A 70857-nucleotide genomic window follows, 5' to 3' on the forward strand; every position below is an offset into this window, starting at 1 on the left:
TACATGATCAAATCATGTTTGATGTATGTAAACAAATTGGGTTAATGTAACTCAGTTCAATCATGTGGAGCCGATGTATGTCATATCCAGACCAAGCTAAGTGTTTCTTAGATGGGCTTCTTTGATGAATACTAAAGCATGCAGATGATAACTGTTTTTTTATATTTACATGACACCAAATAAGTCAAATCAAAAATGAGTATTTTGACCACAAATGGACACGCTCTTCAAATGTTTTGTTAAAATTTATATTTACAGGATTTCCCACTTACCCCAAATACAGTCAGTCTACATGAATTGTGTCCAGTGTTTGCTTTTGTACTATTGCGCTGTGAATAACATGCTACAGTAACAAACAAACAACAAATGTATCTTTTCACCCTGTAACTGAACACTAACATTATGAGAGCAGCCATCTTGGACAAAGAGAACCCATTTTTCCCCACTCAGTGCAATCCCAAGGATTGAAGGTGGAAGTATTTAGACGAACTGGTGCAGTCGATAACAAAGTTCCACTTTGACCTTTAACTGTGTAAATATTTTACATTAATTATTTAAAAGATGACATTTCACAGCTTTTACAATGTTTGTATATGAATACATGGAAACCATGGGTGCACATACTTCAATTACTTGTTTGCTATATTAGTTGTTGAGCTACAGTGTAAAATTAGAGTAAACTTTTCCCCCCTTCATTCATTCAACTTTCCTAACCACTTTACCTAATCCAGCGGCCTATCCTGGGAACACTGGTCACCAGGTGGGAATACACACTGGATGGGATGCCAGTTCATTGCAGAAGTAGTAAACATCAGATACCAAAACATGTATTGGCTAATCAATTAGACTGAACAAGTAAAAGTGTGTCAATTTTATTTAGAAAAAAGACAAGTACAAAAAAAATTCTATACAAATCTACTCCACAATAAAATCTGTACAACATAGCACAATAAATATTAATGACAAATATGTATTATCTTACAGTGGCTTTTCAAATAGACTTAAAAAGAAAGCTTGCAAAATAAAAACACGTACAAAACAATGATGTTGGTGTAGTTAATCAAAAATAGCAAAATTACATTCCTGAGAAAAACCCTCATGACTGCAGTATGACTCCATACTAAATCCACTGATTAATAATCGTCTTTTTCCCCCACCATAAACGTACTTTATCAGTGATCACTCACTCACTCTCTCTCTCATTCTCTCTCTCACACTCTCTCTCGCTCACTCTCACTCTAGAGTGAGCTATTGTTCCATGCCTGTCTGATTTGTCTCCAAGGTGTTCCTAAGACAGATGCGGCGATAAAGAAGAAGACAAGGATGAGTCCTTTAGCCAGAGCCTGAGAATATGGCTCACCTGCCAGCAAAAACACACATGCGCGCACACACGCATGCACACACACACACACAAAATATTAATAATAATAATAATAATAATAATAATAATAATATTAGTAACAATATTTAAAATATATATTTCTGATAATATTTAACCACCAAACACATGAAATAAACATTATATGACACATATTAGGCTCTGTATGCCACTGTATGAGGTCTCACCAGTGTAATAAGGTGTGAGGGGGAAGGCAAGCTCAGGCCAGCACACATCATTCCTGTCACAGTCAAACTCTGTAAAGTTAATGCGAAACCTGAAGTGGAGAAATAACAGAAGAAAATGACTGCAGATTATTTGTTTACTCTGTATATTATAATGAATATTCAATAGTTGCCATTTACCTTAGACCCATCCACAAAGTGAGGAACTAAGGCACAAAATGACTTAAACCATTTCAGATGTCACGTAAGGACTCCAGAGGTGATTATTTTATTAGAAGTGCACATAGTGGAATTCTGCTTATACCATACAAACCTTCATATTTATCCTTGTTAGAAGGAAAAAAAAAACATGTACTCTTAAAAAAAAAAATACATTTATAGGTCACATTTAATGCTGTGGAATACGATTACACCATGGTCTGTCTGAATACTGGATTCTGATCGGCTGGAAGGTGGGCATTTGAACCGCTGAATGCACGGGTAGTTCTATATAGGTGCATAAATATGACCTAGAACATAATATCAGTCCTAAAAGTAGACAAAGAGAACCCAATTAAACAAATGAGACAAAATAGTATACTTGGTCATTTATTTATTGAGGAAAATGATCCAATATTACATATCTGTGAGTGGCAAAAGTATGTGAACATCTAGGATTAGCAGTTTATTACTGATCTTCAAAAAGATCACATTGGCAAGCCAGGAAGCTATTGGGAAAATGTTTTGTGGATGTATGAGACCAAAATAGAACTTTGTGGTTTAAATGAGAAGCGTTATTTTAGGAGAAAGGAAAACACTGCATTCCAGCATGAGAACCTTATCCCGTCTGTGAAACGTGGTGGTGGTAGTACCATGGTTTGGGCCTGTTTTGCTGCAATCGGTCCAGGACGGCTTGACATCATTGATTTAAACAAACATTCTTCTTACAGAAATCTTGATCATAAATCTTAGTCATACAAAGAGAACAATACACATCAACCTGAATTACTTGTTACTATAGAAACGATAATGTATTAGAACAAATACATTAATACTAATGATTATATACCCCTGATTTGCCTTTCAGTCAGCATTACAAATATTTATATATTTGTATGACTATTTAAGACAGCTTTGGAGAACTGGATTAGGTCTGAAATTCCAGGAAGAGAGGAAGCTGACTCAGCAGTGCTGTGAGGCTCCATGTGCAGGAGTGTGCACCGAAATAATTACAGCGATCAAGTTCCAAGCAAACAAAGTCCAATACAGTAATCGAGAAACGTTCCACAGCTGCTACTCCAAAAGGCTCAGACGGACAAAGACAGAGAGATAATCCAAAGACAGTGAAGAGCAACCAGCCCTGGGGTAATCAATTACATCTCAAAACCTACACACTGAGTGGACAGATATCTAAATAGACTAAAAGGTGTGTTTGAAACAAATGGGAGTTACAGTGTGATGCCTTGTTGCCTAATGCTGTCTCATCAGGCACTGAACTTTTTTTTTTAACAGGTACTATGAAGGTACCTGTTTAAAAAAATAAAAAGCAACTCTTTTCCACCATACAGTACATCTCACCTCACTAAATTACCCATGATCCCGCATTTTGTCACTATAACAAAGTGCTAAATTAAGTTATCCTTCTAGTCCATATACAAAGCAAGCCAAGATGGGATATATAGGTGGTCAGAGACACGATGGATCCGGAGTCTTCCTATACTTTAAATCATTCTCCACGGTATAAATTCCAATACTTGATATTTTCAGTTAGCTAAAGGAGAAAAAAATCTTTCAAGCATTCAAGTTGCAGAGTTCAGTGCATTCTCTTAACCTGTGAATTGTTTCTGACTCACCTGGACATGGGGGATTGTGTGCCGATGGGAGCCTCGGTAAAGGTCACAGAAGAGGTCACAGGGAAAGTCTGTGTCAGGTCTGGGGTCATGCAGATGGTTCCCTGACCTGCATCACACTCTAAACTCCACGTAGATGCCTTAAAACTAAACGAAGAAGAAATCTGATTCAGTGGATTCATCTTAAACATAGCGGTGAAGTAGGAACAGGAACAGTAAAGATGAAGAAGCATTGACCTACTTTAACTCCACAGCCTGGATCGTTTTTTGTGGTACCCCACCTATGGTTCCCATGACAACGCTTCGAATGTGAATGTGTAGGTGAGCTGGAACACCAGAGCACACGCCCCCGGAGCCCCCCGCTGTCTGATTAGTGTTCTGTACTACAGCTTGAAGACATGGGAGACATTTTATAACATAACATAACCTATTTCAAATAGTAAAACATCTTGCTGACAAGTTCATACATACCTTGATTTTGAGTCAAACTCTATAAAACCGTATTGAACTAATACTTTAAAATGTAATAGCAAATAAAACAAACACTGACTCATTAATATGTTTTTTAATGACAATTAATTCACAATTTAAATATATACTAAATGTTACAGCTCACAGGAAAGATTTCATTAGAAATCCAGATCTTTTGCAAAGTCATTAGAGCATTTTCTCACAGTAAATTGTATCAATCAACAGGTTTTTCAGTTACTCACTAGTGATGCGGGTCCAGCTGGTCACTGTGGAGAAATCTGGCTTTCCTGTTCTGGAAACCAATGTAGCAGGGACTAAAGCAGCCAACGTGGAGCGGACAGTTTCTCTGAAATAAGAAACAAGGTTGAGCCACAATGCTCTAACTTACTAACATGTCAATGCAGACTCAAATGAGACTGTTGGGTAACACAGTCTTTGAAACAAGAATCAATTTTATTTCTTTATTAATTTTCTACCCCGTAATGCTATTTCAAATAACAGTCGTTTCAAAAATTTGTACAGTTTTTATTAAATGTAATCAATAATTCAAGACATGTTTGGTGTCCAGGATTCTCTTTAGTTTTGCTATAAGGCTAATGTGCAATGGAAGTCTATCGCACCAAAAATTCTTGCAGTAAATACAATTTCCACCTTCAAACTTTGGGAGGTATTTTGTAAAATGAGCACCAAGTGAAGAAGGATACAAACAATGGGGGGAAGAATTTATTTATTTTTTTTTAAAGGTGTCTGGCTGTCCAAGATGGCTGCCCCCATAATGGTGCCGTTCTCAGCTACACACTGAAGGTTCGATCATGTTTACAAAACGGTACACTGTCCAAAATCAAGTGTTAGCAATCCTATGTGAAATCCTATGATAAGACTCTTTAGCTGATCAACTACATTCAGCAGAGGGTTAGGGTTAGGGTTAGCGTTAGATCACCGGACTATTCTTTGTAGGACAGTATGTGGATTATAGCACTCACCTGAGCTTGCTGCACTGGTTGAGATTAAGCAAAGTTACAGGCATCAGACACCCAGACGTTGAGTTTATTCCATAGAGAACTGGTCTCAGGTCAGCGGAGGAGCACAGGCCATCTCTCACTGCATGTAAGACAGAAGTCAGAGTTGGACAAATGAATAGCCTGGATATCTGGGTGGGACAAGCAGATTTTGTGTCCGGGATTTTAGTTTTATATTCATAGTTGCCCAGCGAACAAGTAGATTCAACAACAAGAAAAGGAAAAACTACTCCTTATTGAATTGAGCAAAATGTAGCTACGTTTAAACTTAACGTGCCTTGTGGTGGTGGGACACACCTCAATAGATTAGCTATAACAGTTTAACACTACTTGTTCCTTATACCACTATCTGAAACACAACCTGCCTACAGCATGACAGTTGGGAGAACATTTTTTACTACAGAGATGAATTAGTGTGAACACTGAGGAAACCAAGCAAAACAAGGCTGAGAGCCATGCCATGCACACAATATCCAACCATGTGATTAAACATATAGACAGACAATAAAGACGCTAACCTGACTTGGGCCGTGAGGACAAAACATCACATCTCATAATCGACACGTTGGCCAACAATTTTGTTTCTATTAGTCTGCACTTAACAAACGAACGAACTAGCTTGCCATATGTCATTACACTATGCGAGCAATCACTTTTCAGCTTAGGCAACTGAAATAGCACACTGGTGTTTCTCCTTCTTGGTGGGCAAGCAACTAAAATTTTTGAAAGTTGTGAGGGTAAAGTTTCTTTACTTATTATTTTATGAATAACCATGTGTTGTAATAAAGAGTTGGAGCAGATCCTGCAGATACTATAGCTGTTTTCAGGAAAGGTTTTATGTAACACTTGTGATGTTACCTCCTTGCCAGAGTCTGATTGGTGTTCTCCCTACAGGTCCTGTAGCATCATCCGAAACTCCACCGATCACAGGCCTTCCCACCTGATAACCTAAAAAAAACAAATCAAAAGTAAGCCAGACCTACTTATACTCCTTCCTGGACCATTCAAGAGCTGAAATGTAGTTCGACCTGGGTTGCCCGAGTTAGGCTGAGCTGTGATATTTCCATTCACAAACACTGCAGAGTATCGGGTCGTCAGCGTCACTGAGAATGAGAAGGTTCAAGTTTATTCACTTCAGTTTATTTGTATAGTGCTTTTTACAATGGACATTGTCACAAAGAAGCTTTACAGAAATGTATACATTTTGGATCTAAATTTTAAATTGATAAATTTATCAAAGTGTACAACATGGCTGAACTGATTCCCACTGTGCTGTAGAACACTAAAACGGTCATTATTATATTTTATAATCTTATAATACTTCAATTCTTGAGGTTTATGAAAACTACAGTTGGTTGTGAATGTTTGCACAACATTAGGACAGTTGGAAACTGTAGTACAGCTGGAATGTTTTGTACAACATTAGGACAAAATGAAGAAACCAATTATATTTCACTTATAGTAAAACGCAATGAGGCATTTACTGTATTTTATTAATTATCCTAAGTAAGAGAAATGGGCAAACAGACTATTTTAAACAATTTGCAGTGGAAAAAAAACAAAACTAAAAACGTCAACAAAATTTCAGTTCAACATTTGTATCTTGTCTTATAAGTGTGAAAAACATTCTCTAATAACTGTAATATATAATTACCTCTAACCTTGTTTATATCCTCCGATGGCTGTGGTTAAAATTTTGAAAACAGCCAGCCAGTAGAAGGTGTCAAACAAACAGTTTGGCTTCACTGCTGTCATGTTACTCAGCATAAATATAGTTAGACGTGCAAACACACTCTCACCTCCAGGACTGAAGGTGATGTTTCCAATGCGGCGGATAACACTGATGGCTGTAATGCCGTTCCCCTTCCACTGAAACGTATAACTTAAAGACAGAACCACATTCACACACAACTGTGTCTCAGCTGCTAAAAAGAGACAGAGGAGAAGGAGAGTTCATACAAAGACGAGGACCAAATACTGGCAAAGAGCACATGATGGAGTGGAGATTCTAAATAACTGACCGGGATTAGCAGGACTTGATAAGAAAAGGCTGAGGTCTGTGATCACTTCATCCACGATGGCTACTGTGACTACTCCTGCACATATGAACACACATGAAACTTATATATATGTTCCAGATGCTTCAAAATGAAGTTCTGAGACTTTCAAGCACTCCATAAAAATATGATTTTAACACTAAGAAGACATTTGTAACCAATGATTAAGCTTACATTTTTCTGCCCATCTCAAATGGGTTTTTTTTTCTTTTTGGATTTTTCCCCACATTTTTTCTCTAATTCCCACCCACCATCCTAATTGAAGGGGTCTTCTTTCTTCTAGAACTGTCTACTTTTTAGAGCCTTGGCTATCGGTGCTAATCATTTTAACAGCAACATGTTTAAAAAAAAAAAAAAAAAAAAAAAAAAAAAAAAAAAAGAATGGGCAGAATTTGAACTTGACAATCCTGACTCAGAACAATAAGAAACTCACCTCCTTGTTCATCTCTCACTGCTACGCTGAGCTCAACTGGTGTAGCAGGGCAGGACTGCAGAGTTCTCACACACACGGCCTCAAAGTTCTGCAGGAACGCTACCGGAGCCTTCTCAATGCACTGCCCCAGCAAGGACACCTGCACACAGAGGTACACCAAACATGAGTCTCGTTAAGTAGTTGATCAGACAGCACGTGAATATGAACCATATTCTGTTTAGATCACCTGTGGGATGGTGAAGTACTGGTTGTCTGTGGTGAAGATTGGTGCCCCCTGGCGGTAATTTGTAGGAGGTACAGGCGCTGCCACCTGTTGAGTCTGGAAAGACAGAGTGGGCTTCGGAGTGCTGGAGGAGCGTTCAGATACACACAGAAGCACACATTCAGTAAATCAGAAATAGAGTAAATCTAATTACGAAAAGAGATTTAAAAAAAAAAAAAAAAAAAAAAAAAAAAAAAATCACCTACACAGTAGTGCCATCATAGAAAAGCCCAAGGAACGGGTTGTTCTCCGAAGGAGAGGTGACACAGAGAAAAGGGAACCAATCAGGAGCATTTTCAGCCGACTGAGCGGAGCAGGCATAATCAGGAAAAGGAGAGACAATTCCTCCAAATGGTCCAGGTAGACACTGACCCGCAAAAAGCCACAACAGCTCTGGTGCACAATCCTGTAGGAACGAAATAAGCATGGACAAGCACACCTTATGCTCACAGGTGACAACACGTTATCAAACACTGCACCAGACATGATTGAAATGCTTGGTACATTTAAATGTTTTCATTTTTTATACGGATGCCCAACTCCAGTTTCAGACAATCAAAGCTTCTGCATTACTGTATTAGAAATCAAATTTGGACATGTTTATTTACCGGGTCACAGCAGCATCGCACGTCACACGATTTCGCCGTCAGGTCACAGGGACACTGACCAAGAGGCTGGAACACTTGATTAGGAATCACAGTTTTATTCTCTACAAGAACAGGAGGAGTAAATACACACCACTGATACGGTTATAATCACACAATGCAGAAAAGAAAACAGTCCAGAAGAGTTCACAGACCTGACACAGGGCCACTGGGAAGCAGCTGGGCGTAGATCTGAGCCTGCACGATGAGAGTGGCCTGGGGAACATTGCCCAGACATGCACAAACCCTGACAGTCTCTCTCACACACAGCGGCTGGACACAGCAGTCTGTCTCATTCGCGCTGGCACACAGCTGTAGACTCCGGTTCAGACTCACACGCACCAGGCTGCTCTGTTACAGGAGAAGACACACCACTGTTTAATGGAGACGTCGCGCCATACAGGGTTGGGATTAGTTTACGAGCTTGTAAGGACGAAAGGTTTGTATCGACCGCACTAAATTGGGTGGAAAATTTCAGAAGCAAGACAGACTGAATGTGTCTTAGTGTGAGAATATTTAACGTTTCATCCTTTATATGTAGATCACATGGCGATCCAAAATGTACTAATTTTCCCCAGGAGGTCTCCCATCCAGGGACTAGACAGGCTCAACCCTGCTTAACTTCAGTGGGAAACCAAGCAAGAACTGCAGGGTGATGTGGCTCTGGGACCATCATTTAAGAAGCTTCATAAACAGCAAATACTCACCTTTCCCATCATCTCTTGTGACACAGTCCATTGACTGAGACTGGACGGCTCGCAGGAGGCTGGAGGGAGGCGTCCTATCAGACAGAAAAAGCTAATTATACATATATAGCTGTGGAACTATGACTGGAGTCTGGTTTATAGTTTGTGGTAAAATAAAACATGTGTAGGGATCATAACTCATGATCAGACAACCCCAACTCCAAAAACGTTGGGACAGTATGGAAAATGCTAATAAAAACAAAAGATCAAATGTACTATGACTTGTATTTAAACAAAAAATGTATAAAGACAATGTATTTGATGTTTTACCTAATCAACTTCATAGTTTTTGGAAGATTCAAATTGGTGCATGCAACACGTTCCAAAAAAGTTGGGACGTGGGCAATTTCGAACTAATAGCGATGTGACAAGTTGAAGTAAGAATATGATGTGAAAAAGGTGAGGTAATTGTCTAATCATAGTATATAAGGGGCCTCTAAAAAAAAGGCCTAGTCCTTTAAGATCAAGGACGGATTGAGGCTCGCCGATCTGCCAACAGATGAGTCAGCGAATAATCCAACACTGTTGAGAACAACATTCCCCAAAGACAAATCGGTAGGATTTGGGGCATTTCACCTTCTACAGTGCATAATATAATTAAAAGATTCAAGGAATCCGGTCAAATCTCGGTGTGTAAAGGGCAAGGCCGAAAACCACTTCTGAATGCGCGTGATCTCCGATCCCTCTGACGTCACTGTCTTAAAACCCGTCATGAGTCTGTAATGGATCTCCTGACATGGGCTCAGGAATACTTTGGTAAACCTTTGTTAGGCAACACTATTCGCCGCTGCATCCACAGATGTAAGTTAAGGCTTTATTATACAAAGCAGAAGCCATATATCAACACTGTCCAGAAGCTCCGCCGACTTCTCTGGGCTCGGTCTTATCTGAGATGGACAGTAGCACAGTGGAATCGTGTTTTGTGGTCCAACGAGTCGACATTTAAAATTTTTGGACAAAACAGCCGTCATGTTCTCCAGGCCAAAGAGGAAAAGGACCATCCCAGCTGTTATCAGCATCAGGTCCAAAAGCCAGCGTCTGTCATGGTATGGGGGTGTGTTAGTGTCCATGGCAGGGGTAACTTGCACATCTGTGAGGACATCATTAATGCACAAAGATATGTACACATTTTGGAGCAACATACGCTGCCAACCAGAGCAGGACAATGCCAAACCACATTCTACCCGGATAACAAGCGCATGGTTGCGTAAGCAGAGAGTGCGGGTGCTAGCACGGCCTGCCTGCAGTCCTGTCCTGTCTCCGATTGAGAATATGTGGTGTATCATGAAGCACAAAATAAGGTAACAAAGACCCTGTACAGTTGTGCAGCTGATGAAATGCATAATGGATGAATGGGGGGAAATTCCACTTGCTGAACTTAACCAACTGGTGTCTTCACTCAGCGCCCAAACACTTAATAAGTGTTATTAAAAGAAAAGGTGATGTTAAACCGGGGTAAACAGTCGACTGTCCCAACTTTTTTGGTGTGTTGCAGTCATCAGATTTTAAATGAGTGTATATGTTCAAAAATAAATTAAATTCACAAAGTAAAACATAGAATAATGTATTAATAATTTTAATAATGTGTTTTCAATATAGTACAGAGTGAAATGAATTTCCAAATGACTTTTTTTTTTTACATTTTCCATACTGTCCCATCTGTTTCGGAATTAGGGTTGTACCTGTAGCATTGGATGGTTTGACGCTGCTGATGGTCAGAGACACGTTCATCACGTTTCCAACCAGAAAGGCAGACGCTCTTGGGCCAGATACAACCTGGACTGAAGGAAGAAACACTGAAAATGACAAGCAAAGAAAAATATTAGATGTGCGCTTTCCCTCATTCAAATGAATCTCAATCTGAAATAGAAAAGCCCAAACTGAATTAATCTATTCTGCAGAGACTAAGAACTGTGTGCTTTTTTTTTTTTTTTTTTTGCTAGTTTGACATTTCCGCCTTATTTAATGTGTATAAATTGGACAATTCAAACTATTTCAGTTATGCTGCCACTTTAAAACATTTCAGACGTAAGTTTTATTCAGATTGTTCTAATGTTAGTGACGTAGAGATGGTCCAGAAAGTTCTCTTCTGTATAGAAACACCCATTCAGGGTTTAGCTCCACATCACGACCTGTGCTCTGGCTCTGGATCCACCGTGACCCTGACCAGGATAAAGCTCTAACTGAAGATGACTGAATGAATGAACAAATGAATGAGAAATTCTGTAAGATTAGTTCTGAGAGTTGATATGTAGCTGGATGTTTGTGTTTAAATGCTCTGGGCTTAGATTCTGAGACAGGTTGTTTATCATGATGTAACTACGCTAGCTTGAGGCATCTGCCTCTTTAGTTTTTAGCTAACAAGATGTTACTTCAATTTATAATCAGCATGTTTTAAGAACTTTTTTGTTTTGCTTTTTACCTTTCCTCAGATTCGGAAGAAGTGCAAAAGTAACCAGGCCTTTTGTGTCACAGCTCCGAGATTGCAGAACAACTTACCCTATTTCATTAAGGCATTTCCCACTGTAAACAGTTTTAAATCCAATATAAAAACATTTCTATTTCCCTAGGCATTTGAAGGTCCTTAACATATGTAATATTGGATCTTCTGTTTTTGTCCAGTCTTTGATCTGTGGTTTTTGAATTTTAATGGTTTACTTCTCTTTTGATTTACTTATATTTAGCCGAGATGATGTACAGTGCTTTGGCAGGACCCTGATTGTCTTTAACATGTGCTCTAAAAATAAAGCAGACTTGATATATTGATATATATATATATATATATATATATATATATAAAATGTTATTTTATATGATCATGTTATTGCTAAATGTCTGTTATTAAACCTAGTCTGGGATCGTCATGTTTATTTTAATGATAATGAGCCTTTATTGATCACATATACATATGCACAGTGAAATTCTTTTCTTTGCATACCGTCAGAGCGCAGGGTCAACCATGATACAGCACCCCTGGAGCAGAGAGGGTTAAGGGCCTTGCTCAAGGGCCCAACAGTGGCAGCTTGTCAATGCTGGGGTTGGGCCTTGCTCAAGGGCCCAACAGTGGCAGCTTGTCAATGCTGGGGTTGGGCCTTGCTCAAGGGCCCAACAGTGGCAGCTTGTCAATGCTGGGGTTGGGCCTTGCTCAAGGGCCCAACAGTGGCAGCTTGTCAATGCTGGGGTTTAAACCCCCAACCTTCTGATCAGTAACCCAGAGCCTTAACCACCAAGCCACCAGTATTATCAGTATGCTATTACTATATGTTATTATTTAACAATTTTATCATGCAAATCCCCTTGTTCTGGACAAGCATATCATTTTTTAAATTTTTGTCCCATTTACATTAACTTTAGCCTACATCTTACTCCTTTCCTTTCCTATATAATAGTGCATTTATCTTGTAAGTAGGGAGCTTTCTGGGATTGAGCCATGTCTTTAGAGTTAATGCTCAGATATTCACCTTCCTAGCTATCTTTAGCTACCTAAAAGTAAACCATAAGACGAAATGTTAAATATACACATATATAATGATTAATTAGCAGGTGATACTGCATATTAATATATCAATCAATTAGTACAAAGAGTAACTGAGGATCTTAAACCAAAGCGTTATAGCTGGCTCCATCCCAAATGGCTGCCTATAGGACACATGATGCACTGAATAGTCTTTAGAGTTCATGCTTGTGTAGTGCACTTAAATAGAAAGAATAGGGCCATTTGAAACACAACCCAAAGCGTTCAGGTTCCTTGGCAACGAGACACATTTGTCGCCCACTTCACTAACATAACTAATCTGACCGTAATAATAATAATAATAATAATAACACTACATGAAACGCAGCTTACCGACATCACATCTAGCATCTTCTTTTAAAAGCAAAGCGAAGATCAACGTCTGAGACAAAAAATCCAAACAGAGTCTCAGTCGTGTTTGCAGCATTGTTTAGTAAAAAGGGGTTTGGAGATTTATGTTCTTCTTTGAAACTATTACCAGCAGCGAGACAAACAGCGGTGTGCGTCAGCGCCACCTGGTGTCTTCTTCTTCTTCTTCTTCTTGTTTCATTAGCGGTTGACAAACCAACTTAAGGTGCATTACCGCCACCTACTGGACTGGATTGAGGGCAGCAGATTGGCAATAAATAAATAAATAAATTAATTGATTGATTGATTAATTAATTAAATTGGCACCCTGTCCAGGTTCCCCGTGACCCTGAAGGAAGGATAAGTGGTATAGAAGATGGATGGATGGATAAATAAATAAATAAATAAATAAATAATAATAATACCAATAACAATAATGCATAAATAAACAAAAATAAAGAAATAAATAACTATATACTAGATATTCATACTAGATTACTAAAGTCTCTCACTTATCCCAGTATTTTTTAGATAGTTTATTAGGGGGCGGCTCCCAGATGTTTTCCCCAGCAAGTTCTCTAGTGTCATGTTTTGCTTTCCAGTTTGCATCTCTAGCTCAGTTCTTTCCTTCTCATATCTTTTGCAGTCTAACAGAATGTGTTTTACCGTCTCATGTGTACTGAAGTGAGTCCAGTGAGGTGTTTTCCTATTCTGTTAATGCTAGGTTTAAGCCAGCATAATCTATTCTAAGACGCGTAATTATCATCTCTTCCTTTGGGTTCCTGCCCTGCCTCACACTCAAGCCTAATTATTTTTGTATAATATATAGGTGTTGTCCGGTGTCAGCTGTGTCCCAGTATTCCTGCCATATTTTATGTGTGTGTTTCTTTATAATGCTTTTGATCTCTGCTCTACTTAATGGTACTTGTATATCAACTGTTCCATGTTTATCTATCTTTTTGCCAGTACATCCACAGTTTCATTTCCTTCTACCCCTACATGTACAGGAATCCAGAACAAGGAAACATTCAGTCCCCTACCATGGAGTATGAGAAGCAGATAAAGTATTTGGTAAACAATGTCTTGTCTCCATGATGTTTTCCCAGACTGTATATTTGATAGTGTAGATAGACTGTCAGAAGCTATAGCGACATTTTGGTTCTGATTATTTTTTTCCAACCACTCCAGTGCCAATAGGACTCCTAATAGTTTTACAGTGCACACTGATAAATGATTGGTTGCTCTTTTTTTGGACTGCTACTTCATAATGAAGAACGAAAAAATTAGTTTTGAATTATTATCCCCTGTGGTGCTATTGTAGATTTCTCTTTTAATATTTGTTGTAATCTTGTATCTACAGATGGTTTTATGACTCTCCAGGGTGGTACAGTTGGTATCACCACAATGGGGCTTACTTGTAGGTGACAGATACCTGCATTTTGTGCCTTTGCATTTCCTAACCATCCGAAACTGTTAAAGTTAGTCCTATAAAACTCTGAGCATTCTTGTAAGATGGCTTTCATAGGGTGAAACCTGCTATGCCCTTTTAGATTTATCCAATATGCCATCATGATCTTAACCCTCCTGATCTCATCTCTCCTGTCTCAACCTGTAATGCAGTCACTGGTGATGATTTAAATGCTCTAGTACAGATCCGGAGTGTTTGTGCTTTTTTATTTTATTTTATTGTGATGACAACATATATGCTAGGCAACCATAATCAAAGGCGGCCCTAAGAAGAGCCTGATAGATATTTATGAGCGATGCCCTACTTGCTCCCCAGTCTCGCCCTGACAGACATCTCAGGACATTATTCATCTTTTTACATTTGTTCTTAATTTTATCAATATGCAGACACCAGGTCAGCTTCTCATCAAAAAGCACTCCTAAAAATCTCACAGCCTTGACCTGTTCAAGATCTAGCCCATATCATTTAAGTGGTACTGTTTTATGACGTTTAGAAAAACATATAACTTGCGATTTTGAAGCTGATAGTTTAAATCCCCATTCATTTGCCCACTGTTCTACTTTTGCCACCTGGAGGATGTTGGAGGATGACCTATTACAGTTCTGCAACGCTGCTCACTTAATTCATTATATATTTAATATATAGATTCATGATATTAATATACAGTATACGATATATGAATAGTGCTTTTAATAATATTTATTTATCCAAAAAAATAAGCATACATTTATGCAAACAATACGTTTGTAACTAAAATAACGTTTATTTTGTGATTATCTGTGATTTCATAACAGTCCATGATATTTCAGTACGACAAGGATGTTAATTAAATGATAAAAAAATAAATACAAATGACCATTAGACAAAGATACATAAACAACCTTTAAAACTTAAATAATTTTTTAGCCCAAAATACACAGGAAATCATTAACAATAAGGCTAAAAGTAAGCTTTTTCAAGAAAACTATCTTCTTCATACAGTTACAGTTGTTGGACAGAAACAAAACCAAAAAAATAAAATGGACATTAATTTCCTTCTGCTTTGTATTTTATTTCATTTAGTTTGTAACAAGTTAATGTGAAAGTCACAGAGCTGAGAAATGTTTTTAATCACATAATCATTTCCTGATTGACTTATAATTAAAGCAACAGATTCCACTTCATCACAGTTTAATAGAACGGTGTCAAAGTATTTTTAAAAAGCTTATAGGTAGTAAAATAAAACACTTGGAGTAATATAAAGGTGCAGATGCATTTCAATGCAGAGAAAAAGGTCATTTAAATTGCATGCTATCACAGGAAACATTGTAGAATTAAAATTTAGCTCTGTTTAGCTGCCATGATCTCTAAAACTTCCAGCTTTATTCACCAGATCACGTGTGTGTGTGTGTGTGTGTGTGTGTGTGTGTGTGTGTGTGTGTGTTCTCCCAAGCAGTCTAGGGTTTTATGCCTTGACAGATATCATCCTGCAAAATCAAAACAGAGAAAGAGAAGAGAATCAGCTGAGAATCTGTTTGTGGTTTGTGGTTTTAAGCGTTGTGGTTTCTCAATGCAAGTAGTTGAGTCAGATTAGCACCAACGCGAATTAAACCCAAGATGTAATTCATTTCAACAAATGAATTGCCACTCTGAGCTGATGATAATGTGTGTTTTCATATTGACACGAATTATAAAAACTAACAATTCATATTTGTATTTCTCTAGAATGAAACAAATACAAACTTTACCATAACTACACACAATAAAAGAAAAAATATATATTCATGACTATGATAAGCAAAAGCTACAATCTCTTATACATATATCACTTCAAATGAACTTATATACCTTGTTTTTCTTCACTGGCCTCTCGTCCACTTTTTTCATCAGCTCTCTGACCCAGTCGGCTTCAGAGGGAGCGCAAAGATCCCGGCCTTTTCGAGTTCGGAAGCTGAAAGTACAAACACAAATGATCAAAATTTACTCCTGCTTCCATGACTGGAATGGCAGAAGCACTCATTAAGATTCACTCTCATTAAAGGTGCAGTCAGTGATTTTGGTCAACTCAAAATTCAAACACATACATCATTGTTCCCTCCAATACATGTGCCTAGACTAAAGACCTAAATGATTACGCAAGAGGCAGAGCTTTCTGAATCGAGACGAGCCTTTGTACTAACTTGCTGCACATTGGTAGTCCACTCATTTGTTTTTCTCCCATTTATAGCATGACAATGGAAGCCACAGAGCATGGAGTTTCTCCTCTCAACAGAGTTTCATGAGAATGTTTAGAATATTTGCAAAGATGTACTGATTTTAGAATCACTGAGCAAAAATTTAAATGTCAATGTCCCTGGGATACTCACACAACAGCATCAATGAGGCAGCCATCACCTTTGCGCTGCTCGTGGTAGCAGGCGACAATGCGTTTTGGGATGCGATGATGGCTGACCTTCAAACAGCAGTCCAATGCTTGCTCTCCAAGAGACACTAAATGATAGAGAGGAACATACAGAGATTAGGAAGATTTGTCTGAATGAAGGGAAAGAAATGTCCAGAATGCTCTAGCAAAATTGCCAATTGCAATATGCATATTACAGTCTAGGTTTGCCATGCAGTCGAAACACATACACACACACACACACACACACACACACACACACTTCATTCATCTTAACTTACCATCCACGCTGATGCTCATGATGAATGCAGTGATCCATACACCCACACACAGACTAATAAAGCCACAGCGAGCCATTGTGGTCAGAGGATGAGAGTTACACACGTCCTGTTTCTGTGCCAATATCAGATACTGCTGCTGCTTTTAAGGATGTTAAATCTCCTCCTTCTCACTCTCTCTCTCGCTCTCTCTCTCTCTATCTTCCTCCTTCTGTTGAATTTCTGCTGCAACCATTTTATAGTAAAGCTTTAACTTTCGTTTTTAGGACCAGTTCCTCCCTCCCAACCTGCTTTCAGTCAAATGTGGGGATTCCCAGGCCTTCCTAGAGTAAAGGTCAGTCCTTGACTTTTTAAAAAGCATACATGCAAACACTAAACTTTGAATAATTCCAGTCTCTCTATCTCTGGCTCATACACACACACATACACACACACATACATACATAACTACCCATACAAACAGACATATATACTGTGCATGTACATGGCTCATTGATGCACGTGAGGAGCAAAGGCTAGTCTGTCTGGTCCAGTCCCACAGAAGAGCGTCTGTACCACAAATTGGTGAAGACGTTAATGCTGGTAATGATAGAAAGGTGTCAGACCACACAGTGCATCACACATCACACAGTGCATAGCCCATGCTGACCCCTGTCCACCGTCGAAAGCACATACAATGGGCACATAACCATCAGAACATGGATCAATGGAAGAAGGTGGTTTCAAAAATTATTCAGGAACGGTTTGAGGAACATGACAATGAGTTGAAGGTGTTGACGTGGCCTCCAAATTCCCCAAATTTCAATTTCATGGATCATCTGTGGGACATGCTGGACAAACAAATCCAATCCACACAGGCCCCACCTCGCAACGTACATGACTTAAAGGATCTGTTGGTAACGTCTTGGTGTCAGGTACACAGCACACCTACAGAAGTGTTGTAGAGTCCATGCCTCACATAAAATAGTTATAAAATAGGGTGTGTTTTGTCTATTTTGTGCAATTATCCTATCATCTAGTATATAAAATATAAAGATCTGTATTAATCATCTGCAGTGAGGACTTATTGAGGACATGCTTGCTTTGGAAAATATAGTGTGTTACATTATCCATAAAATGTTTTTTTTTTGTTCGCAGAATAAATGTTCTAAATTCTGTGCCAGTTTCACATTTTCTCACACCAATGGTGGTCCTGTCTGGATTTGTACGATCACTGTTTTCCCACATTCAGCTGGAGCCACTCCAGTGGCAATGCTTTCGTTTTTTTCATATAAGACTGCTGCTTAAGGTCCAGACTATCTGACTGTCTGGACTATTTGGACCTTAAGCAGCAGCCTTACATTTCATACAAGGCTGCTGCTTAAGGTCCAGACTATCTGACTGTCTGGACTATTTGGACCTTAAGCAGCAGCCTTACATGAAAAAAATGAAAGCATTGCCACTGGAGTGGCTCCAGCCGATTTTGGGAAAACAGTGATAGAATCTGTAAATATCACTCACTATCTTGGTTTCACTGTAATTGTAATGAAATCAGCAGCCTCCATCTTTACTTGTATCTTATTCTTTGTTGACTTCGGGGATTTCACAGATGAGCCAACGTGCTTATCTATTGTGTTGAGCATGAGGGTGTGTGACTGCAATATAATTGTCGCACACTTGCTAAAACCATGTGCACAATACATCAGTAATAATAAATGCAAAATATTGCTTCTTAAGTCTACTGGGTCCACATTCATATACAATAAAAGTAGGAGATATAGCAAATATTATATCACAATACTTGACAATGTTTTTAAAACACTACAATACTATAATAACATATATAAAAGGAATAAACTAGGACAGAGCATGACGTTATAGGAAAATAATCAATGACAGAGTGCTGTGATGTGGCCTGACACAAAGTGGAGTTACTGTCAGCACCAGGAAATTGGTTATTTTGCAATAACGGCACATCTTGAAGTGTTTTATTCCTTTTATACCACAGCAGTTTGGCAACAGTAAAATTTTTTATTTATTATTTTGACTAACACGTCATACTTTTTACATTACATTTATAAAAAGTTGTGTGCCATCCAAAAAATAAGTTAGTTCCCATGATTGATTACATTACAACAGCTATAAACCGTCATTACCTGACCAACTAATCTTTTTTCTCACTTGACGTTATTAAGACAAAAAACAAATGCAGCTTGTCAAGTTACAGGGAAACCGGCAAGCTCTCTGTCCCATGTAGGAAAAATTAAAGTTACAGCTTTACCTTTTACTGGTACTCTTATTCTTACATAAAAAAGCATTGAAATGAAGGACAACCTGGACAGAGTGTGTACGCATTACAGAAACAATCCCACACACATTCACACACCCATTACAGACAATTTAGAGATGCCAAACAGCCCATGCACATATTTTTGGACTGGGGGAGGAAACTAGAGGATCTGGAGAAAATCCCCAAAGCCCGGAGAGAACATGCAATCTCTGTGTACACATGATGGAAGTGGGAATCAAACCCCCAACCCCAGGGGTGCGAGGCAAATGTGCTAATCACTAAGCCACTATTCCCCCCAGTCAAGAAAAACTGCAGTATTACATTTACAAACCTGTAAAAACCAACATGAGCTCAATATGCTTACCATGAAGGAAAAATAAAGACATGTTTGGTTCAATAATATTTTACGATCAGCTGTGAGTAACTATAGAGTCAGACAGTATATTATATATATATATATGTTATAAATGTACCTACAATACATGTGATATCTCAGGAAAAGTATCATTTAAAAGAATAATTTATCACAATATCAATCCTTATACCCCATATTATATTATATATTTTATTATATATCCTATATCAATATCTATCAGTATCAATATTAGACTGATCAGAAATGCAACAAACACAGGTATTATTTACTAAAATGAGTTTTATTTGAATTCACTCTTCTTAAAATAGCCATGCATACATCGTACATATTCATAAAAAAAAATTAAAAAAACAATTCACCAGTAGATTTAATGTGTATAAAACAGTATTGACACATGCACACAGATTCACACATGCACCATGCCACTTTTTTTTTGTATGAGAAGCATAACACGAGAGCATGTGCATGATTTCTGAAATGTTCAAACAAGATGAAAAATAAGACAGATACAAAGGCGAAGTAGCTTATTAACATCATAAAAGCTGTCACAGAAAATCCAGGCGTGATGAGCCGACAGGCCTGGACATATTCACCTGGTCTTTCACTGAGCTGCTAAACAAAGAGAAAGAGTAAATCAGTAAAGACAGGATAACATGAACCTCTATACATCTCCATAACTGTGATAATTACGTAGATATTTATATAGTTCATTACCTTTGCTCTTGTCATTACGATTGTCAATATATTCAACGAGCTTCATCACCCATGGATATCTCAGGTCATTGGCAGGTGGAGAGCACAGCTTCCTGTTTTTCTTTGTGATGAACCTAAATGACAGGGAAAGAAAAGTGAGTATTTAAAAGGTTTGGTGTTAATGAGGTTGCTGAAAGATGGAGACTATATTTGACTATACTATTATATTCTTCTATAAAATACTTACACAGTAGCTGGAATGGGGCAACCACTGTCTATGTTTTGGATGATGTAGGAGTCAACAATGCGGCGTGGAACGAAACTGTCGCTGGTGGACAGGCAGCAGTCAGCGGCGTTATTGGAGAATGCTAGAAGAAAGAGAGACAACTCATTGTGACAATGATAGTGATAAATAACCAATGCAAAAATAGAACATCTGTAATTCAGCATATATAATGATATGAACTGAAGAACTGGAGAGGATTTCTTTGCATGCTTCTGCTGCATATATTTTTCATTTACAGGAAATCTGGTCATTTGGAAGAAAATGGAAAGACCCCTTGAGAATAGAAAAATGAATGATAGCATTCATAGCCCACACACTGTAGAAAGTTCAGACTGCGCACAATAGGCCTGCAGTTTTAAAAGACTTTAGTTCCGGTGGTCATTGACCCTGATTTTACGCCACAGTGATATGAGATGGATGAATGACCTACATCCTTTTTGTTCTGAAGTAACAGAAACAGCAATAGAGCTGCATGCATGTGCATGTGTATGGGTTTTACCTTGTGTATGAGTCTTACCTTGAGCATTGTTCCACAGAAGTGCAGTGAAGACGAGAAGAGCAACTACTGCATTCGACATGCTTGCGTCTGTGTTCTTCAGCTTTCTGAGCATCAGATGGAAACGTGTAGTACCTTCCTGAAGGTGTGTGCACAGGTACCATAACACAGCTATATTTATACACCTGCAGAACCTATTGCCTGCAATCAGCATCAACTTTCACTTTCATTATCTTGTAAACTCATCAATTCAGAAGGTACCGTCACTCTCCGCCTCTCCAACTGCTTTTCCAAATGCTTCCCGTCACATCTCCCCCACCCTTTCTTTTACTGTTTGACCAAGTCTCACGCTCTCAATAAAAGCTTCTTTTTTTTGGTCATGTGAATGGAGGCATAATTTTGTAATGCTTTCCAAATGCTTTATGAATTCAGATCCAAGCACAAGAAGGCATGGTTTGTTTCAGCTCTGCACAAAATCCAAGCACGGTTCAAATAGGCTGTATTGTGCAATTATATCTAACCATGGAAGTTTTCACTTCCCTGTGGTTTGTCGATAAATTGTTGGTATGTCCACCATTGCATGAAAGACGCAATTATTGCTGTGAGAACAAGTACAGTTATATTCTCAGGAAAAGAATATGAAAAACGAAATACATTCCTAAGTGTTTCTGCTTCCCTTTCTTTTTGCACTGACAAGCACTTTAATGCTACTCTCAGCAGCAATTTCTTCTTTTTCTTTACATTCTTTAGAAATTCTAGCTTCCTCTCTGTTTAATTTGCACCATTTAGCCAACATCTGGAGTCAGTTTAAAGCCTCTGCTTTGGCCAAACGGTTGCAAGGTAGCCTTGATTATATTTGTCATTATCTTGATCTATGATCAGCCCCCACATACAGTACCTGACATCATGTCACTTCTGGCATCAGGACAAGGGTGTGTGTTTCCAAGAAGATTGTGCCACATAGCCAAAACACTGTTACAGAGCAGTGGCACTTCAGTGCAGTGCCACCGGTGAAGCTGTGAATAGAAATGCCCATGACTTCTACCCATCTTAGCCCTGTAGAAGACATGAAAAGTTCATTCGCATCATCCACATGATCAGATGGATTCCTCAACTGAAGATTGATAAAGCATGCTTTTTTTTTCACGTGTAAACATAGGTTTAGAGAACATAAGGTGAGATGATTAGTGTAGAGCATGGTCAAATGAAGCAGACTAAGTAGACCAACCTGTACAGTTACGTTTGAGTAGCAAATTAGTATTAGTATGTTTGCTTCTTGTACATTTTGTTCATAATTGTTGAGTGTATTGTCCACACAATACACACAACCGGGTTCTCCGGTTCCTTCCAACAACAGGTGGATTGCGTACTGTAAATTTCCCCTGGGTGTGGATGGATAGGTTCCAAATGTACCATAATCCAGAACTGGATAAAGCAGGTACTGAAGCTGAATGAATGAATATATGAATGGATGAATGAATGAATGAGTTAAGTCAAGTGGCTTTAATTTTATTTCAATCACAAAACAACATTCCTCCAGGACCATGGTGCTACATAAAACAGCACACTAACTACGTTAGACGACACAGAACTAAATAAGACCTGCACATTTCTACATAAAGTGTACATGCACACATGTGCCAACAACACAAGACTGTACAGCATGAACAAATGAACATAAATGTAAAGAATACTATTTTAAAAACGAATAAATAAATGAAGATGTAAATGATGAAGATGTGTAGTTCATTCTGATTGTAATGTTAAGTTTGTAAAATATCTGATCCCATTACCAGGCAAAGAGCAACCAATGATTAAATGCTTGTTTTTGCTTTTATATATATATATATATATATATATATATATATATATATATATATATATATATATATATATATATATATATATATATATATATATATATATAAAACTCTTTATATATATATTTATATATATATATATATATAAAACTCTAAGGTACTACCCTGCAAATAATGCGCCTACTGTAATGCACCAGTTGGTATTATTTCTATGACAGAATTCTTGGAAGAAATGCAGTTCTGCTGTTTTGACATAACAAATCTATTTTGAAGTGTAATTTTAGACCAATTTGGCTGTTGTGCGAAGAGAAAACATGAACTTGCTAGGGAATCCTGCTAATTAGAAAGCAAGTTTAAAAGCCATAAATCATAAATGGAGTGGAGACATGAGACATAATTTTTCACCTATCCAAGTAGTTTTATGCGTGTTGTGTGACATTTGACACATTTTACCACCATCTACACACACTGATTGTGTTTTAGCTGCATGTGTATAATATGTAGTAAACAAGGTGCCATTGTTTACTCTAAACTGCACAATTGCACAATACTAAAATCTACCGGTGCTTATCTTGGCAAATCAGAATTGTTCTAAGGTTACAACATTGTTTATTGCGTAGTGTGGTTTGATGAGAGAGAAATACATCAGAATGGACAAGAGGTTCTGAAAGTACTTTTTATGTCATGCCCCAAAACATGAGGACAAAATGAGAAGAGAAACTAGTGAAATAAAAAAAATAAAAAAACCCTTCTGAGACCACTGGCTCAGTTTCAAAAGAGTACAGGTAGTACTCTGACTACATTAAGCAAACAAGCAAAGCACTGAGTGCTGAAATGCAACCTAATCCAAATGTGGTCTGAGTGAACAATACCGCAGGGCTCAACATCTAATTCACAGTTCTTTTTTTTTTTTTTTTTTTTTACTCTACCTGGAATTGTTGTTGGTTTGAACTCCAGACAGACGTGGAAGAGAAAGTGAACCTTGCCATAAGCTAAATAGAGCAATCAAAAGGATATGAACAAAGAATAGGCCACCAAAGCTTTAAGAAATGTGATATAATAGGTGTACAGTGGACAACACATTGTAATTGAAAGGTTTGTACAACATAAGTGAATTATAATAGGACTACCAGAAAAAAAAATTCCCAAAAAGAAAATCCCCTCGGGAGTTGAACTGTAATCGCCCAAATGTTTACCGACCTTATGCTGAACCTTATCGCACTTATTACACCTTACATTACTTATATATTTTATCTGATCTTTACATAGTTCAGCAGTGGTGACACAATAGTGCCGACACGTGAATAACAGTTCAGTGTGCAGGTGATTTATCTTATCCTAATGATTTATATAGTGAGTGATCCAGAATGACTTATTTAATGCTTCATCTCTCGTGTTAACAAGAAACTGGACCTCAACTTACTGTAATCTTAGTGTAGGGACTTTCACTACAGAACACATTTCTTGGTTTGACTGGTAAATCAGGAATGATGGGGGTAAGCTGAGAAGCAGTAAATGAAGTTTAGTACTGGTTCCTCAGCAGTAAACAAACGTTCCAGGAAGTGCAACTCTGTGCAGTGTGTAGATGTTGCTCAATAAAATTGGCAGTGCAACAAGTACTACTGTGCAAAGTGTGTGTGTGTGTGTGTGGGTGTGTGTGTGTGTGTGTGTGTGTGTGTGTGTGTGTGTGTGTGTGTGTATGTGTGTGAATGAAATGCAATTATAGATACACTATATGGCCAAAACCTGTCCATCACACCCATATGAGATTATCGAACATCTTATTCCTGATCTGTGGCCATTAATATAGAGCATAGCCCCCCTTTAAGGCTAAAACAGCTTACACTCTTGTGGGAAGGCTTCCTACAGGATTTTGGAGTGTGTCTGTGGGCATTTGTGCTTATTCAGTCAAAAGAGCATTAGTGAGGCCTGGCACTGATGTTGGTTGAGAAGCCTTGGTTTGCAATCAGAGTTCTGGTTAATCCTAAAGATGTTCAGTGGGGTTCAGTTCAAGACACTGGAGTTCCTCCATGCCAAACTCATCAAACATGCTGGAATGTCATGCAATATCATGAACTCACAATTTACATTGTCATGTTGGAACAGGAAAGGGTCTTCTCCCATTGCCACAAAGTTGGAAGCATACAATTGTGTAAAATTTCTTTGTATGCTGTAGCACTGACATTAACATTACCCTTCACTGGACCCAAGGGGCCCAAACACTGAAAAATAGCCCCAGACCATTATTATATACATACATTTGGCCATATAGTGTATTTAAGGTGGTGGAATAGAATACCACAGAACAGCACATTACAGAGCAGAGAAACTGAATAGAATAGAATAAAATAGAATAGAACAATGCATTGTAAAAGTAATAGAATTGCATAGAGGAGAATAGAGTAATATAATGGAATAGAATAGAATAGAGCAATGAAAGGCAAAGTAAATAGAATAGCATAGAAGAGAGTAGAATAGAATAGCTGTGGAGCAGCTTTTCTGAATTGCAACTACATTGAGTTCGTGAAAATTCATTGCATTTTAAATTCAAGTAAATACCCAATAGTTAAGACCATCTCAGTCTCTGTTTTTTGTGTGTTTGTGTGTCAGTTGGGGTTGTTGTTGTTTTTTAATGTTTTTTAATATATTTAATTAGCTTCTTTTTTTTTGTAGCCATAAAACAGTTTATCTTGGTCTAGAGGCAGATTAAAAAAAGGAGTTGCGTTGTAATCTAACCTTTAAAGATAAATAGATAATTGTACATAATACATTGTGTATCATCATTGGAACACGGCACAATTTCCCACAAAAATACTAGAATTCAAGTCACTCAAATGTTGTGCAAAACATAAAGATGTCTGGAAAGAGCTTATATTTTATATACTTTTTAAATTGGCTTGTTATTTCTTTTCAGTTAGCTTGGAGGCAATATTTCTACTGTTAGCATTATTAAAGTTTGTGAGGGATTTTGTATTTATTTAATTATAATAACTATAATAAAACTGTTGTGACCATAAGCTGTGCACAGGACAAAGGATAATAAATTCCTTCACATGAGAGTGCAGTCATGCTGTAATCTGTATTTCTGCCTGACATGCAGCTCAAGACAATGGTAAGTAGTTAGGTGATATACACAGGTCATTTGTTTTGTGCAGCATAGACATTCATTCTAAATCCTCCTATAAAAGCAAAGAACAGGTTGGCCTAGCACTGGCTGCTAGAGGCATGATAATCTTTTTTTTCCTTTTAATTAGACTGTCATCCATTCCCCATCCACTGGGTTGTTCACCCTTATCAAATGACAGCTTCCATCCCACCAGACAATACCAGCTTTAATTACACTCTCCTGGGCTCCTGACCATATCTACTCATAGAAGGATTATACACCCCTTTGGTGCTTGTAAACAAAAAGAGAACCTGAATTGAAAATGTATTACATTTGACATTTGTTTTTTGCTATACACTGAATACATTTGGGTTTTTAGATCAAAAGATGAATGTGAGAATCAGCTTTTAGTTCCGAATATTTACAGTCAGATGTGTTGAGCAACTTAGAATATGGCACCTTTGGTAGCAGACCAAACAATTTTTTGTTGAGCAAAAGTATAGGATCAGTTAGACTTAAAGTAAATTACAGTAAATAGCACTTAAAATTCTGTCAGTCCCTTCAGTCTCACCAGACATTCAGACATTACCCTTCATCCGTAATGTCAGCCTGTAATTTGACCCCATTTGTATATAATTCCTGTACCAGAGACCCTATACTTTCATGCTTTGACCTCTGTGAGATACTTCTGTCTGTGGAAGAGAGACATTTGCCAGATCCTCTCTGTGATGTTGTATTTCTTACTCAAACAGTACATATCCTTTTTCCAGCAGACGGATGTAAGAGAAGTTTCATTTTTAGCACCCAGGAGCCATTGCATGGCCTCATTAAGGGGTTCTTTGGCTGGATTAGGACACAGTACGGTTTAAATAATCCATCAACCAATGCAAAGTATATATTCTAGCTTATATGACACAATTTTATATGAGTCATATGACAACTTTGAACAAACAACATTTAAACAAGAGGTGTATGACACAGTTGGTACTTTTGCCACATGCAGTATTTAGAAACATTTCTCGATAAGATTACTTACACTGAATTTACCGTCTACTTCCACTATGCTGCAAAACATCAATTTTATTGTTACGGACACTTTTGAAAAAAACTTTCGCTGCTTCAACTTTTTTTTACAAGAATTATAACTGGAATAATCCCCTGTGGATTTATTATAAGTGTCCCTAGAAGTGTGCAGATCTCTGCATGCATAATAGTACCCTGTGTTTGGAGTTAAGTATTATCATTAGTCGGTAATATGTGTTTCATCTTTAAAGAACAGGTTGTGCATAGTCTTGTGTGATTCCCCACAGGCTTTATACACCCACATTAAAAATAATAATAATAACCTCAGTTGGCACTCATGAAATGAAACTTATGGGAAATTCGACAGGAATTGGAACCTAAGGAACAATTAGACGTCCCACACACAATATTGACTGTAACAGTCTGCATGCCTGCCATCCCACACACACATAAAATCTCAATAAGATTTTGGGTGTGAGATCCTTAAGAACAAAGGCATGGTGCATTTCTTTTGTACCTTGAAAACTCAATTCATCATTGACATATGCTACACTAAAGACACCATTATTTGCTTATATGAATTATAGGCCTATATAAGGCAAATTCTTGTCTTTCAACCACTCAATGTAGTCATCTGGTTAATTCTTTATCTTTGAGACCAAAGAACCGAGGAGAGCCTATGCACACTATATACAGTTTGTATTCCTAAAACATCTCAACTGAAATAAAATAAATGAACAGCTTAAGAGTGAAAAATACCTGTGTTGTTTTGTAATGGTAATAATGATGAATTAATTCTGGAATGTATTAATGACACCAAGTCAGTGAGAAAGGACTGTGAATAAGCTATGAATCGGGATCAGTTTCATTGTACAATTAAGATTCATTTATGAGGAATCTGACTGGCGATTTGCTCACTTTGACACTTTCACAATCTTAAAAAACTGTACTAAGAAAAAAATATTGAAAAGGAAATATATGCAGGTATTAAATACTCTCTCCTCTGAAAGTATTGGAAAATCAAGGCTAATTTTTTATTAGACTTTTTTTTTCTGTATACTGAAGGCATTTGGTTTTGAGATCAAAAGATGGATATGAGACGATACATCCGAATTTCAGCATTAATTTCCTCATATTTACAGATAAATCTGTTAAACATATTAGATCATGGCACCTTTTATTTGAACCCACACATTTTTCAAGCAATCAAAAATATTGGAACATGTGACGAACAGGTGCTTCTTCTTACCCAGGTGTGCCTTGTTAAATTGATTGTTTAAACAATTAATAGCTTTGATGGTCTACTTTTGGTTTGAGCCCTGGCTTTCGCCAGTGACGTATTTGTTGTTATAAACCACCATGAAGACCAGAGAGCTGTCTATGGGAGAAGAGGGAAAGCTGTTGCATATGCCTTGGGCATAGCCAATACAACAATTTGAAAAGTGACAAGCCACAGATTCCTTAATTGCTTTATAGTTTTTTTCTAAGAGCTTCTGTGAAATATGCACATATTGTAATTATTGTTCTATCTGTTTATATTGTAGTTTCTACCTACTGCAAGAAACAGTATGTACAGTGCCCTCCAAAAGTATTGGAACCCCAAGGCCAATTCTTTTGTTTTTGCTATACACTGAAGTCATTTGGGTTTGAGATAAAAAGATGAATATCAGACAATCAGCTTTCATTTCCCAATATTTACATGTACACGTGTTGAGCAACTTAGGACATGGCACATTTGCTGGCAGACCATCAATTTTTAGGTGAGCAGATGTATTGGATCAGATAGCCTTAAAGTAAATGAAAGTAAAAAACAAAAACAAAAAAAACCAACAATATTTGGTTGCATATCTCTTGTTTGCAATAACTGCATCAATCCATTGACCCAGTAACATCACCAGACTGTTGCATTTGTCTTTTGTGATGCTTTTCCAAGCTTGTACCACAGCTGCTTTAAGTTGGTTTTTTATTTGGGAGGTTTCTACTTTCAGTCTCCTCAACACTACTGCCCCCATCCTTGACCGATAAGTGTGTATGTGTTGGATCATGAGCACCTTAGAAAGGGTGCAATGAAAGTGAAGCAAACTATCCAACATACATTTGAAGATGCTCACTCACTATTTCTTTCGGAGCATACACAATATGGTGATTTTAACAAATTAAATAGACTTGGATAGTGTAATCGTGAATAAAAGGACATATTTATGTGCAGTGTAAATGCTGCATTCCAGCAGACATATAGTATGAGTATAATGCTAGTGTAAAAGTCCCCAAGATTCCCAGCTTGAAAATTTTGTCATAGGTCATTGACATGGTATGCAGTGCACGTTTTAGTGGCCACACCAGTCAGAACCCAGAGCAATTTCCACCCAACTACATTTGACCTTGGCAAACTAACAGTGCTTACCAAAAGAGGCAGGTCTATTCAGTCACATGGTTTATAGGAAACATAAAGTTGTTAGTTGTTTGGTTATACACTCACGTGCATGTGTATCAAAACAGACTGGGAAAGTCATGAACACACACACACACACACACACACACACACACACACACACACAAAATTAATTAATTAATTTGTTAATTTGTTAATTAATTAATTAGAAAAATCCATGGATTCTGAAACTATGATGCATAAAGCTCCAATTAGATACAGTCTGGTCTGTGCAAAAATATTTATGACACAGATCAACTGCTGTGATTTCCTTGGTATCATCGCTAAATCCATCCATTTTCTATACTGCTTATCCTTCAGTGTCATAATTAAAGCAATGCAGTGATTATATCTTAGTGTTGGACATTTTATTATTGCAAACACATACATGCATCAAGTTAAACACACCACAATGCAGCATGCCGCTGAGTGCTGATCTCTGACATTAGAGTGACATCTTTTGGTCACACAAAGAACTTAAACACACTTAGAGCTCAGATCTCAAATATTCTTTAGTTATTAATGCTAGGAAAAGGTATTATGTGGCCTACATAGAATCACTGTTGTTATAAGGCACTCTAGTGGCAAATGCATGGTATGTCTAGGACTTATTTCAAATTTATTTAAATTTAAATATTGTAGAGTTTCCATTACAAAGCCTTGACATACACCTGACTTTTAAATTTTCATTTAGAAAGAACATTGACTTACGCAGACCATGAATGAACAGTCAAAACAAAAAACAAAAAAAACAAAAACAAACAAACAAAAAAAACACTACCTTCTAGAATCTATGTTAGTCAGCAGAGCTCATCCGTATTAGTAGTTAACTAACCCTCCATCTATTAAATAACTACTTGACTCCAGCTGTCCTTTAATATCCATAGAAATGTACACAACTCCATCCCCTAAAATCTATGACATTAATACCACAATATCTTGCCAAATCTACACAATATTGTAGATATTGTAGAAAAATATTGTAGGAAAACACTACGTAAAAGAGTCTTGAATGCAAAATTCAAAATACAACAATATACCAATAATGTGTTGAGTGCCAAGGCCTTCATTAGCTTAGCTCACATTGTTAAAAGCACAAGTGTTGTTGCTTTGTTACATTAGCAAACCTAACAAGCTAGATTCCAAGCACACTGAGCTTAGTTATCAACACACCATTTTCAGCTTCATTATAAAAATTAGCTAACCTAGCGGCTAAAAATAGAACAAAGGCACATTTATGCTAGACACACTAACAGTTTAGCACCGCTGTGACACCTCCAACAACATCTAAGCTATCCTGCGGGTCACAGTCAGAACAGCACATAAGCTATATTTCAGATTATTCAATGATTTTTATTTGATGATTTAGCTATTATCAATTGGCCTAATGTATGGTCAGGGGGCATGGGGTTTGACTGATTAAAGGAATGAAAGTCAATTAATGATTAATGATTAATAACTAATATGAAACAGTTGGAATTGTCCAATAAATAATGCAATAAAACCCTGAAAAGATCATGTTTTACATATAGTTTTTATTTTTGTGGGTGTTTTTTTTGTAAAATTTTTTTTCTTTTTAACCCAAATGGAATTGTCCAAAGAAAAGCCTACCAGTGGTCAGTTCTTGAATCTGGACCCAAACAAATTAGCACTATAGAAAAGGTAGCCTACAAAACTGGGGTTTAAAGATACATTTGATCGAGGTGGTGTGCCCAATTATATGCCTTTTGTATCTTTGGTTAAATGAACATAACAAGAGAAACATAATTAAAGGTAGATGGGATGTTATGGACCACTGGTGTACTTTTCATGGACATAGCTAAAGGGTGGCCAGGGGTGGCCACTGTCATATCATGAAGCATGGTCAACCCAGTAAGATATTATATTATATTATATTATATTATATTATATTATATTATATTATATTATATTATATTATATTATATTATATTATATTATATTATATTATATTATATTATATTATATTATATTATATTTGATAAGATAAGATAAGTTTAGGGGAAATGGTGGCTTAGTGGTTAGCACAGTTCTGTCCTGTCTGCACTTTGAGCTTGAATGTTCTCACTGTAATTCGGGGGTTTCCTTCCCCAGTCCACAGACATGCGTTTGGCTGATTGGCATCTCTAAAATTGTCTGTTGTGTGCAGATGGTGTCCCACACCTTACCGGGATATCCTCCTCTAATTAATACTGAAAAAGGAAACATTCTCATGATGATAAAAAAATAAAATTAAAAAAACCCTGTATAATTCTTCTATCTATCTAACCTTATGTGGGATAAGCGGTACAGAAAATGGATGGATGGAATGAAATGTTATCATAGTCAACTTTAGCTAGCAAACACAGGAGCAAATTAGTTCACTGACAACATTATTTGGAGGTTTATTCATTATTTAGATGCATAACACTGGATTTCTTCAGTTTAATGCTTCTGTTAATGCTAACAAGATCTTATGATGGTGTACTTGATGAGATGTAGTCTAATGTTATGTTAGCTAAGACTGTTTTGTATCTTGCTAGATGACAAACAATGTTGCTGGGGAGTCAGTGTGGATTCTAATCAGCCATAAACAGGTAGGGGTAGCCAAATTGTGTCATTTTCTATGGAAGTGGATGAGTATTTTGCCACCCCAATACGGTCATTGGGTTTAACCTGGCCACCCCATCGTAAAAGCTCTGGCTACACCCAATATTTAAACATTTCTATAATATTTCCTTTGTAGAACAAACATGGAAATGTCAACTGTGTAATAAATAACTGAGAACCCGATTGCTCTGCGCGTTTATTTTTAATCACTTGTATTCTTAGGTTACTTTTAAACGAGTTTAATTAGTTTCTGCTGTGTCTTGTTGCCGCGGTGCATTCTGGGAGTAGTCGAATGATTCAAGATGGCGGCGAGCAGGAGACTGCACAAGGTAGAATATCTTTATTTCCCTGTTTTTTGTTTTTATGTTGCTTTCGTAGTCTACGGCCGAATGATGAATTTTCATTAAGCCAATTATTACTTGACCTGAATGAGAAATCAGTTCATTCACGTTCGTTTGTGGTTAAGTTTCGTTCAAAGTTACACTATCGCTCAGACGGTAGCTATGTCCTAAACAGCATACTACCGTACTAATTAGTGTGTACAAAATAGTACGCAACCAGCGGCGGTGTAAGGTTTTAACATACTATTTAGTACGGTAGTATGCGGTTTAGGCTGTAGCCGGTGAGTCTCGGTTAGCTTTATTTCAGAAGCCGGGTTTGGTGGTGAAAATAGACAGTACAGCCCCATTGTTAAATAAATAAGTGTCTTCTTTTTGTTGTATTTTATCAATAAATTGCGAGAAAGCTTAATAATAAGTGTATACAACCATCTGGTCAAATAAGTTATGTCTCGGATATGCTGTGCTAGTTGGCCGTGCGCTATTTTGTGGAAGGAAAAAAAAACGGGTTATGTCTTAATCTAGCCATAACATTTTTAGTTCTATAAAATGGTGTCTGTACATCGGTTTATTAACATAAAGATATTAGGGATGTGGCGACTAACAATCAAAATAAGCAGAAATGACGTTAAACTAGCCTTTAACGTAACTAGTTATTAACCTAAAACGACAGTGTAGATTGCTAGCTAGGTAAATGATCTAGCTGTGGTGGCTAAGTTAAGAAAAACGTGTGCCTTATCTGACAGTCAGTAGTAGTTAGACGTTTGTGTATATACTTTGCTTTTAGCAAGCTAGTTAGCAAGGCCCTGAAGAAAAAACGAAACTGTAAGTAGACTTCACTTCAAGAGCACAGATCAGTTTCCCTATGTCAGCTAGTCACGTGACTGAAAGTGATCCAGCCTAGATATTTACTATATATCTCAGTAATGAGTGGTGTGGTGGTGTCTCCCCCCCCCCCCCCCCCCCCCCTTTAAGGGGTTCCTTATAGATTAGATGGCTATCAAAGTATGCATGTGTAAATGTTTATGGTTTTAATGATTCACACACTGACCCATGGTGAGCAGTGTACTTGTAAAGAGGATACTTCCTCATCAGATAAATATGCTGGCTGCTCGATTACGTCTTTGTTAACAAACAGGAAAATCTCTAATCATGAGATTTCCCATGTGGGAGCGTAACTATTTATGGGCAGCTTGTTCATACTAAAATGTGCTTGGATGTATTTATAGGCTTACTGATAGTATGTATGACTGAGGGATGTTCTGGTGGTTCTAATAGAGATGTTGTCTGTGTCATTCAGCTCAGTTTGTTTATTGAAAAACAGTTTTCAGATGTGTATCAATACTATAATATGGCAATTAATTCAATACTGTAAGTATAAAATTTTCACTGGTAAATTATTTTTAAAAATTGCAATCATCCATCCCACTCACAGCTCAGCATGTTGTGTTCTGAGATGCTTTTCTGCTCACCTTGGTTGTAAAGAGCGTTGATTTGACTGGCTGTCAAATTGAACCAGTCTGGCCATTCTCCTCTGACTGTTCTCATCAATGAGACATTTCCACCTGCAAATGCCGCAGTCTAGAGACTGCAGTGTGTGAAAGTCCCAGGACATCATCCGTTTCTGAAATGCTCAATCCAACAGGTCTAGCTCCATTTATGCATGGTGCATGTCATATTGAAAACATGTGTGTTTGTTCATTTTGGTAGGAGCTTGAAGAAATTCGCAAATCTGGAATGAGAAACTTCCGGAACATTCAGGTCGATGAATCGAATATCCTGACATGGCAAGGCCTCATTGTTCCAGTAAGTCCCCTCTTCTGCTCTGCTTTAACGAAACACATTGTTTCATTTTGTCTTTTATTCGAAAAAGTCGTTGTCTACTGCTGTATGCATGCGTACAGACTCATAAAGGCGTTATCTTTACTAAAAGTTTCACTTTCAGTTTGTGTCTTTCTCGGGTGACTTATGCAAATTTTTTCTTTAGGATAACCCTCCATATGACAAAGGGGCATTCAGGATTGAGATCATTTTCCCTGCAGAATACCCTTTCAAACCCCCGAAGATCACGTTCAAGACAAAGATCTACCACCCCAACATTGACGAGAAAGGGCAGGTCTGTCTGCCTGTAATTAGTGCAGAGAACTGGAAACCGGCCACCAAAACTGACCAAGGTATGTGAAGCTACACAACATCGAGCAACCACAGATTTTTCTCAGGTTTGGGCCGAGACGCGTCATGCGACGTCATCACAACGCACTTTCAGCCAAAGCCCTCTTCAATTCACAGTCGTCCAGCATGAGTACAGCTAAAAGGCCTCATTTAATAGGCTGTGTGCACTTATATAGGGTTTTTTTGTTGTTGTTGTTTGTTTGTTTTTTTTGTTTGTTTTTTTAATTAATCCAAAGTGCTTTGCACTGTGTCTCATTCACACTTGCACACCAATGGTAGCAGAGCTGCCATGCAAGGCGCTAACTTGCCATCGGGAGCAACTTGGGGTTCAGTGTCTTGCCAAGGACGCTTCGGCATGTGGAGTCATGTGGTCCGGGAATCGAACCGACAACCCGCTCTACCACCTGATCCACAGCCACCCACAAACACCAACATTTACCTACAAACAGCGCTGTAAAATACCGTGCAATTGTAATTTCACCAATTCATGTATTCCACAAATTGCATTGCAAATTTTGAAAGAAGCTGCAGCAATATCAAGCATTTTTGGCAGCAGCAATCACAAAAAAACTAAGCGAAATCCTGTACGACTCATGAACATGGTGCTGTGTTTGTGAGCCAGTCAGTGCTTTTTAAAAATGTGGTATTACTGTTTGCTCCAGCCTTTTTAGTAATATTTATCAAGAAACCTTTTGTCCCTTTCCCCCATATATTGACATGTCATTTGAATGCCGCGCATTTTTTTTTTTTCTGTTATTCTAACAAAACGGAGCAATGCATTAACTGGTTTCAATTTCTGGTGTGCCCTGCTTTACCTACCTTGATCTTGCCATGAAAATAGCCACTGATGCTGGCATGGCATTAAAGGAACAATACATAAATAAATAAATAACTGGTTTCAGTTTAAGGATCAAGTTTAGGGTATCATAAATCCGGAGCAGCCATTGCTTATGCTTCCTGTTAATTTCACGTTTTTTCGCCGAGTCTTGCGAGCTCCTTGCATGGAGCTGTGGACACTTTTTCAGCTAATATTGCCCACAACTCCTGACGCAAAGGAGGAGGAGCTTTGTGACGGTTTGCTTCACCGAATTCAAGGATACATTTTAGATAAATCAAGAGAATGGTGAATTAAATGATGTAGTATAAATAATATAAGGAATAATGAATGGAGAAAAGCTGAAATGCAATGAGGAGTTTGTTTACGGTGACCGTGTGCGTAACTAGGTAACGACGTTCTCCTCCCTTACATGACGTTTCGGTATGTCCCAGTACTTTTATACGATTACTACACACTCAAAATGATGTACTTTTTTCTTCACAAAAAGAGTACATACTTTTAGTACGTAATGTAAGTATGCCACTTGGGATGCAGGGAGGGCTTTACAAGCGAAGCAGAATACAATTAAAGGCCCTTGAACTTTGAACCTTCCATTCTGTAGTGTAGAATTTAACTGCTGAGTGATGGCAAAAAAAAAAACAGGCTTTATATCCTGTTATTAAAGTGAGATTACAGCATGAGAAACCGAAGAGCCAGTTTAATAGCTTTATAGCCTTACATTCTCAGGAGTTAATATTTAACCCACTTTTTAAAAAGCTGCATAATTTCTTTTTCCAACCCTGAGGGATTAGTGATGAGATGCTCGATTTTGTAATTTCAGAAAAATAATAATTCCAGAGAAAGTTACCTGTATTTGGCCAAACACAGCTCTGTCAGTGATACTGGACTTGTTTGGACCAACCTCATGGACCTCGAACCGTAGTAGTAATACGGTAGACACACTCGTGCGTGTCGTTATTGTTAACAAGTGTCATGAATGTCTTGTAATAAGACAGACTGTATCAAGGTTCTCAAAGGCATTTCTACGATACATAATGTGTGTCACGATAGATAGGTTCGTGAACAATTTTACAATACAGTTGCATTAAAAAGAAAAACTTGTTAAATTATCCTTTAACAGCCACAGAGTTGAACAAAACTACATTTCTATTTATGGAAAAGTAATTTAAAAAATATTTAATGATGAAAAGTCAGATATTTTAACATACGGCTACTTCCCAGTTTATATTATTTAATATTATTTTGTCAAATTTACATTCTTGTATTTCCTCTAGTACAATTTTATTTTAAATATTTATACATTTCTAAATAAATAAGGTGCTTGGGGATTTTTGAATAATTGATGCCAATTGAGACATGTGGCGTGTCTGCCTAAATTTGTTTTCTAAATTTTGTTTTTGTTTTTCAGTTATTCAGTCACTCATCGCGCTGGTGAATGACCCACAGCCAGAACATCCCCTGAGGGCCGACTTAGCAGAAGAATACTCAAAGGACCGTAAAAAATTCTTTAAAAACGCAGAAGAGTTTACAAAGAAACACGGTGAAAAGCGGCCAGTGGACTAATGACACCTGACAAGTGTGTAGCTCCACTTCTCCCAAACATAAATCCTCCTCTTACACCTTCCTCTTTCCTCACTTTCTTCCTTCTTGTCTTTCTCAATACACGTATCATTCTAGTCGAGCTGGAGAATCGCACCGCCGCTGCAGCCTCCGTCGTAAAGCGGGACTCCGTGTGGATCCGTCACCAGTCTCTCTGCCTGGTGTTAGCTTGAAGCCGTTAGGAAAACTCTGGTTTTGGTCCTTTTTTTTTTTTTTTTTTTGTTAAGGAAAATACAGGAAATTTGTAACGTGGTATCTCAGTATTGAGTGCTGTGTGAAATGATCTTCACATCAATATGTACTTCTTTAATCTGGAATAAGGTTTAACAGTTAATTCGAAAATAATTCTATAAAAAACGTTCAATGTAATTTATCTTCTGTAATATTTTGTTGTACCCATTTCACACATTTATGTTCTATGATTTCCACACAAAAAAAAACCTCCCAGAAGGTTTTTGATGTTTAAACCAATGAATGAGGTGATGGAGGTTACACATCTTGACCCTGGAGTGAGGAGTGTGCTGGTAATATTTCATCTGATCTTTTTTTTTTTCCTTATTTTCCACTTATTGAGTTGCACTGTGTTCTGCCGGACGGCGTCCTATCCGCTCCTAACACACCATAGATTTGCAGATGCACTGACGAGTCGACAACAACAAAACCTAGACACTGATATTGTTATCATCATGTACTTTTCCTCACTTGAAGAAAGGAAGGAATACAATTCTTGTGAATCGAAGTTTTATGGTGATATCTAATTTTAAAAACACCCTTTATTTTAAACGTTTCACAGAGAGACCTTGTGGTTTGTTCATTATTTGGGATTAGGGTATCAAAGGAAAATGGTGCCTCCAAACTGAGAGCGTTTATTTTTGTTTATTCCAAATAAAGATTAGTCGGCACCTCTTTAGAATCGTATTTGCATTATCATTCTGTTGTGGTTCATCTCTCCTTCCACATTTCTAGCCAAGAAACTGTATATTACACTCCATAGATGTTGATAAGGTGTGTTTAGGCACCTTTTTATTCATAGAGGCCTTTTAAGGAAAAATATTGGTGGTTGATGTGTTTGGAAATATAATCTCTTGTCCCTTTAAGTCACTTATCCCCTTTCACACAGTAAGTAACATCAGCTGTATTAAATGATATCCATACATTCAGTCTTTTACAGCCACTATATATTTTGTGTGTGGAAATAGATTAAACTGGCACAGTCATGGGAATGACGTTATATACTCATGTAGCGGCTGACTGATTGGTCACTCTTGAGTGTGCTGACTGTCTGATTGGTCAATGGTTTCCTAATAAATCCAGCTAACTAACAAGACTGACTGTGTGGGATTCTCCAGTGCAAAAATGTCCACCATTATAAAATTTTTCTTTTTTAAATAGAACATTTATTAACACGTATGAAAATATATTGTCATTACACAGCATGAGTAATTTTTTAAAACTACGATGAAGTGTGTCGTGCTTTCCGTGGAAACCCATTAGATGGCAGCATTGACGGAAAGGTTGGGATCTCTAAATCTTCATCTTTTTTCTTTCCATCCACACTAAAATGCTATTTTCTCACCCACTAAAGATCATCTGTTGGAGTTATATGTGGGGTTTTTAAAGAGTTCCCCCAGAGGGACAAATTAGGGGTGTTTGGTGGCTTAGTGGTTAGCAATGTTGCCTTGTACTTTCAGGGCTGGGGGTTCGAATCCCACATCTGCCCTCAGCCTCCCTGCAACCATGTGTAGGTGTGCATACACACACACACACACACACATATATCTATATACACATGCATTATGGAAAATAGATGGATGGATGGATTAGCTCCATGGAATGTAAGCTATTAATCTGAGATCATATTTTTAAATAGTTATTTCTCAGCTGATGAACTCTTTCCTTAAGAGTTCGTTGGATGTTTAAGTTCCTGGCTTCTAAAAGATTTATATATGGAACCTTAACAAAAGGAAACTGTGGTAGGGATCTACATCTGCCAGTGTGATTGTTAGACTCTCAATGAAGTGAAAACAGAAAAAACCGCTCAACTATATACACCTCAGTGGCATGTATATAACATTTATTATATTATAACTTAAAGAAAATGCCAAGGAGAACAGCAGAAAAACTGGATGCGTGTAGGTGGAGGATCAGAGACCCAATAAACAACAATAAAATATAAAGCACCTACAGAAAAAATGGGGGGAGGGATGTAAAAGAAAAAAAAAACAACACAAAAGCAGTAGAGAAGGTAGACACGCTAAAAAAGTGTTTAAAAGGAAGCAGGCTATTTTATAATTTATATGTCACAACTGAATAGTGCACAATGGCACTGTGGGTAGTACTGTTTGATCCTGAGCTCAGGTTACGGTCTGTGTGAGGTTTTGTTCTCTCCGTTTCCTTGTAGGTTTCCTCTAGGTTATCCGGTTATCACTCACCTCCTAAAAACCTGTCAGTATGTAGATTGGTAACTCAAAAGGTACGTTCACACACACAGTCGTCAGTCGCTGTACTATGAAGTTACCAGTAGGCGTTCCTACTTCCGGCCGCTACCGAACGTTTACCATCAGATAGGCATTCCTACTTCTGGCCACTATCGAACGTTTACCATCGGGTAGGCGTTCCTACTTCTGGCCACTATCGAACGTTTACCATCGGGTAGGCATTCCTACTTCTGGCCACTATCGAACGTTTACCATCGGGTAGGCGTTCCTACTTCTGGCCGCTACCGAACGTTTACCATCAGGTAGGCGTTCCTACTTCTGGTTACTATAGAACATTTATCATTGAGTGGAGCAACTAGTATTCTACTTTTGACAACAGTAGTTTTCTTGCCTCTCCAATGTAACATTCTGGAAGGACAGCGTTTGTATGTAAAATTCACCAGTGTATGTTCTTTTGGTGCACGAAACAATTCAGACTCTCAAGCAACTTGCCAGCTTTGCATAAAGTTGAACTTTTCTCAGTATTGTCCTGTCGCAGTACACAACCACATGTGGTCCTCAATGGTCACTGTTGCCGGAAGTCGCCAGCTCTCATTGAATGAATGAACAAATGAATGGTCTCTGCACTGCGAGTCGCTGTGTGTGAACGTGAACATGGGGGCCCATGTTAAGACTGGTGTCCCATCCAGGGTTTATTCCCAGCAGTGTTCCTAGTGTAAGCCTGGCTCAAACCGCAACCATGATCAGAATAAAGTGGTTACTGTAAATGAGTGAGTGATGGTCAATGTTTATGCCAGTGCAGATCTGCTGGGTGGAATGATCCCGATACTCATTACAGTCCGTGTAGAGAAGCCTATACCCCCACAATGTTTATCCTCATCCATCTTTTACAGGTCATTAGCGCTGTTCGTTACAGATACACACACATTTCCTTAATGGCTTCCACTATTAATCTCTCAATTCATATTACTTCAATTACTTTTTTGAAATCTAGTTGGGGTTTTTTTTAAGTTAAAAACCAAAAGACATCATCAGAATGTTCATATGGAATAAAATGGTTATGGTTTTAATTCAAGTAATGCCATAAAAATACCATACATTTGTTACAGCGGATGTAAGAAAAATATACATTATATATATCTCTATAATCTTAAGATATAATCACTGTCACATGCTCAGTCAGACACTAAAAACTTCATATGCAACACTATTGCACAGTTCAGACATTGTGAAACGTCTGCTTTTGGTTAAAACAACGTAAAATATTTTAAATATAACATTTCAGAAAGCAGCCCACACTTTGAAGTGTTTTGCACTTCTCCAAATAAGGCAAATAACTAAAACACTATAATAACCGTTATTGGAAGCATGAACCCGACCTCTGGCACAGTGTATGGTTTGGTGATCCTGGATCAGTTTAAAACCTGGTCAGAACTGTGATCCAAAAAAAACTCTCACAGCTGCTTGACGCCTGACTGGGTAATTATTTTATCCTATGAGGACTGGAAGAAAAGCTAATTAGTGAAGTCAGGTGTTGTCTTTTAGAAATCCCATTGAGACGTGCAGCACCTGAGGACCTGGTTAAGCGGCCCTTAATGTTTAGAAGTCGTTAAAAGCACAGAGCAGGATTCCTTGCTGTTGATAGTAACTAAGCAGCACCGGGTCTCTGAGTGTTTTAAGCTCATGCAGACGATCAGACGACTGAGAGAAGTCATCTGGTCCTTCACCACACCCGCCCTGCAGAGGAAAACTCGGGTATCCAGGGTGTACCATAAGCTCTGCTGTGATTGGCCGATATGAATCAGGTGCACAAAGGCCATCAGCTTGGGCAGTGATAGATGTCCGTGCCTCCAGAGCAAAGGTCAGGGCTCTTTTGAGGTTGGAGAAGGACATGTTCTGTCCCATCGTGCTGAGGCCCAAGTACACATCTGGCCATCTGAAACAGAAAGACAAAATCATGATTAAGAGAGTGAGCGGTGACAGTAAGAATTATACAGGTCCAGCTGTATAATTACAGGATTTTTTAAATTCTCCTGTATATTTATATACTATGGGTTCTGCATTGTTAGTCTGTGTAGTTGTAAATGTTTTCACCCCTTGTTGCTATACAGGATGATTATATATTAAAGTCCCCGTGAAGTGCCTTGAAACACACAGCATTATTCAACGTGTTGATGTCATTTCCACTGAAACAGGAAGTCAGGAGGGGACAGAGTGGCTCCTCCCCCAATTTAAATAGCCAGTAGCGTTTAGCTTACCTCACAGCCCAGGCTAAGCCTTACTCGACAGATAGTACCATGGATTTTTAGCATGTTCGAGGCAGGACACTTTAGATTCTAGACAGCATTTGATTGGCCAGAAAATCTGATGAGAAGCTGAAATGCAGGATGACGTCAGCAAAATCGTTGATCCGTATTGGTGGTAGAGAGACTGTAAATTTTAATGCGTATATCTTCTAAATGCGAATTTTGTCATTTTTGTGGAGCACACGAGCTTATAGATAACCTTAAGATGAACATATTCGTACTAAAAGCCACAAAACTCCATTTTGATTTCATAGGGACTTTAAATAAGCCTCATTTAAATGACTTAATTTCTAAATATGTATGTTTCTAATCTATTTATAGGCCAAAACCAACTTCTACAGTATTATCCTTTAGCAAAAACGTATGACAGCTGAAATACAGTTTTTTCAGCTAAGGTGTGTATTCCTCCTTCTGAGACTGCATGATCCACAATTAAAGTCCAATGTATGAAAGATACATTTCCATGAACAGAATTGTTCACATACTCGTTTGCGTACCTTATGTATTCCTGCTATATGTCTGGAGGATTAAAAACTCTATCCCCTAGAGGGTAGGAACCTTCCTCTGTAAACATCCCTAGCTGGAACCTTTGCACGATGACCCGAAATCAAATGACAAATGCATGCTGTATTGCAAATTTGTGGTCAGTGCAGTCATATCTTAAATATTTACCCTAGCCTGAATCTGTGAATCTTTCCACCCCTACAGCTCACAATTCCAGTCACACATTATTCATGTAATTATATCTTCCCATAAGTATACACAGCACTCATGAATAGTGCTAGTACACTGTTTTACTTAATTACAAGCACTGTACATTTCCAGCTTTTTGATCCTTGATTAAAGCCTTTTAGCCCCACAAACCTGATACCATGGCGATGGAAGATTTCTACAGACTGGAGCGCGTCTTTCTCAACCTGCAGGTAGAATTCTCTGAGGCTTGGAGGCAGGAAATGACAGGAGTGCAGACCAAGCTCCACTGGGACCCGTGTGTAAGGGATGCCAAAATCAGAGAGGACCCGCGCAAACACTTCTCGCACCTCTGCAAACACACACACCGAACCTACTGAGTTGCATTCCAAACAGTATGCAGCAGGTGCTATTCAGAAAACCCATGAGCCGGAGTTGTTACCGGGCAGCACGTGCACATGTTGATGGCCATCCATGTGATTGGGCAGGTGACCAGTGAGCTCGCAAAAATGCTTCACCTGGGCCCTAAGCTCCACCTCCACCTGTCAATCAGACAAAACAAATCTTCCATGAAATCGAAAATTTTATGCAATGTTTGGATGCAGGAAGTTTATCAGAATTTATTTAAAAAAAAAATTTAAAAAAAAAGTGGCCTAGATTACAAAATTGAGCTTCAGAAAATCTGCATCCTCACATGGACCTTGATATTATAAGTAAATATGTGGAATTATCTTCTCTCATATTATCTCTAATATGATTCCTTTGTCCACTGTCCAAAGCGTGAGCTGGAAATAGCCATTAAAGGCAGCCCCAGGCAATAGCACTGAAACAATATTGATTTAAACTTGAATTGTGTCAGCAACATTTATTTGAGTTCAACACTTACATAAACCCTGCTTCAGATCGTTTGTTTTTGGCGTAGCGACTCAATTTGAGCTGAACAGGAAACAAAGGCAAATTTGCCTGTGTGCTCTCTGCCAGAGATCTTTTGTTTGCTATCCAGATGGAAAACTTTGTTTACCAAGTGCATCATAGTTGACCTTTCTACTGTACAACATTCAGTGTTACGCAACCTGGATTGATGTCATTTCATACCAAGGCGCTGAAGAATCTGACAGCAGGTGGTGATTAATTTTCTAACAGCAGCTCTGACAGTATTTCCAGGCACAATTTTTTGTTTCTATAGTAACAACTTATGCAATACAAGTTCAGTAATATGTAAAAATATGCATGCAATATGTTAAAAAGGCTGAAGTAAGTATATCCATCATCTAAATGGTTTGTCTTAATATCTCACCATAATACCACCCCCTGTAAACAACTTGCTGTTACTTTTACTCTATAATCTATCTGTTTGTAAGACAGTAACCGACAGTGGTTCCTAGGTTTATGCCTAGTGGTGAATATACATACATCAGTCATACTCATTTTTCCACTCCGCAGAACTTCACGGAAACCCATCTTGCCATGAAAGAAGCCATCATTATTAAGGAGTGTAGATCTCCTCAGTTCCCGACACACTGGAGCACCTTCAGACAAGTTCGCATGGAGTCCAATGGGAATGCAGTGTCTAAAGTGAGAGAGGGGGAAAAAAAAAAAAAAAAAAAAAAAAAAAAAAAAACAAGTTTGTGCTGATGACATCACTGGTGACTTTGACACCCTAACAGCAGTACATTTTTGAGCATATATTAGCAACTGTCTAGCACTCAATACCGCTCTCCAGCTCACATCACAGCTGCTGATTACACAAACCAAGAGAGAAGGTTCAGTTGACTAATGTGTAAAGCAGTGGTCACCAACCCTCTTCCTTGAGATCTACCTTCCTGCAGGTTTCATCTCCAACAAAAATCTAACAAACCTGTTTTGGTTTGTCAAGAACTTCTTATGGCAATGATTAGATGGTCAGGTGGGCATGATTATGGCTGGAGCTAAAAACCTCAGCAAGGGAGATCTCCAGGAGCAGGGTTGGTGACCACTATTGTAAAGCATAACTGAGTTGCGCTTGTACAAGCCCACACTGATCGCCGTGGTTCTCAATTACCAATCGATGATCGCTATCAATCACTTGGCAGATCAGCGCAAAAGCATATTTTTTTTATTTATATTTAATTTAAAAGTGCTCCCAATGACAACAACCACCAGCTACTGATCACCATTGCTCTGAACAACCAATCACCGATCACCATTGCTCCGAACAACCAGTCACCGACCACCATTGTTCACAACAACCAATCATCAATCACTAGTCTTTGTCCCACTCACACACTTCTTTGTTCTTCCTTGTAAACTCTCTTCTTGGTGATATTTACAAGCAAAAAATGTGAATTATTTCCTGCCTACTCACAAACACATTCTTTTTGTTTGCATTCTTGATAGAAAGTATAGTATTTTGGAAATGACCAAATATGACTTCTTTCTACAAGAAAACATTTACAATGTTTTTTTTTAATCTGATAAAATTCGAGTCTATTCTTCGGTGTCTTGCAGGGGGGGAGCTGCTTTCTTTATGTAACACGTTTTGCTATGCAAATAATCATTATGGTTCGATGAATATGCAAATGAATAGGCTATATGATGTCACCTGGCGACTTTTTTTGACCGTGCTATCTATTTTCCCCTGAAGAGCTGGCAACATTGCCGAACTATTTAAGACACTGACTCTTTCATACACTGTACAGTTTCCATAAATCGATTTAAATGAATAATATGATGATCCTTACCTCTTAGCTAGCTGGGCCGCATGATCCGCAGAAGCTCCGTTCACGAGCACAGACGCGTTGGAGATTCCGCCAGCCAGGAAAGCCTCGGCGATACCCCGGTTCCTCCGAGCACAGTACCCAAAATCATCTCCGGTCACCACCAGCTTGACTCTGGGCTGAGGCATATTCAATGCCGGGCTCTGACGGCACATAAATCAACTGCGGTTTTTCAACCATGAACTTCTAAACATCTCTGTAGGATGACTAATTTCCTTTAAGCGGATATAAACGTTAAATTAGCTTCCTCAAACACCGGGTCACGACTATGGCAAACTACACAATGTCGGTAAACGTCAGCAACACTGTCATGCTGTATTTTCACGTGGCTCTCTGCCTGTAAATGAGTCAGGATTAGGTGGAACCGCGGATGCTGTTTTAGTTGACTTTAGAGAACCTAATCCCTTTACAATGGCAGTAAACAACTAATTAACGCGCCTGTTACATTGAACGCACCCCTAGGCTTCTCTAACCTTTCATTTCCTTACAAAAGACATTATTGCTTTGGATCTGTTAATAGATGTTCATTCCCCAAAACGCTCGATGCCAACCCAAAGAGTCTTAGTATACGCTGTGGTATTTATTAAATATATTTATTATAGCTGAACAGATTAAATATTGACTTACCCATTTTATTAGAAGAGCTGTGCCATTTATGCCGGTTTTCTCTGATAACTACATACTGTGTCTTCTCCTACTCCAACTGAACAAGCCTTCGTTAAATATTTGGGTTTGATCCCGAATGTATCTCTGTTTTCTCCCTTATGTAGTGCGTTACATAGTCTTTAGAAGTCATGACATCATGCCCTATGTAGTGAACTAATATAGAGAGTCTAGTGATATTTGGAATTTAGCCTTATATTTAAGACTTAAGAATCTGCTTCCTTTTCCGGGGGGTTGATTCCCTCTACTGGACATATATGGCAATGCTTAATGAGCTTTCGGTTTCTTTCCTTTTTTTTCTTTCTTTCTTTTCTTTTTTTTTTTTTTAATTTCCTTAATTATATCTGTTTAAACATTTTCCATTCTCCCTATCATGAATAGGAAATCTACTACCCAGTAGCAGTAATATGTAAATTAAGAACAACAAAAAATACAGATTAAATATAATATATAAACATTTGCAGCTACAGTTTACACTTAAAACTGATGTACCATCATAGCAAAATCCTCAGTATTACATAACACCTAGCCTTTTCTTTACATTATTTTTCATTATATGACTTTATATTTGTTCATTATTTATATTTATGAATAATATTGTTAATATTAATACATTCATGTATGTTTAAAAATCCCTGCAACACAGGCTTCAACTGCCTGATTAGAAATGACCTAAATCTCTCTCAAAGTCTAAAAAATAATCTTTCAAAAATGATTTATAAAAACACATTACAGCAGAGGCAGGAAACTGTAGAACCAACGGGCAAGTTAGATCACAGCAATCTGAGATTAAATCAACTTCTTTTTATTACACACAGTATTCACACATTACTTATTCCTTCACAAAGTTCATTTAACTGATACACTGAGTGAAATTAAGATTTGCAACATTACTTGAAGCAAACTGTAGAATTAAAGGCCCACTCAGTGTCTCAGCGTATTATGCTATGTAGGCAATACCTAAATACCTAAGTATTTGTCAGCACACATACGTGTACTACTACAAAAAAAAAAAAAAAAAATCAGGTACAGTACCAGTTCTGTCACACACACAAGTACACCAACAAAAAAGACGAAGAAAAATGGCACAGATTTAGTTGCAGGTCCAGCAGAATACAACGTTGAGTTGTGCTTCTTGGAGTCTTACCAACCTGAAAAGCTTCATGTGTGTTCACCCTTTTTACCGACACTAGCATAGCTTCGCCAAAAAAATAGTCAAGTAATAAGGAAGCTGGAAAACAAAACAAAAATAAAAACCAGCTGGCAAAGATGATCTACCAGTTTGACAAGCTCAGCCTGTTTGGCACTTGACAGGTATTCCTACCAAGCTTCATTTTTCATCAGAGCTCTGCATTTTTACTTTGACATGGGTTGGTTGTCAATCAATATTTATCAATATAATTATACTTTTTAAAAATATTTATCAATATAATTATACTTTCTTTATGCACTTACTTAGCCTAGTTAAATGGTTCTAGTTGCTGCACCTCTCAGGAAGTCTTACGCCTGTTTCACTGATGACCTAATGGTCATTTAAGAAATGTAACAACAATCTTGTATATTGGTCATAAAATTTCTTGAGTGCACCTTTAAATGCCATTCAAGGCACCATGAAGCAATATTACCTCATATTTATATAGTATTTAAATATTTACTCACAGTAAGTAGGTTAACCTGTTAAACATGCTATTTAAAGGGAAACCATACCCTAAATGATTTTATAATCAATATGTGATCTTAAAATCTGAGGGAGCGCACGGTGGCTTAGTGGTTAGCATGTTTGCCTCACACCTCCAGGGTCAGGGGTTTGATGCCCACTGTGGCCCTGTGTGTGTGGAGTTTGCATGTTCTCCCTGTGCTGTGGGGGTTTACTCCGGTTTCCTCCCCCAGTCCAAAGACATGCATGGTAGGCTGATTTAGGGTATTGTCATGACTTTGTCCCATTTGGGTAAATGATTTTTGGTAAATTTTCTGAAATGTCACACATTCAAATGCATTTTCACTGCCTAGAAAGAAGTCTTGGTGTTTCAGAAACATTAAAAAAAAAAAAAAAAAAAAAAAAAAAAACCCTTATTCACATTCCATTTCATCTTATGCTACGATATTTCTTTTGGAACTCATGTAAAATTGTCTGAAACTTGAGACAAATTCAAATGCAATTTCACTCTCTGGAGAATAATGTAAAAAAAAATCTCTTAGTGAATCAAAAACAGTAGTGTAACAACGTTTTAGAGTTTTAAAAACAGCACTCTATTCTAGTTCTGTTTTATGTTGTGCTACAGTAATTGATTTCATGTGATTTCATTTTCACTCACATGTGAAAATCAAAAAGACCATTCTTTTTAGGTGTGAAACACAAGTGTATCCCACACTTTCCACACATAACTCAAGTTTGACCTGTGCAGTCATCATTTTTGCAGCGTCCCTGCTTGTCAGCATAGTGAGGCCAACGGGCAATGCCATCTTTCCTGTGTCTGGTTGTGTTATGGATTCTCTCCTTTGCTTCTTCTTTGACACTGACTCTCCAGAGCTGGGTCGGCCACGTTTCACTTTGTCTGTGCCTTGCCTACAGAGGACATCTGCAACTGCTGTTTTGAACTCTCTTAGGCTGAGTTCCTCGCTTTGTTTAGGAGAGGGATTATTGTCCCTTCGGTACAGCAGCCATGCATTAACACACAGTACATCCAGGATATGAAAGAAAATACGAATGTACCATTTCCATGACCAAATCTTTGTTGGGCTGGGTACAATGCAAGTAAAGAGTCCATCAGATCAATACCTCCCATTTTTTTTTTATTATACATCACCGAGGATGGACATTTCACATTTATGATCTGATTTGTCCTCCTGTCCCAGTGTTGCACAGTGGAAGCTGGGTAGGCCCCAGTGAATGTGCTCAGAAGGGTGAGAGTGCGGTTGTCTTGCCATTTGCTTGCGATTATTTGCACATCCTCACACATGGCTACCTTCTCCTCAAAAGTGCCCCGTCCAGCCCTTTTCATTTCCTTTTCAGTTTTCAACATGCACCCTTTCAACCTGTTGATTTTAACTGTGCCAAGGTAGTAGATCCGCCTGTGTGGAACTTAAAGTTGTATGCAATGCCTTTTGAGTCACAAAGCATGTACACCTTGTACCCCCATTTATGGGGCTTGCTGGGGATGTACTGCTTCAGTCGACTTTTTCCTTTGGTTGGAATTATTTGTTCATCCACACTTAGGTGTTCATCCATTGGAATTCTTCTCATTCGTTTTACAGCAAAGTTGAGGAAAGGTCTTATTTTGAAGAGAGGATCTCGATTTGAGTCATCACTGCCAAGGTCTAAAGTGTTGTCACTGAAGTGGAGGTTGCACTTGATTTGTTCCCATCTTTTCATTGGCATTACGTCAGCTATCTTGTCAATGCGTGTGCGGGTCTGCCAGCACATACATGTTGCAGGAACTCCACAGATGGACAGTCCAAATGAACTGTTTGATTTCTTTCTCTATGCAGTTCAGGGGTGAGTTAACCTGTTTTTGTAAAGGATTGTTTGCTGGACAATATGTTTGGACACTCAAGAGGAAAACATTTGCTTGAAGAATGGAGAATGAACCTACGACTTGTTGCTGGCTGCTCCTGATTACGTTCTTCCTCCCTGTCCTCACTCTCATTGCTGCTATCCTCCTGATCCTCAACTTGATCAATTCTTACTATAACCTCATTGTCTGAGGCACTGCTGTCACTATCATCACTACCTTCTGGAACTGGTACAGCGTTGCCTCTCTGTCTTCCATAAAACCTACTAACATTAACCTAGAACACAGACATGAAGATTCTTATACTGCCTGATAGTACTAAACAACATTGGCAGCTACACAGGAAATATGTATCCCAAAAAAGGACTTTGTCATTTATACATGACACACAGATTTTGTGTGTTCTTGAGTTATTATTTATCTAAAATGTGGGTAAAAATGACAGAAATCTTTAGAAAACACATTTGGATGTACAATAAAAATATACTTCCTTTTTGCCAAACGTGAAGCACATGGCAAATAACTTTTAATTTCATTGGCCGAAGGGGATGTCATTTGATATTATTTAAAAAATTATTTTTGGTTGAATATTATTAGTGTTTTTTAAATTAAATTTTATTTGCGTCATTTTTAAATGATGATGTCCCATAGAGGGTTAAAGAGAGTGATGCAGCAGCACTTTAGTCCTTTACTCTTTCCAGCACTCTTACTTCCTCATCTGTACACTCTGCCCAAATAGATCAGATTGCAAGCTTCATGCTAATGCTACCATCAAATGCATCATGCTTGTCATCTCGTAGATCGCTAACTAGCCGAGCCGAGTCTGTTATTTCTGTGTTTGATTTCTCATTAATATTACATTGAAAGTGAGGACATGGTGGCTTAGTGGTTAGCACATTTGCCTCACACCTCTGAGGTTTGGGGCTCAAAGTGTTCGCGGCACTTGCATGTACTTCCCTGTGCTTCGGGGGTTTCCTCTGGGTACTCTTGTTTCCTCCCCCAGTTCAAAGACATGCTCTGTAGGCTGATTGGCATTTCCAAATTGTCATGTGTATGCACGATTGATGGATTGGCATCCTGTCCAAGGAGTCCCCTGCCTCATGCCCTGAGTTCCCTGGGATAGGCTCCAGGCTCCCCGCAACCCTGTATAGGATCAGCGGTACAGAAAATGGATGGATGGATGGATGGATTACATTTAACATGGCTGGGAAATGGTGAGTCAAAAAAGAAGCTCTTGTGATTTTATCCCTTTAGTTTCTTATGTTTGAGAACGTTTTCCTCCTATTCAACACCGTTGTAACTGTTCTAGCAATAAAGTGAGCACATAATAACGAAATACAGCAACAAATTATTACGAGAATCACAAAGCAAGCACATCACATATATTTCATTGTAAACATATTTAAAGTCTAGTGTGTAGTTTTCCTTTAAGGCCTAACAGACTTTCACTAATAAACAGTCATGCAAATGCAAATCTACATTGCGTGCTGATTCAATGTAGCTACAGCCATGCGACGCGATGCATCGTACGTCATTACATCCTCGACCAATCAATGATTACCGGGTGTTCACACTGCTTCCTGGTTCTCGGACTTGTCACGCTGTGATTGGTCAGCAGCAGCTCCGGTGTTTTGAATGGAGCTTTTCGAGCTCGTGGTGTTATGTAGGTACTTTACTACATCTGCGCAATGGATCCCGTAAAGGCTATACGCGTTTATTTAGATTTCTTTTTATTGTTTTTCATTTTCGCGAAATGTCAGGGTCGCGACTCAGACTCGGATTATGTTACGTGCGGATCTTTAGTGAAACTGCTAAACACGAGGCATAATGTTAGACTCCACTCGCATGATGTGAAATACGGCTCAGGTAACCTGCCTATACAGGAAATGAATTTAGTATCCTATAAATACAGCTGTAACCAAGATAAACACCTGGAACACGAATTTGTGTTATCAGTCTAGGTTAACAGTTGTTACTTCTTGCTTCTGTTATATCTCATACAACCTGGTAGCTTATTAGCCATGAGGAGGCTAATACCACCTAACAATAATAGTCATGTCTTATGCTAATCTGTATCCACTGCAGATTTAATTCACTGTTAGCTGATTGTTAGAGCTGATAAAATACTACAGGGTTCATACAGTATACAGACCAAGATTAAGAAGGGTTTAATATAAACTGTCACCTTGCATATTCAATTGGTCATTCTTGTTGCTAAGCAGCTAATTTTTCTAAGACTTCCGGTTTTGTTCCATGTTTCACTTCTTAATTTAATCCTTTTTTTTTTTCTTTCACTTTTACTTATTTTTTTTTTTTACCAAAACTAACCAACCTGCTATTTAAAAGGTAAATAAAAGTTTAGACGCATGTAAAAGAATATTCGACTAAAATGTGGCATAGAGGTTCCTTATACAGCATTCATGACACCAATTCATTCATCTGTTCACCTTAAGTAAGTGCTTTATCCTGGTCAGGATTGCAGTGGATCTGGGGGATATCCTGGGAACATAAGGTGTGAGGTGGGAATACATCCTGAATGGGATTCTAGGCATCATGTACAAACACAACAGCATAAGGGTCAAAGGTGAGAGGAAGCTGGAAACTCAGGGTCTCAATCAGCTCCCTAGGTCGTGAATCAGTATATCATGTATGCGAGTTCAGGGACTGATAAGGACCCTGGCTCACTACACATCGGGACACTGATGACTCGATTTCTGGCATTAAATGTCACTTGCATTAATCAACAACAGGCAGGACTGATATATTTCTGACATTTTAAATCATATAAATTTGTTCACTTAATGGCACGTATTTCTGGCACGGTACTTCAAGAAGGATCGTAGGCCAGATAATGGATTTTTAAATAAAAATCATTCAAACACTGAAACAAACCGTATGTAGAATATCAAATAAGTTAAAAATCGCTAAAATAAGTAATCATTTGAGAGCTACAACAACAGTAATAAGCTGCTGCAATTTGTAGACGAAGTTAGTTGAGAGTTTGTTCGGCTTTTTTTTTTTTTTTTTGAGCTGAGAGGCTTCCAAAAATATGATGTCATTTGCAGTAAGGGAACACAGTGAGCATCGATGCGCCCTGGTTTTAGCGGTGCATTGTGGGACTTTTTTAGGGAATGAATGTTCCAGTGCACTGGAAAGGTTTTGAGTTTGAGACAGATCTTAAAATGGCCGACTCCCTGATCAGTGCCCTGACTACTGAACTAGGGAACTGATTGAGACGCACCACCACACGGATACATTAAGACCATGCAAAACTCTACACAGACAGTAACCAGAGGTCAGGGTCTAACTGGAGACCTGTAGTTGTGAAGCAGCAGTGCTGTACCATTGTGCCACCCTTAGACTGCTATAACATCCTAATATGTATTATAGCTTATGCATATGACTTTTACTTTGTAATGTAGGTAGTGGGCAACAGTCGGTAACAGGTGTGGATACAGCGGATGATGCAAACAGTTACTGGCGTATCCGTGGTAAACCAAATGAAATATGCCAGCGTGGAGTACCCATTAAATGTGGTCAGGCTATCCGTTTTACTCATATGAAGACAGGACGCAACCTCCACAGCCACCATTTCAGCTCTCCTCTATCGAGCAACCAGGTAATTTGTTTATTTGTTTTGAATCTGACTTCACATTCTCACCTATACATTCAACGTGTTTCATTTCTTCCCCCAAAGCAAGCAAGACCTAAACCAGAGCGATGTGGTTTTAATTCCTCCTTGCTATTTATAGGCACTAGCAATCTAATACCTACAGAAATGAATGTCTTCAAAAGGGAAATAAATGTTTACACCTACTCAAAAGCTTGTTTATTTTATCAAATGATACATAGACCAGTAGTACACATAAGTAGGTTTCTATAAGGAGAGTGGTTTGCATATAGGTAACTCGGGTTTATTTATTATTTTTGATGACCTTCTATACACATGAAATTGAAATCCATTTAATTTTTTTTAGCACTATTCATTGGATTTACAGGGTGAAATTGCGCTCACATGCCCATATGCTCAGCTCACTGTTCAAGAGATGTTGCCACCTTATTAGTAGGAGATGTCTTTGCCTTTTTCTAATTATCATTAGAAAATATCTTGACCGAGAGTAGATTCATACATTAGATCAGTAGTCACCAACCGTCTTCCTTGAGATCTACCTTGCTGCAGGATTCATCTCCAACCAAAATAGCTTTTTATGCCCCATCCCCTTTCCCAGGTAAACCATTGTTACATGCCGCATTTGCATATTGGGATATGATTGGCTCTTATATCTTTTGATGCAATAACATCGTTCATGTGTTCAATACTAATCCCAATGAGATTCTCATTTCCTTTTTTTTTTTTTCCCAAAGTTTTATTATTTATAGCAGATTCCAATATTCCCACAGACTTTCGAGAAACAGGTATATATTGTGGGTCTTTGTTGGGAGGCATGAAGTCAAATAAGTAAATTAGTATTTTCAGAATATTTTAGTCATTCAGGTTGGATTATACAAATCCTGTCATTTTGGCATGTTCAAAATGCAAAAGTAAAATAACTCGCACATCTCGTTCCATCCTTATATTTGACAAACATTGTCTGCGGAGCATTTTCTCTGACTTTGTATGAATGCTTCCTAACCTTCACAGTAGTAACTGTGCTTTTTGGTTGCAAAAAAAAAAAATGTGTTTCTGAATGCAGGAGGTGAGTGCGTTTGGAGAGAACGGTGAAGGCGATGATTTAGATGTGTGGACTGTCCAGTGCAGCGGAACCTACTGGGAGCGCGAAGACGCAGTCCGGATCAAACATCTCGGCACCAGCGCCTTCCTCAGTGTGACTGGAGAGCAGTATGGCCATCCAATCAGGGGCCAGCGTGAGGTCCATGGAATGCCCTCGGCCAATCCGAACAACTACTGGAAGGTGATGGAGGGGGTTTTTATTCTTCCCAGTACTGACCCTTCACATCATGATGAGCTCTGATGACTCAAAAAGCACTGTACTCTCAGCCAATAAAGACTGTACCACCATTTCCACTTAGTGTTTTAGTTTCATTTGTACATGTCCTGTCTGATCTGATTGGAGTTTATTTTTTATTTCCGGTTTATTTTCTACCCTTCATGTCTGTTTTGTAATTATAAATCACAACTCAATAAAATGTATAGAATAAAAATTATACTTTTATTCAATTTCCCAGTTGGTAAAGAATGACATTACGTTTTTATTTGTGTGTGTGTGTGTGTGTGTGTGTGTGTGTGTGAGGGTAAAAATGACTATTAGCTGTGGGTTTGATGTTTTACAGTGGTTATATTTTATTTATCAGTAGTACTGCAGAGTCTGTTGATTGGCTGTTTAAAGGGTGGAATTATATTGTAACAATAAATTCATTTTTACAAACTTAAAATCAGGTGTTGGCCATTCTAAGAACATTAGAAGACGGTATCTGTGCTGAATAAACTTTGGTTACATGTGGTCCATCTAATGTCAATTTTACTTTGTGCTTGTAGGTACAGCTGTATTTTATACCACTACCAATAATATTAAAGTGACGTCCATCACCATCTGTGGTTTACAAGTCTCCTGACAAATAAGAAACAACCTTTGAATTTGCTATATGAATAATTTGTTATATAAAATGAAACAATTTGTCTAATATTAAATATGTTAAACTGACAAACATGACCAAGCCCTTTTTACCATTCTAAGGAATAATGAGAAAATAATAAAAACAGTCATAAAGAAAGCATATTCATTTACTAATAAATAGGCTAAATAATAAATATAAATCGTGTTAGTAAGCCGTTAGAGTAGCTTTATTAGGTTCTGCACTTCTCTGAAATTATACTGGAGCGATGAACACTGTTCTTCTAAAAAGATAGTTCCTCAGTTGGTGTTGTGATGATGATGATAAAGAGCGCTGTCTAACAGGTCACTCCAGATTCTCCCCGTAGGTGTTCAATTGTGTTAATATGTGGTGAGTGTGACGGTCACAACATATGATTTACATCATCTTCATCCTCATAAAGACATTCTGTGAGCCCTCGTGTCTTGTGGATGGGGGCGGGGCCATCCGAAGAGACCACGCCCATCACAGGATAAAGGTGATCAGAAAGATAGGAACTTTGTGGTGACGCTACAGTGACGCTTCAATTCGGGACAAAACTATCCCAGAGTTGTTAATTATGATAATAATAATAATAATAATAATAATAATAATAATAATAATAATAATAATAGAAAAATAGCTTTGTAAACGTGAATAAATCGATCTCAAGACAGGCATACTCAAATATAACCTATATACACAAAACAATTATTCTAGGTTTGAGTCTTATAACAGTTGGAATAGAATATTTTGTATTTTGTACATTATTTAACCCTATAAACGGTTAATTAAAAAAAGTGTAGTCTAATGGAAATAAACCAAACTATACCCTGCTGAAAAAAACCCTCATATAATTGTAATGGTTTTAACGGTTATAATGAGAATTGTATTGGTTTTTAATGGAAACTCTACTGATACCTGTTGGTCTCTACTGATAATTCGTTGCCTTCTATTGGTGGCATGTTATGTCTAGTGGATACCATTAAGGATCAATAATGGTAATGGTTCGCTGATGATTCTTATTTGTATTTGTAGTGGAAACCATGTTCCAATTTCTGTGATGGTTTCTGCTGGGGATTTTTTTTTCAGCAGGGATAATACGAGGCAAAACAAAAAAAAAAGCAAATAATTAAACAATTAAAATCGTGGCGCAGCGAATTCAAATATTTAAAAGGTAAAAAGGATTTAGCCACTTTTTTCCCAATAAATGTCATTCTCTAAATGTGAAGGATTTACCTTGTTATGCCTCAGTGACAACAGAAATCGGGTAAGTGCTTTCCAACATCATTAAAGATTGATATCCGAGTACAAGCCGCTGATGTGATGATATAATTTGTACCAGTAGGTGGCGCACTAACATAAAAATAAGTGACCACAACCAGTCCAGCCGTTTCTGCAATAACGAAATCCTCCATGTTGTGATTCACTATGACCCTCGTCATTGAATGCATTAAGTTTAATACCTTGGGTGTCGAAAAGAAATATATGCCGTCTAATAACCTATATAACCTACCCAGTAATATAAAGAACATGATTGATTTATGATCTCCCTATGAATTCGTTTCTATATTCTTCCTAAATAGAACTTTTCATCATGGCGCCCGAAGTTCTAAACTAGAGCAAGGAAACTTTACACCACTTAGCTTTTATCTGAATTTTATTCAAACCTACTTATTTAAACGAATAAAACTAATAGCACACTTAATGTTAAAACAGATTAGCATGTCACCAGTATGCTAACGGCATAGTATTTCGCCATACTAGCCAACGTTAGTATGGAGTGTGGATATGGAAAACAACAAAAAGTTTATACAAAATATTTACATGGACCAACTGATATTCATATATTATTTCTGAATATATATCTCAAATATAAATTTTAGCAGGAATTCACTTGTGTTGTCCTCCATGTTGCCTCAGTTCAGTTGGGGACTGATACCTTGCTAGTGTCATATTTCTAGTCCAGATTACCTGAGGTTTAAACCATATTTATGAGCACGTAATTATTATTTTTGTGCTTCTTTGCTTATATAATGAAACTATAACCTGTGTATGAGCTATATGTCCACATACTATGCAGTTTTATTGAAGAAGGACAGCCAACTTGCTGCTTCACTTACATGCACACAAATAGCCTTTGCTAATACATTAGTTAAAGTTAAACATTACCAACATAAGCAAAACTGGATACAAAGTAAACAGTCTATCAAATGTGATTTGAGCTCTGTGTGAATATAGTGAACTAAAATAATCCAGATGACACTAAATGTAGCCATTCTGCATTTATTTATTCCTACCTTCATTCATTTGTTGAATTTCGGCCCACAGGTTAATGACTATATAATACAATTTTAATAATGTTGTTCTTCTAGATGGTCTTGTGTAGGAATTAAACTGGACACTTATTATTTCCTGACATCTTTCACTTCACACAAGTAAACAAAATCCTGGCTGACCTGTAGACTTCTTATCTCTAATTATTAACTTTCACAATAGATAAAGTTAATCGCATTTATAAAAGACGTTCATATGTTCAACGGTAAGCTACATGGATGTAATAAAAATCACAATTAATAATTTCAGCTTTTATTTATATATCTGACTTTTACAGCATAAAAACAAATAATAAACACACACATTCGTACAAGCTTAATTGTGGGTAAATTAGTGACTGGGAGCTCTGTGTGCTGGCCAGCATTTGTGAAAAACACAGTGCAGAGGAAAATATAGATAGGTATGTGTTTGTATGTGTGCGTTTTAGTCTAGTGGACTGATGCCCTTTCATTATTGCACTGCTAGCTGCATCTCCCACAGTAGTGCAACAGAGAAAGAGTGTCAGGCAACAGACAACTAACAGCCAGTGGATACAAGAGCTATTCCAGACATACATACACTCACTCACTCTCTCTCACTCTCTCTCTCTCTCTCTCTCTCTCTCACTCACACACACACACACACACACACAAACACAAAAGAAATTAATCTTTTGTTTTACTTAATACTAACTGCTAGCATAAGATCAGCTTAGTTTGTAAAGCTACTTAACCAAAGCAGCTAATTAATAAAGCCATACGTTACCTAATCTGCATGACGGGAACTGTCATTCCTTATGTATTATTGTGCATCCATTCAAAGATGAGGTCAGAGATAAGCTTAAAACCACAAAGATATGCTATATGACCCATATGTGCTTTATTTCATTCTTCTCTGAAAGATAAACTTCAATCCATTGTTTGTCTGGATTTGTCTAAATAAATACTTAGATAATCAAATCACTAGATTGTCCTGATTAAATGGTGGGAAAACTTAAAATCAGTGTACCAACATGCCTCCAGGGTCATGTGTTTTGAAAACACACTTTCTGTAATGAGTTCAATGTGTTTGAAAGCGAAACAAAAATGAACAGAACCTTGCATTTATTTTTAATTGAATGTTTACTGTTTCAGCAATAATCTTTAGGGATCAATGAAGCATAATCATACTGTTATATACAAACAAACCCCAACAGGCAATCGTTCTAGATTTATTTACAATGAGAGCCAGATCTAATTCCTGAATGTTGGTGTTTAATCTCAATAATTTACACAAATGCAAAAATACATCTGATAGTCAAACCATAAATATTGTAGTTTTGTTTGGATTAGAAGGTAAATAGTTGCAATTTTAAAGCTTTAAATATAGGCAAAAATAAATAATAAATCCCAGATTTTCTCACTGTAATTAAAGAATTATATAATTCAGTCAGCTTGCATTTAATATAGTTATATAGTTTTTTTTTCTCCACTCATGTGAGGAAACTCAGGACTGCATTTCTGTAAACCCAAATCATTCTTAAATAAATTGAAGTGAACGTTTCTTCATTTCTGACTTGTAAGACTTCCTCAGCATAACATACATCAGTCATATCAGCAGATCATTACATCAGTTACACCATCACTGCATTCTTACCATTGTCTTACATTTTTTATCATACCACATAAACGCAGTCAAATGATGAACATTTGCTATTGTAGATATGCCTTAAAGTCAAGACCCTATAAGCAATATTGCACTACTACAGTTACAGTTGAAAAAGCAGAGGCAATATTGATAGGGTCTCGCCTGCAAGGTGAATTTCATAATGTAAATGCATTATAGCATTTTAAATAAATAAGTAAATATGGCTGTGCTTTTATAATTTCAGTCATGAACGAGACAGAAAATATTACTTTTTCTTTAAAGGAATTACTAGTGGGCCTTAAACCTGTACTTGTGACCACACCCCCCTTTCCTGCCACCTACCATCAAACCTTCTACAGCACTGACTCCATCCTGTCATTTTTTTTTTTTTTACCATCACCATAAATTACAATACATTTATATCAAGCCTGTTTTGTATATGAATGACACATTAAACATTCTAATTCACCTGTATTTCTACACTCCTGCATCATTAGACTGCGTGTTTCATAAACTTTATAGAATCATACATTTCTCAAAATTTGTAAAGATGATTTTTCTGATTCAGCCTGTATAAAAGAAAAGAAAAAAAAGAATGTGTCAAAATTAAATGCAGATGACAAACCATGGTGTTGGCCCCAGTCAGGAATTGCCTCAGTGGAGAACAAACAACAAATCTATCACAAAAAAAAATGTATCCTGCTATACATACATAAACTCCTTTCCATTTATATGAAACGTACAACCAAAAAATAATCACTTGGCAAAAATAACAATACAACATTTTTCTTATTGCCTATACAGTGATAGAGGCATGTCAAAACGTTTGCTGAAACAGCCCTTAAATACAATTAGCCCATATGACTTATGACATCCACTCATTTACACATTTCAGTGTAGGTGAAAAATGCTGCAAAGCATTTGAGATCAGCAAGCACTCAATCCAATATGCCTATATGCCTGGATCCTGATTCACCTTCTTGACACATAGCAACAACGCAGGCCAAATAACTAAATCTCATATGCCTCACTCTCTCGTCGGTAAACTCTTAATTCCTCACATACCAGCTTTTGCCTGCGAGCAAATTACATGCTCCAACAGAATACTGTAGTTTGGGGATTTCACGTTGAACTGACATACATGATCGTACATGTCCCATGCCAATATGGCTGACTTTTTTTTTTTTTTTTTTTTTTTAAAGAGAGCGTTTCTTTCACACTGAAGTGTATGCACACTGTAATAAATGGCAATAATGACATTAGTATTATGATTAATAATAACAATAATGACAAAAGCATCATGTGAATCTCTTAATGCGACAGTTGCTAAACAAACCCGCCAGAAAATAACACAAGTCGGGCCCTAATGTGATACCAAATTAGAAAGCTTGTTTTCGTTTGTGGGGCAATTATTTAAAAATAAATTACAATAGTCACAGGAAGAATGTTCATTTGCACTTACCACCAATGAAAACAATGCATTTGGCCTGAAAGTCGAGCCTTGGATCATGAAGAGCAGGAAAAGGTGTCGCAAAGGCCCCGTGTTTCCTATGTGAGAGTGCTGCGCATGCGCGTTGAGCCACGCAGGAACATTTTTCCATGAATTTCATTAATTCTAGGCGTTTACGGTTTCATGTGACGTCAAGTAAAATGGTCAGAAAATCCGCCACCATTGTTACCAGGAAAGTAACCGCAATGTTGATTAAAAAACACAGTTAAAAGCTTTTATGGTGTATAAAGATAAAAAATAAAAAAAAACACACACAAATGCTGGTCTATAAAACCATTTTGAGAAAAAGACAGGGGGCCTAATTTATCACGTCATCATGGGTGATATTCCATAATTAGGCTACACATCAACATTGTCTAGCTTGACGAATGGTGCGAGAGAGGTTGTTTATTTATATTTTGGTTTATGTTTTTGTGTGTGCACGCGCTAACATGCTGCCATGGGAGACCCCGAGACCACCGCGCGTGAGGAAGGAAGCGGATGGGGGAGGAGGAGGAAGAGTGGGTTGTTGGATTGGGGGGGTGGCTGTTGCCAGGATACATAAAAGACATAAAAAAAATGTTTCTCGTTATCAGTGAAATAGTAGAACGCATGCTCTATTTTGTCAGGGGGGTTGTTTATTGGAAATGTTCATATAACGTTCCATGCTGTGTGAAGATCAAAAGTTGAAATAAATAATATTTTTTGACGATATGGGTAAACATGCACTTGATGGGTAGCTAAACGAAGCCAACGTGCACATCGCCTATGCATGATGTTATGTGGGAAGTATGAAGTCTGTAATTTAAACCATCGTCGAGTACTTTAATTCAAACCAAAAAAATGTTACAATTGTAGCCTATACTACCTCTAACTCTGTCGTCTGCAAGGCACGTTATGCATGCAACATTCCGTTTTGCCAAACTTCTCACTCAGTCTGTTAAGTGATGAGATGAAAGTAAAAGTTCAACTTGCCTATAACCTTGCAGACACCGGCCAAGGAGTAAAAATGTCACTCTGGGTGGGATGTACCCTCCTTCCCTCCTTCTTTCCCTTCCTTTCCTCACTGAACGAGACCTGCCCCCCTCCCGCATTCCTTACAAATAGTCCCATCCCCCAACCGACCTGCCTCAAATAGGAAATTCATCCCTCCTTCTCCTCCTCCTCCTCCTCTGTTCCACAGTCTCACCATATACCCCTGCAAAATGTACAGCTTTTGTTTAAGTCCTGTGTGTCCACATATATTGCTAGAAGCACACAATAACAGCAATCCATTATTCATACAAAGTAATTAGATATATAAGTCCATATTCCTGACATCTAATTGTTCTCTTATAGCTAGCTATATGTTTAGGGGAAGAAAAAAACAAAGCAGAAACATGCGTACTTGTGCTATAATAGGCCTAAATGGCTTAATCTCTAATTTTGAAATTTATCAGACACGGCTGTTAGGAAGCGTGGTACAAAATCCTGTCATAACGTCTCACTTTATCGCGTGACACTGCTGTCTGAGCTTTATTTTATTTTACGGATTATTAAAAAATAATAACTAAATAGCCATTGCACTTAACCCAAAGCACAGGTTGTGCGTGCTTTTTCTTCATTTTGATTAATTTTATAATTTTTTTATTTACTGTTTACACTATCAGCGCGTGATTAAAAAATCCCACTGGGATTAAGTAAAAAATAATGATTCTCCAAAGTGCTTCATATTCTGTTCCGACTGCGAGAAGGTGATAAAAAAAAAATATGGCGTGAGATTAATTAGAAAATATAGCCTAATATTGCACGTGGTATGATAGGACTGCTTTTAAAAGTGAATTGAGAAGACTTTCGGGGTTTAAAAATATTCAAGATGAAGAAGAAATAGCCTTAAAACTGACGAGGCATTTAACAGACTTAAAACGCCTTATCTAAGAAAGTGAATGTAATAATATTTTAACGTTATTTAATCTTATAGACTATGTAAGTTTAAGTGTTGCAAACGAAGACGACCTCTGAAGCTCTTCTGAACAGAATGTTCTTTCTCTGGGGGCGTGGTATCGAGGCCTTTTTTAAACCACGAGGGGAAAGAGCATTGCTACTATATGGATGGCCTATAGCACACACACACACACACACACACGGTCAGGAATATGGGACTTTAGCCTAACTCCAGACCTCCATAAAGTGGTGTCAGTGTGGGCAGTATGACTTAAAAAAGATAAATACCTCCAAGTTGTGTGGTGTTACAGAGACACATGAATACACAATGTACATGACAATTATAAATTAGGTTTTCATTAAGGTTTACCAAAAGGACAGAATGCACCAGGCGCAAAAAAACAAAAAACAAAACAAAACAAAAAAAACACATACGCACACAAAAAACAACACCACTGATTCCAAAATAAACTATTTAACACGGAAAAATCAAAATGGCAAAATCGTAAACAACGCCCTATATACAGGGAGCTTTTGCTTAACGGGTAAAATCAAAATTCAGCCATGTTTTTTGTTTGCCCCCCCCACCCCCACCCCCGTTGTTTTGTTTTTAAACTAAATTGCAGCAACAGCAAAAATAAATGTTACGTGCTAGTCTCAGTTTCTTTAATAAACGTGATCAATAATTGTGTCCAAATCCTATTTATGTCCCGGAATTTGTGGCCTGAGCAATGGGACAGAACTTTGCCAAGTAATAGAACACAAAGGGTAATATGTGTATTTTATGATGACAATGAGACATCAGAGGTTATACAAAAAATAACTGATAACTAATAAGAGATTTATCAGAGGTCAGTTCGATAGAAGTCTAATAACTACATCAACAATATGATTATATACACACACACACACACACACACACACACACACACACACACACACTCACTCACTCACACACTCACACACTCACACACACATACATACATACATACATACATACATACATACATACATATATACTATATGTGTGGGTGTGTCATGATACAGGCTAATATACTGTGATCAAAAAATTATACTGTGACGTAGGCTAATTTAGCTAGCAGTTTATCACAGAAATGTATTGTGATGTAGGCTAATTTATCGTGCCAATTATCAGAAAATCCTATCGTGACATAGGAAATGATCAGAGAAATGTATTGTGATATAAGGCTAATTTATTGTGGTAATGATCAGAAAATCATATCGTGACATAAGCCAATTTAGCTAGGCAATTATCAGAGAAATGTATTGTGACGTAGGCTACTTTATCGTGCCAGTTATCAGTAAAGTGTATAGTGATGCAGGCTAACTGATGGTGGTAATGATCAGAAAATCGTATCGTGACGTGGGCTAATTTATCGTGGTAATGAAGTCGCCCACCACTAGTGTGAGGGACACGTGAATAGACTTTTCACGTACTCCAGACCCGCAGTATACGTTTACCTTTATAGAAATACAGATGGACTTTACATTGGCTCCAGTCAGCCACTGTGTATCTGTAGTACACTTAGCACGGTCTGGGTCATATTTATTACACTAGAGTTATACTATGAAGGTCTGGAGTCAGTGTAAAGACTACTGTTATGGCCCTCTCGTGTTACAAAAAAAAAAATCCCCTTAAGGGTCTGACTGAGCGTGTCCATATTAAACAGCACATGGCCTACTGCTGCCTTGGTGCTAAAGCAAGTTCTTATGTCCGTATATAACGCCATACGAGTTGGCGAAAGCCGAATGCAATGACAATACTATTGCACTGCTTGATTAGATGGTTCAGTAGTGCAACATCGTCAAAGCAAAAGACTTTAGCACTTTCTAGTGACTAGTTCAGACTACAGACAGAGTGCTCCAGGACCTTTACGTTATTTCCGCCCAAAAATAGCTTATTGTAAAATTTTCAGACTATAAAGTGAAAACTCATGATCAAAATAAACCTAACTTCTAGGCTATGACTTAATGCATGTGATCATAGTAATACACGTGATTTACACTTAGTTCATAACTGCATTTTATATACATTAATGCGTATGTAATAACGTGTAGGCCTACTAAAATTAAATAATTGCTGCTAGCATAACACAAATATTGTGTGTAAACTATTATATAATGCACCTATAAAACAATGAGGATTATGATAAAAACAGATTTTAAATAAGCGAGTAAATGTTAAAAATAAAGCCTACTTTATTTTTTTTATTCTAATAAAGAAAACAATCTACAGAAAACCAATAATGAGACTGTGTAACCAAATCTACTTCTGAGAATGAGATTGATCTCTAAGAAGAGGTTTGGACACGTTTAACTGGAATGGTAAGGTTGCAGTGTTTCTTGTCATCCAATGCCCTTTTAATATTGCACTGCTTATCTGATTCACAGTAGTACAACAGAAAAAGGGCCCTGGTTAACAATATGCGAGGAGCAAAGTAGAAACTGACAGGCTCAGCTTACTGCTGTTAATTACTATGTAATCGTCCATATATCGGCTTTGCTTTACATTAAATAGAGAAGGCGAAATTAGGATTTCATCGTAGGGGGAAAAGAACAACAACAACAACTAGTAGTATAAGAGACTATTTCAAATATGTAGGCTAAATAAACCACCAAGAAGAGTTCGATCGCAGACTTTAAATCATAGTGTAGGATAATTTCGAATTTCTCTAATGATCCATAAAAAAAATAATAATCTATCAAGAAATAAAAAGTAAGACTGGCTGAAATATTTTAATCTCCAAAATAGCTTATAAGAATTCCTACAAGAAGTCATAAAAAATAGCAAATTAACTTTATGAAGTATTGAACTCACTTTGCCACACAAATAACACTGCTTCCCATAAGAAAAAAAGGGGGGGGGGGACATGATCAATATCTTTTGTGAAATGAGTGTGAAAATAAACATTACACCAGCACAGCGATTGGAAAGAGAGAGAGAGAAAAAAAAACATTAATTCGATGCCTTCGAATAGGAAACGAAGGAAGAGGGGGGAAATGGGGCAAAGAGCACATTCCGCGATACAATACCTGAATCCTTCATTTAATATGTACTATTCTTATCCCTTTTGCCAAAGTGGCAATTTGAAACCCCCCTCCTGTCCTCCACTCCTCTCCTCCTGTACGGGGGGTGAAGTGAGGGGGCGGGAGCTGCTGAACCGAGCCTGGCATTTTCACTCTCCACTACTGTGAGATTCTGACCACATGCAAAGCCAAATGACATTAATATGTCCCAAGCCTGTTAGTCTGCCTGCTTTTTAATTTAATGAAATTAATTTCGTATTAAGATTAATGCATCTACTGAAAATTGCATAGGCTAATGTTTATGAAACACACACACACACACACACACACACACACACACACACACACATACGTAATAGTAATAATAATAATAATAACAATAATAATAATAGTAGTAGTATTATACATTTAAAAACATGATATTTATGATTGTTATTATATTGTTTTTCCCCCAGCAGTCTGTACAATAATTTGCTCAATAATTGCTACTGTATTTAGAAATAAAAAATAAATAAATAAATTAACTCGGGGGAAAAAACTTCATTCTCTTAGACAAATTAACGATGAACGGAATTTAATTTTACAATTATAATATTCAAATAAATCAGATGTAATCATGTGGGACTTCAGTGTGAAGCCACGTTAAAAGAAACATAACAGTTTCTTCTAAAATACAACCACCGTCTGGTGTAAATCTAAACTTCAACAGGCCTCAAATAGGGCCCGAAAAAAACCGTTAAGTCAATTAAATGTTTTTAGAAATAATAAGTCATTTAAAAAAGAATTATGTATTAATATCGGCATGCTGATTGCAGGTTAACCCATGGCCTAGTTTAATAGTTTACACTGGACGAATTGGACCAACATTTCAGGTAGCTCCAGAAGTCTAATTTCTAATCTGTCCACGGTGATCCAAGTGATGAAAGCTTGACCCCATGGTAGATTAAAAAAAATTTAAAAAATAAAAAATCTTATTGTAAGAACTAAACCAAGCCGAAACCAGCAAATCCAGTGTAAGGCAACGCAATGCCCTCCATGCGGTCTACAACTAGTGTGATCTTCAACATCTCCAACTACAGCCATGTTTAGGGGCTTCAAACTAGACTAGACTAGACCAGCCACCGCTGTTTGCAGTTTCACCCACCCAAAGCGACACGATATTGTCGATTTTGCCTTCAGCTCCCGCCATTTCCGAGAAATCACCCGGATGATGCTACTCACAAACAGAAACAGGGACCCCCCTCCCGAATTTCATGAATGGTACCTGGCCAAAAGGTGGGACAATCCTTGAAAGCAGAAGAGGAAACGACAAAAAAAGAGAGAGAAAAGTTGGACCAAATGATTGCAAGGCAGAAAAATATAGGGGGCATCAATAATCTCCAACCAGCTCCTTCGCATTGATCCAGTTTAACCAACGCCATCTTGTCATCCTTGCGCATTCGTTCTTCGCATTGTCTTGGTAATGTAAATTGTAATTTATCCGTGGCCAGCCTGTCGGCCTCTCAGCTCCAAGACTCCATCTTTGACTAGTTGACATTCAGCTCTTGCTGAAGCGAATTCCTTAATTTGCATGCGCGTTTCCGATTGGCCCGTTTCTGCGCTAGTCTTTGCCGCTCGATGAGCCATTGGTCGAATTCTGAGGCATTTAACTGTCCCATCACTGTCGTGATTGGTCGCTTCCAGCGAAACGTCATCATATAGTTTTAGTTTAACAATGAACGCTCACATTCCATTCTCCATTCACAAATTTCTCATTATATCTAGCGCGCAACATGAGAATTTGGTGATTTAATTTTATGATAGTCATGCAAGTAGCTGTAAATAAATACACGTAAATAAACCCGATTCATAAATTATGTTTAATGTTTAAAGAAAACAACAGTTTAAAACTGAATTGAAGTGAAACAATAAACCGGCATTTAACAGTAGGACTATGTAAAATATAGACCTAGCCTTTTACAAGCTATCAAGTCATTCTCAATAAAAAAATTTATAAAAATATCCTGCTATTGAAAAAATTGCAACAACAACAACAACAACAACAACAAAAACACTTCTAACTCACATAGGCTATACTTTTAGAAAAGGGATTCTTCATTGGGTTCTGGGGTTATTGTCTTCTTAAAGAGATCCTAATTTGGACATTTCTAATAAGGACCGTTAAGGTTCTTGGTTTGACCTTCTTTTTTTTAAGGGTGTTGGCTACAGTTGCTGTCAGTACTTTGCCTCGTGGCACTATGAGAGTAAAGACTAGTCTCGGACGACATATTGAAACCAAGTGAGTTTGTAGATCCTTTCAAATGATCCAGGAGATGGTGAAATGGTGGAAAGCAAGCTTGCCAGACTGAATATATGCAGATTGGGTTTCCACCTCTTAGTCATAGTTTAAAACCTGATCGCTGTAGATCCAGGACAACTTTAAGTACTACCAGCACAACGCCATTTTCTCAGCTCGGTGATTAAAAATAGACACGACAGGAAACTGGCCAATCTGGCAAACTTGTCAGTCTTGGTGGCTGGGATAGATATGCTGCATGGTTTGAGGAAAGGAGGGAAGCAGGGGGGTCCGGAGGCTCTTTGGTTGACGCCTGGAGGAGGGCAGCGGCCTGTAAAATCCGGCATTCCTGACCAATGGAGCCGAAATAATGGCATTGTCCGGCGGAAAAGGGCCCGCCTCTCGCCGCCTCGCTCTCCCCCGTTTACTGCGGCCTAATCGGTACTGAGCGTTTGATCTAAAGCAGAGCATGAATTCAGTAAGTGCTGCGGACACATGGAGAGGGGACAACTCTCAATCCGAAATGCTCTCATTCTCTCTCTCATGCACACTCTCATTCTGTCCTCTGTCTTTCCAAAGAGCGTGTCCGCGCGCGCGCGCACACACACACACACACACACACGCACATTTTTTGCCCAACAAATAGCTATTGATATCCTCTCAGTTTACTGCAGAATATGTGAAGAATGTGTGTGTGTGTGTGTGTGGGAGGGAGGGGCTGCAGAGTGTAAATCACCAGCAGAGGTATGTATGTAAGTATGTATGAAAAAAACAGCCATATAAATATTTTACATTAACGACTCCACTTAAAAAGGTTGCTTTATTTTATTTATTTATTTATTTTTTACACATTGAACATACTACGTTCAGTAAAGTCAAACATTTCGTACTTCAACTCGACACGCAACAAGACTGTAACCTCTGGTGTTTGGCGCATGAGTTAATATTTAAGTTATTGTGCAACATGTAGCTCATGCTTTGGAAATTCACGTGTTGTCGTTTGCATGCACGCGTGACACGAGTGAATCAAGCTGCAGGCTTACATTTTATACTAAATAGGCCCTATGTGTACCGTATGCACACGTGTGGCAAAGCGGAGGCTCTGTTTATGCTGTTAGGCATTTTGCTGGATTGGTCCCTTTACACTGAAGTGTCACAGCAAGTCAGTACAAAGTTATTAGAACAAATCCAATTACAGCTTTTCTGACGACTCTTCCTGACCCAACACCAACTACCTTGGTTTTTAATTTGTCACTTGTCTTGACGTATTCATTTATACACAAAGTACACCGTTATAAAGGGTATTTAACTGGACCTTTCCATGTCAATAGGGGTGTATGTTTAATATGTAAATACAGGAGCATTTTTTTTTTTTTAAATAGAATATCATGGAAAAGTTTTTTTTTTCCGTAATTTAATTCAAAAAGTGGAACTTTCATATATCCTAGATTCATTACACATAACGTGAAATATTTCAAACCTTTTTTTTTCTTTTTCTTTTTTTTTTTTTTTTTGCTTTAATCTTGATGATTACGGCTTACAGCTCATGGAAATCAAAAATCCAGTATCTCAAAATATTAAAATAAAGAATTTATAATACAGAAATGTCAACCTGAGAAGAGCTCTAATCAGCTAATTAACTCAAAACACCTGCAAAGGTTTTGTGAGCCTTTAATCTCTCAGTCTGGTTCAGTACACACAACCACAATCATGGGGACGATTGTGTAAATGTTGCATTTGATTTGGAAATCAAGGTCCCAGAGTCTGGAGGAAGAGTGAAGAGGAACAGAATCCAAGCTGCTTGACATCCAGTGTGAAGTTTCCACAGTCAGTGATGATTTGAGGCGCCATGTCATCTGCTGGTGTTGGTACACTGTGTTTTCTCATGTCCAGAATCGATGCAGCGTCTACCAGGAGATTTTAAGCACTTCATGCTTCCATCTGTTGACAAGCTTTATGGAGATGCTAATTTCCTTTTCCAGCAGGACTTGGCACCTGCACACAGTGCCAAAGCTACTAGTAACTGGTTTGCTGACCATGGTATTACTACAGCCAACTTGCCTGACTGTTGCATTGACATGATTGTCAAGAGGAAAATGAGAGACACCAGACCCAGTAATACAGACAAGCTGAAGGCCACTATCAAAGCAACCTGGGCTTCCATAACACCTCAGCAGTTCCAAAGGCGGATTGCCTCTATGCCACGCCGCATTAATGCAGTAATTCGTGCAAAAGGATTAAAGCCCTAACCAAGAATTGATTGCATAAATTAACATACTTTTCAGAAGGTCGACATTTCTATATTATAAATTATTTATTCTAATATTTTGAGATACTGGATTTTTGATTTCCATGATCTGTAAGCCGTAATCATCAAGATTAAACCAAAAAAAGTTTATTGTACATAATTGTAGAGCAAAACGTTAAAGGTGCACCAATATATAGCCTATATTAAACGTGCAATAGGTCACCACCTATTAAGTGCACCACCTCAGCTTCAGGCAATTTAGTTTAGTACCATTTTTCCTGATGGTGTAGAGAGGTATTTATTATCTTACACATATTTCAGGCATATTATCTACTGATTACCCCAAAATCGTCCTTTAATCAATCGTTGGATTTACAAGTTCCAACAAATGTATATCCTTTAAACAGCAAATGTTGAACAATTGTGTTTTTAATATGTTGAAAATTACAAAATGTGGTACGTGATGCCAATATATTATTACTTATAGGCACACACACATTGTGTGTACATTGTACATTGAGTCTACCTTGGCCCATACATTCAATCATTCATCGACCTCCAACCACGACACAGAAGAGGAAGAGAATCCGCACTTATGTTCTCCTCTCAGTCCCCGCCCCTTTCCACGCACGTGACCCGAGCGCTGCTTCTAGCCACGCCCTCAGCTGGTAGCACAACTCGTGTCCCAGCACGAAAAACTTGTGCAGCTCTTTTTCATTCACACGACTCCAGCTGGACATGTTTTCCACCGCTCACATACAAGGATCAGAATTTTCTCTGGCACTCAAACTGTGTGGTTTACGCGATTTGTGTCAAAACACATTTGGATAAAATTATTTTGAAATCATTTCGCTACACCATCTTCCATATCACAACTGATATGAAGAATAAGATTTGAAGAATAATTTA

At 37.8% G+C, this 70857-nt stretch overlaps 6 protein-coding genes across 10 annotated transcripts; 2 read left to right on the plus strand and 4 right to left on the minus strand.

Moving 5' to 3' along the window:
• Nucleotides 1-856: 856 nt before the first annotated feature.
• Nucleotides 857-13048, minus strand: tctn2 (tectonic family member 2). 3 transcript variants are annotated; one of them, XM_017451513.3, is made up of 18 exons: nt 12872-13047; nt 10707-10820; nt 8986-9059; nt 8434-8629; nt 8243-8343; nt 7841-8040; nt 7599-7719; nt 7373-7511; nt 6904-6978; nt 6682-6804; nt 5911-5985; nt 5741-5830; nt 4847-4964; nt 4106-4209; nt 3634-3781; nt 3396-3539; nt 1567-1655; nt 857-1360 (listed from the first exon to the last, which is right to left on the minus strand). In XM_017451513.3, exons 1-18 carry the CDS (start codon nt 12963-12965, stop codon nt 1239-1241), a joined length of 2127 nt encoding a protein of 708 aa, XP_017307002.1. In that variant the 5' UTR covers nt 12966-13047; the 3' UTR covers nt 857-1238. The 3 variants fall into 3 exon arrangements, 2 of the variants coding, with proteins under 2 accessions (XP_017307002.1, XP_017307001.1); XM_017451512.3 differs by having other exon boundaries at nt 6682-6807; nt 12872-13046; XR_008393243.1 differs by having other exon boundaries at nt 1301-1360; nt 1567-3313; nt 6682-6807; nt 12872-13048.
• Nucleotides 13049-15093: 2045 nt separating this feature from the next.
• Nucleotides 15094-17233, minus strand: ccl19a.1 (chemokine (C-C motif) ligand 19a, tandem duplicate 1). The gene is made up of 4 exons (XM_017451519.3): nt 17016-17233; nt 16700-16823; nt 16182-16284; nt 15094-15820 (listed from the first exon to the last, which is right to left on the minus strand). The coding sequence occupies exons 1-4, from the start codon at nt 17089-17091 to the stop codon at nt 15791-15793; spliced, it is 333 nt and encodes a 110-aa protein (XP_017307008.1). The 5' UTR covers nt 17092-17233; the 3' UTR covers nt 15094-15790.
• A 2685-nt stretch (nt 17234-19918) lies between these two features.
• On the minus strand, nt 19919-21309 carry ccl19a.2 (chemokine (C-C motif) ligand 19a, tandem duplicate 2). Its single transcript, XM_017451517.2, has 4 exons — nt 21154-21309; nt 20598-20718; nt 20372-20484; nt 19919-20269 (listed from the first exon to the last, which is right to left on the minus strand). Exons 1-4 carry the CDS (start codon nt 21245-21247, stop codon nt 20259-20261), a joined length of 339 nt encoding a protein of 112 aa, XP_017307006.1. The 5' UTR covers nt 21248-21309; the 3' UTR covers nt 19919-20258.
• Nucleotides 21310-32400: 11091 nt separating this feature from the next.
• ube2l3b (ubiquitin-conjugating enzyme E2L 3b) lies at nt 32401-38393 on the plus strand. 2 transcript variants are annotated; one of them, XM_017451516.3, is made up of 5 exons: nt 32401-32448; nt 34168-34263; nt 34445-34631; nt 36876-37043; nt 37145-38393. In XM_017451516.3, the coding sequence occupies exons 1-4, from the start codon at nt 32422-32424 to the stop codon at nt 37028-37030; spliced, it is 465 nt and encodes a 154-aa protein (XP_017307005.1). In that variant the 5' UTR covers nt 32401-32421; the 3' UTR covers nt 37031-37043; nt 37145-38393. The 2 variants fall into 2 exon arrangements, with proteins under 2 accessions (XP_017307005.1, XP_017307004.1); XM_017451515.3 differs by having other exon boundaries at nt 36876-38393.
• A 2154-nt stretch (nt 38394-40547) lies between these two features.
• On the minus strand, nt 40548-46265 carry ydjc (YdjC chitooligosaccharide deacetylase homolog). The gene is made up of 6 exons (XM_017451510.3): nt 45884-46265; nt 45221-45399; nt 43914-44070; nt 42943-43042; nt 42675-42852; nt 40548-41440 (listed from the first exon to the last, which is right to left on the minus strand). Exons 2-6 carry the CDS (start codon nt 45382-45384, stop codon nt 41104-41106), a joined length of 936 nt encoding a protein of 311 aa, XP_017306999.1. The 5' UTR covers nt 45385-45399; nt 45884-46265; the 3' UTR covers nt 40548-41103.
• Nucleotides 46266-50964: 4699 nt separating this feature from the next.
• sdf2l1 (stromal cell-derived factor 2-like 1) lies at nt 50965-54614 on the plus strand. Of its 2 annotated transcripts, none has more exons than XM_017451508.3 (3): nt 50965-51094; nt 52854-53050; nt 54126-54614. In XM_017451508.3, exons 1-3 carry the CDS (start codon nt 51067-51069, stop codon nt 54402-54404), a joined length of 504 nt encoding a protein of 167 aa, XP_017306997.1. In that variant the 5' UTR covers nt 50965-51066; the 3' UTR covers nt 54405-54614. The 2 variants fall into 2 exon arrangements, with proteins under 2 accessions (XP_017306997.1, XP_017306995.1); XM_017451506.3 differs by having other exon boundaries at nt 51062-51297.
• Nucleotides 54615-70857: the final 16243 nt, after the last annotated feature.

This window comes from Ictalurus punctatus, chromosome 22 (genome assembly GCF_001660625.3).
Source record: "Ictalurus punctatus breed USDA103 chromosome 22, Coco_2.0, whole genome shotgun sequence".
NCBI classification, from domain to species: Eukaryota; Metazoa; Chordata; class Actinopteri; order Siluriformes; family Ictaluridae; genus Ictalurus; species Ictalurus punctatus.

Excerpts from the sequence above, each read along its gene's own strand:
- ube2l3b (XM_017451515.3), top strand. The coding sequence starts at position 32,422 with ATGGCGGCGAGCAGGAGACTGCACAAG. Across the intron at positions 34,264-34,444 it reads GGCAAGGCCTCATTGTTCCA|GATAACCCTCCATATGACAA; the intron begins GTAAGTCCCCTC and ends TTTTTTCTTTAG. Across the intron at positions 34,632-36,875 it reads GGCCACCAAAACTGACCAAG|TTATTCAGTCACTCATCGCG; the intron begins GTATGTGAAGCT and ends TTTGTTTTTCAG.
- ccl19a.1 (XM_017451519.3), bottom strand. The coding sequence starts at position 17,091 with ATGGCTCGCTGTGGCTTTATTAGTCTGTGTGTGGGTGTATGGATCACT. Across the intron at positions 16,824-17,015 it reads CATGAGCATCAGCGTGGATG|TGTCTCTTGGAGAGCAAGCA; the intron begins GTAAGTTAAGAT and ends TCTATCATTTAG. Across the intron at positions 16,285-16,699 it reads TGCCTCATTGATGCTGTTGT|CTTCCGAACTCGAAAAGGCC; the intron begins GTGAGTATCCCA and ends TTGTACTTTCAG.
- tctn2 (XM_017451512.3), bottom strand. The coding sequence starts at position 12,965 with ATGCTGCAAACACGACTGAGACTCTGTTTGGATTTTTTGTCTCAGACG. Across the intron at positions 5,986-6,681 it reads CATCACCTTCAGTCCTGGAG|TGACGCTGACGACCCGATAC; the intron begins GTGAGAGTGTGT and ends TCTCATTCTCAG. Across the intron at positions 4,965-5,740 it reads AATCAGACTCTGGCAAGGAG|TGAGAGATGGCCTGTGCTCC; the intron begins GTAACATCACAA and ends TCTTACATGCAG.
- ccl19a.2 (XM_017451517.2), bottom strand. The coding sequence starts at position 21,247 with ATGCTCAGAAAGCTGAAGAACACAGACGCAAGCATGTCGAATGCAGTA. Across the intron at positions 20,719-21,153 it reads TCTGTGGAACAATGCTCAAG|CATTCTCCAATAACGCCGCT; the intron begins GTAAGACTCATA and ends TCTTTCTTCTAG. Across the intron at positions 20,485-20,597 it reads TGCCCCATTCCAGCTACTGT|GTTCATCACAAAGAAAAACA; the intron begins GTAAGTATTTTA and ends CCTGTCATTTAG.
- ydjc (XM_017451510.3), bottom strand. The coding sequence starts at position 45,384 with ATGCCTCAGCCCAGAGTCAAGCTGGTGGTGACCGGAGATGATTTTGGG. Across the intron at positions 43,043-43,913 it reads GAAAAATGAGTATGACTGAT|GTGGAGGTGGAGCTTAGGGC; the intron begins GTATGTATATTC and ends TCTGATTGACAG. Across the intron at positions 41,441-42,674 it reads TTCCATCGCCATGGTATCAG|ATGGCCAGATGTGTACTTGG; the intron begins GTTTGTGGGGCT and ends TTTCTGTTTCAG.
- sdf2l1 (XM_017451506.3), top strand. The coding sequence starts at position 51,120 with ATGGATCCCGTAAAGGCTATACGCGTTTATTTAGATTTCTTTTTATTG. Across the intron at positions 51,298-52,853 it reads TGATGTGAAATACGGCTCAG|GTAGTGGGCAACAGTCGGTA; the intron begins GTAACCTGCCTA and ends TTTGTAATGTAG. Across the intron at positions 53,051-54,125 it reads CTCCTCTATCGAGCAACCAG|GAGGTGAGTGCGTTTGGAGA; the intron begins GTAATTTGTTTA and ends TTCTGAATGCAG.